Here is a 52,556-nt window from a genome sequence, read left to right on the forward strand (position 1 = left end):
CCGCAATATGATGGACATCGTGCAGACAGTGGCTTTTGCTTTTAATTACTCAGCAAAACGCCTGCTGAACTTCAAATAGACATTGGAAGCTGACGCCTTGAGCCGTGCTAATATGGAGGAGAGTAAGCAGCTCCAGTCCCTCTGTGAAACGCGATGGGCAGCACGCGCAGACGCCCTTCACACACTTCTGTGTGCATACATGTAAAGTTTGAAATGAAGACTTTTTAATTATATTCATCGTGTGTCATGTTGGCACATGCAATCAAAAGATTTGAGTCTCATATAAAATCAATTTGTCATCTACCTTGATCCGTGTTTTTAGTAGGACTACACTTACGTCTCAGTTAAGTGACCTCTTTATGTTCTGTACATAATTCATTGATTTCAATAACATTATTTTTTTTTTTATGAAATTGGGTACAAATACAAATTTCAGAACTGTGGTGACATCGCTTGAGTAACTTGCTGACGACGGAGATACAAAGGCATCTGGTCATAAAACATCAGTCATGCAATTCAACATTATTGTGTCGCTGGTAGCAGCAGAACACGTCCTTTCTATTCTTGTTCCATTGCCGACCGCACTGCAGAGCAAAATCTGTAACCTAGTAAGCTGCTAACGACACTAAGTTTGTGATAAGGCTGCTACAGGTACATCGTGTTTTAGGAGGGAAAGCGGTTCTAAACCCTATTAGCCTAGTCAGATTTCCGATACATCTGTTACACTTTGCGGTCTGTGATTAAAAAAAGTGTTAAACACCATGGCATTTTCAAAATACTTGTTAAGTGCTTCTGACTATTTTCTAGTATTACTGTAATTAAAAGCTACATATTTAGTAGGAAAGGGCATAAAATATACAATTCCAAATCCTTATTAAAATAATTACATACTCAGTCAGGTAACATTTAATATTTGTCCTTTGTAAATCGATTGTAAATATATATGTCTAGGAATACAAACATTAAACATTTTTTTATAGAATGACATAAGTGATAATGAGATATGGGACACCCTGTAGGAAAAGGCCGCGAACATTGCCGCCAACGTTGTTGCTGAGCCGTCCATGGACAGGAATGTTGGGCGTCAGCAAAACCGCGCCAATGCTCCAGTACATACCATTTCCGAGTATCGGGAGGTCAACATGTACGTACCGTTCCTCGACCACTAGCTCATGGAGCTCAACGTCAGGCTTATGCAGGGCAATGCTAGATATAAGGTCCAGTGGCTGATACCATCTCAGGTTAGAATCTATAAAAAACAAACTTTAATACAGCTCTAACCTTTATTGCATTTTTTAATGCAGTTTTTGTCTGATAGTTTTTTTTGTTCATCAAACATAACAACTTGAAATGCTTTTGAAATCACTAACATAATATATTGGTATGTTGGATGTTTGAGACAACTATAAGTATATAACTAGATTTATGGTCCAATTTATTTGTCCACATGCTTTGAAATCTATAGAACAAGCTATGCCATATTTTCAATTGTTTTATCACAGGTGCAGAGAACAAATTTACCCGTTGTACAGTGCAGGGAAATATTCGGAGGGTTTCGATCAAGTTTGGACGTTGACGAGGCGACTTTTCTAAGGGAATGTGCAAGGTGGCGAAATTGGTGGACAGACCCAACATTTGCAGATGGCCGCCCAAATGTTCCAGTGGAATTGTCTGACAGCCTCAATATGGCTAGGCAAGAGTCCTACCCGAGCATCAGAGTGTGCATGATGCTTCTAATTGTGACGCCAGTGTCCACGGCGACCGTGGACAGGTCATTCTCTACGATGCGTCGTGTGAAGACATATTTGAGCAGCACCATGGTAACTGAGCGTCTTGGCGGTCTTGGGCTAATGAACATCTACCAGGAGAAAGAGATCGATGTGGAAGAAGTTGTTAATATATTTGCAAATAGAAAGAGTCGCAGGCTTGCATTGATCTTTAAAGTGTAGCGAGAAAATGACAATGATTTTTTCACCGTGTTAATAATCATGTATTTTCGTTTCCTGCAAATTGATAATAAATGTTTTTACTGTAATTTTGTTACTTGTTTTTATTACAAAAATCACTCAAAGTGGCTCTGCGAGCACCCCTAAATACAATGTTTTCCGGGGGAGGCCCCCCTTACCCCCACCAGCATGAGGGGGACACCCCCTCCAACCTCCCCAGGGCGTATACTTATAAATAGCCCAGGAACGCCCCTGCATAATAGGTAACATTATTTATGTCATAGTGTAGGTCAGGTGGCCTTTATTAACAATAAAGTTGTGTTTAGTTGTTCCTTTTCCCTACTTTGCTCATTCATACTTTGCTATGACCACAATAACAATCACAACTGACCTTGTTGCTAGCAACGTATCAGTAACTCTTTAAAATTTTGATATAAAGTTTGTTTCACAGAACATGTACAAAACTGGAAGGTATGTAGATAACACAATAACATTTGTTATCTTGTTTCCACCACGTCATAAATTGGATTGGATCATTTCCATATACGCATATCACCTTGAAAGTAAGTTAACAGATCCGTCTGGTTAGCAGATACAAACAGCTTCTGAACGCCTGATAAATATTAAAAAGAAATCGTGTTAGTTAAAATAAATCTTAAATACTATAAAACCATCACATATGCCATTTATGCATTGGATCTGAATTGTAATTTAATCACAAGGTCACAGGAAGCGGAACTTGACACCCAAAAACATACCACCACTTCTATGGAGAAACTGCAAGTTGTATTGATGAGAACTCAAGTGTACCTTTATTTGCGTGTATATAAATTGTAACTACATGCATTGCAAATCATCCTTTACAGCAGCTTCTGAAACAAAGCCTGGAGTTATCAGTTATAAATCAACGTTGGGAACACGATCAAACATTCCAAAAACACCCATCATATAAGTTTTAACGGGCCGATAAGTATTTAATTATGAGAGCTAAAATAAGAACTATGTACCTTACAAGGACAATTCAAACATTCCACGGATCCAATCTAGCATTTCATCGTTAGAATTATATAATTAAATTATCTAATAATAAATCAAAGCATTGATTAAAAGACATAATCATCAAATTATTTGTTATTACATTTTGTCAATTGAATGTGTTACATTGAAAACAAACAAGCAAATAACCAGTAAGCAGTCATAGTAACATGACATTCATAATATAACAGTCATACGATATATGTATATAGTATTAGCAACATGTCAAACAGGACAAAAGTATCATTTCTGGACATTTTTCAGTGTTAATGAATTAGCATCATTTCTTAACATCATCAGTATATATATTCACTGGAAGAATGTTCGTGTTATAGGAAAAGTCATTCTTACTGAATATGTTCGTGGTGATGTTCTGGAAGAAGGGCTTGAATTTGCCTCTGTTGCACTTCCTGTTGGTGCAATTGTAGAAGCTGTTGTTGCCTCTGCTGATCTACACCTGCCTGATTCTGGTTGACGATTGCAACTCCCTCGGGTTTATGGATTCGTCGGGGAATGTACACGGCAGTGTTACAGTATGGGCACACGGTTCGCACCTGAAACCATCCCTTGATGCAATCACGGTGAAACGTGTGCCCACAAGGAAGTTTCTTCGCAATGTCCATTTCAATGTAACATACAGAACATTCTGTGCTGTCTTCGTTTAACGTGGCATTTGGAAGTCCATTGATAAAGTCCAGGAGCTCGTTTCTGATTTTATATTTTGCCCATTCAGTTTTAATGAATCCAATAATCCAATATATTAGCAAACCGATGTTATAAACTACACGCAACCAGAAGAATGCCGCCAAGAAGGGGGCCATCAAGCGATAGTATGTCATCAAAAGATCCGACGTCAATATTGAAATTCCTTTTATCACCATGACAATATTCAAAACTATTTGGATTTTGTCGTTTAATTGAGTTAAATGCCATGAAATCCAAAGCAAGAAACATTCTAAAAGCAAGAAAAATACCCTCATTAATAAGGCAAAATTTCCGGTAAGATTGAAAAGATGCCAAAAATTGACATGTAAAGCCGGTGTGGCATGTGTGATGACAAAAAATGTCGGCCCCATAGTTATGGTTGCTAAGACCAGTCCAAGTTTCACAAGGCACATGTGAGATGTTCTTCCTCCTGCGTTTGCGAGGGCAAGAATTTCATATTCTACTGTGCCAAGCGTATGCAAGATAACTTGAAATATCGTCATCAACAGAACACCCTCTAAATTTCTTTCCCTTGTTTTTGAATCAACAGAAAGTATACCTCCTTCGACGCTAGCTAACATAAAGAACAATTCTGCCTCAGGATAACGTAAGTTATCAAAGTTAGGCTGAGCCACATTCAGAAATTCATTAATAACATTTATTAATATATGGGACAATTTTCCTAACACACAGGCCAATCCAATGAGCGTTATAATATTGTTGCAGCTGTCGGAAAATGAAGAGAAAATAAGATCAATCAAATGGTTGAAGTGTATGTGATAAGGGTCAAAACCATTTAACAAATACCATAGGCGAATAAATAAGATTATGAGGATGTTCATCGTACTAAAAAGGGCTAATATATCGGATATTAGATCTGTAACGTCCTTTGTCAGCACTTTTTGCAAGTTCTCGGTATTTTTTAATATCATGTTTTTGGCATCTTTTAATAGCCCGTTCACACCATCATCTAATAGCCTGTTCCCGGCATCATATAATATTATGTTCATGACATCAATACTTTCCTTTTTCATCTCATAATATTTCAAAAGCTCATCAACCTGTTTTCTTCCTTCACTGCCTTCTTCTCTTGCTAACTGACTACGCAATTTTATTAGTTTTGTGTTAACACTCAATATGTCCTTTTCTTCGCATAGCACAAACATCATTAAAAATGACTCGATCAAGAATAAACCGTTAGCCAGGTAATCTATTTCAGCTACAATATACCAGGGTATGGAACTCATGAGCAGGGTTATTAAACATGACGACAAAGGAACGACCATGAAGACTACGTCATCGCCATCATACAATCGCTTGAACATACACAAAAACCGCATAACGATTGCAAAAATGGTAGGGATCCATAGCGGATCTCCGGCGCCCCAGCAAGGTCCAACCGCTTCTGGAAAGCACGCTTCCTCCGCTGGACTTCGGGAAATCCAGTACACGTATTGGGAAACAACGGACGATGCAGAAACGAAAAACGTTGCTACGTAGAAGGGAAAGAGGTTCTCGAAACTGGATAAAATCCTGATCATGACAATGAAGAGCCCTGAAAAAAGAGTAAAAAGATGAAATTAAAAAAAAAAAAACTATTTAAGTAATCGCCACAATGCAGCAATAGGTTTGAATGACCAAACAACAAAATAAACGTTTACGGTTCAATCTTTAGCAAGCATAAAAATATAAACTTCCATACATGTTCAGAGTTTGTAAGGACCTTGCAAACGTTTAAAATTTACTAGAGTAGTTATAATTATAAGTAGAATTTAATTTTATTATTTAGACCCTTTTCTATCCCTTTTACTATTTTTTGTGTTCGATACAAAGCGTGAATTTCGTTTCTATGCATTATCGTTTCTACGGTACTTGGCCATTCGATGAACCCTAGATAAAAATTACCTAGCCCCAAAATGATGAGACACACGAGTGTTTTGATATCTAAAGCCATTAAAATTTAACTAGATAAGATTTGTGTTACCACTTACTTTTAGATGCATTAAAGATTTGGACACTTAAATGTTATCTAGTAAAGTTTAGTATATTCCACTTAGTTAGTATCATAATGAATAGTTAACTAAATAAGATTCGTGTAACCAGTATAAATAGATAACCAGTTGTATAAATCAAGTTATGGATAACTGGCAACACGCATCTTATCAAAAATCTTTTGGAAAGATGTAATCAAAGCATATATATGCTGTATAGATAAATTATGTATTGACAAAGTTAAACAATTTTTGCATATGCCTTTTTTGTATAACCATTACTGTAAAAATGGAAATTAAGTATTTATTAATGCCTTATTTAACAAGGGATTACACTATGTAAAAGGCTTATATATATATGGTTTTAACGGTAAAATGTATGGTCTGAGTGCTAAAGAACTGATGGGTTTTTTTTACATTTTAATGGACTAAAAACTGCAACAGATTCATATATAAAGAAAAAAGATTATTGTCTTAAGAGTCATTGATTTTGCATTTTATAGTAATCCATGTATAAATTGTTAATTATATGATATCCTATTTTGATAAAACACGACCTTAATAGATTCCTATACAAAATGTTTATTTAAAACACTGATATACCAACCAGTCAAAAAAAGTGGATATTGTTATATAAGAATACCAATATAAAATGGAAAGTTGCATATAGTTATGCATTCTATTGCACAAGAGACTCATATATTCAATGGCTACACACAAGAATAGTTCGAGGTATACTACCAACAAAATCGTTGCTTTATAAAATGAAATTAGTTGATGATTACCTATCTTCTTTTTGTGGACGCCGTGAAGAAACTTTGCTTCATATTATTTTGGATTGTTATAAAAAAAAGTCTGTGCTACAGAATATTTTACCAAAAATGTACTCCATTAATCCGAATATTGCCATAGATAGTATGTTTGTTTTGCTAAGGTCTGGAAATTATAATTTCAGTTTTGACTTATTGTTCCTTGAATTCAAAAGATTAACTTTTTTCTGTAAAAGAAAAAAAACATAATTCCAAGAATATTAGGGTTTAATTATAGCCTTAGACTGGCTCTGAACATTTATAACAACACAAAATTATCCGATAAAGGGAAGTTTAATGACAGTTGTTGAAAGTTTTCTAATGTAATTACTTTTCAAATAGTTATGTTTTACTAGAAGAATAATTCAATATATAACTTACATTGAAAATATGTGATATAGTTGCATGTTTTTGTGTTTTTGTTTTTGTTTTGTTTTTATTTTTTTTCCTTTTATTTCTTTTCATTGAAATCATGGATATTTCTTTGGCGTTCAAATGATATAATATAAAACGCTTTATTATTGAGTGAGGATAAACCACTAAAATCATAAATCACTCAACATAAGATCATCAGCTTAGAAATTGTTTAAAAATATGTAGTTGTTTTTGTCTAATCTTTGAACTGTACTGTACATGTTTATCTTTTATGACTGTAAAATAGACCCAATTATTTTTTCATTGCCTAGAAAGTAGAACTATAATATATACAAAATGTTTACGTACAAATGTTACTTTGTTTGATCTGTATAGACTTTGTACTTACTGTTTGAATAAATGAAATGTCCATGAAAAAAAAATTAATATATTTTCCATAAATGCATTATTTAGTAAGTAGTTAAAGGTTTATCAGTCGAAATTGATGTTTGTTATACAAGTGTATGTATCGATTGTGTATAAGAGTGTCTCTTAAAAAACAACAACAAAAACATAAAACACACACACAACACACGCATCTTATCTAGTTAACCAGTTATTAAGCTACTTGTTCAAGATTAGACTACCAGTTACTGCTAGAAGTCAGAAATGCCTTTATAGATAAGTGGTAACACAGATCTGATCTAGTTAACCAGTTATTTATTGAGTGGAATTCGCACCGTTACTACATAACCTGTTAGTGTTGTACAGAAAGAAAAGGCAACAGGTGGCAGTTCCAGGCACATTCAAGCATGTTTTAAGTTTTATCGGATATTTATCGTACCAAAAACGTTTCTCGAATATTTACTACAGAAGTAGATAGCTAATTAATTATCGCGAAATTTAAGTGGTTAATACGAAACAATTCGTTACTTTTCTTTGGAATACTTTTGCATTTACAAACAATCTGAACATTCCACTAATTTGGATGACAAAACGAAACTGAATGTAAACGAATAACTCTACGTGGAAGCGAGTTTTGACTTTATACATAAATTACAATGATAATAAATTAGTTTTTTAAAAAATGCCAAAATGAAACATGCTTATCAGCTTTTTTTTCCAGAAAGTTTATTTCCTATTTGCATCGAAGTCAAACACATCTGACTGTTTTAGAAATTGAAGAACTGATAATGATAATATGAATTCATTTATTTTTTAGGAAGGTTAACCCATTAAATAGTCTCTTATATATATATATATGAATTTGTTCAAGGCAGATCATGCTTCCCTTAACTTCCTAGGCTGTGGATAAAACCCACTCATTAGAAGTTTCCTTACACATTATACTTGTCTAAATCTATAATTATTAGTCTCAATATCTTTGAGTAAATTGTCATTTTTTATTAAAAACAACAACACCAAAAGAGTAACTGATAAGATACTCAACTGATTTATTTTTTTGTAAATAAAAGCCTTAAACAAATATTTAGCCAGGTTACGAAGCTTTTCAGCAATGTATACCAGACTTTTTTCAATAATACTTAATCTATTTTGAATAATTAGCGTTTAGATCACTCTTCACCAAATGACTCTTTTATGTCCAACTCCATAAAATGCAAACAAGAATAATTACAGTTTCGATCAACATGTCTCTTAATTTTAGTTTTAATATTATTCAAGTAATAACAGAGCCATGTGTATGCAATCCAATGTAAAACCAATGATAAATTAGGAGTTGCTCCCATTTTTACTTTCATTTCTGTGCCAAGCCCTTTTAAGTGCATTGAGTCTTTTGGGAGACTTCACAATATTTCTGGCGCTTAATCCCCATATATAGCTTTAAGTTGCCATACAAATTTAAGTCTTCATTACAAAATATACTGTATGTCTCCACTTTAACCATAAACACACAATGAGACGACTATTTAAAGCATTACCATGTGTCAGAATTATAGATCTTTCTTTACATTTTATTTGTCTAATTGTATTACCGGTCTCTTTAGCAATATAATTGTGCCTCTTTGAGTACTTGGCTTGACAGTTTGGTTTTTAATGCATTGTTTTGAATGTTTTATTTGTACACAACAATGATGATGATGATGATGACACTATGCTATGCCAAAACCTCAACACATTTTCTTCAAACAAAAAAGGACAGTCATTCAGAATAACTTTTATTACATCATTTGAGAAAATAAACTCATACAATCAACGAAATAAACATGCATCTGTAAAATCACAAGTCATATTATGTGTTTGTTAAATTCAACTTAATAAAGAAAACAAATATTGGTTGCAGTAAGCAATGCGCATCACTTCTAATAAACATTCCAACAGACTGAAAAATAAATCAACACAAATGGAAAAACTGTTTGCAAGTCAGCTAGTATCTTATTTTATGCCTTATCAGATTGCTATGCAAGCTGGAAGCTTACAAAATCACTCTTAAGTCTGTTGCCTAAGAAGAAACAAGTATGGACATCCTTTTCCTGAGGTCAAGAGAAAGTATCTTGGAGGTCTTGAACTCATAACCTTGAATTTGGGGCTTATCCTCTAGACCACTTTCACCTTTTCACATTTTAAAGAGCCCAGTTTACAATATGGCATTTGCAAGGATGTGCCCTATTAACAGATTTTCTAAAGTCTTAAAAATTGAACTGAACAAAATAGTTCTCCTTTATTTGGTCTGCCGATGGCATCTGTTTCTGTTTTTGTAGTTATCTTCCCTCCATAATATAGGAAAAGCACTTAAAGCGTATATAAATCCTTTACCATTTTACCCTTTTAAAATATATGTTCGGATTTATTTAATAATCACGGACCAACAGATGACTTTTATCTTCAACTTCACATCAATATGTAAGTCATCAAATATTTGAGATGACAAGATGTTCCACTGAACGCTTTGTTTCCATCTTGCACTCATTTTTCCAAGGAAAGCATTGCAGTTAAGATGATTGCCATGCATTGCAGGTCAATCCTCATACAATGACATTTTTGATTACATTCGGATTCCAGTGCCTGAAATAGAAAACAGAAAATACAACAATAATAGGAATTATATTTTCAGATCAATTATTTTAAAAGCCTGTACAACAACAGAAAAGTATTCACAAAACATTAAGTGCAACACCAATTTAAAGCTGCATCCTCACAGTTTTACTGTTCTGACACCTTTTTTATTTTTGTCTTTAAAAGAGCCAATTGGCAATTATTGTGCAAATGTATGGAAACCAGTGATATTAGACTGCTGACATAATATCAGATCACAGTTTTTCATATACAAGTTTGAAAATTTGGTAAAAATTCCTCCAACTAGTCATATAAGGTCACACATAATAGAACAGATTTCAATTGTTTGGAAAATATTTTTTTGCTATTGCTTTAAGCCATATAATTAATTATATGTGTAAATTTAATTTAATTACTCCTTTGGGCTTTTGAAGAATGACCAAGAAGAACTGTCAATCTGTGAGAGAGCAGTTTTAGCTCTGGACTACTGGTTAATTAAAAAATATGAAATGAAGTTGTTATCATGTTTAAATTCATCTACAATGTTGATATTTTAATACTGTCAATCCTTGTTGGTTAATTGTACAAACATGCAGGTACTTTTGGGCTTAAACCAATAGGATACTTGACTGTTAAATTATTGTCCGAATTTCGAAAATAGCACAACCATTACCTAATCTGCCTTTTTTCATTAGAACAAGCCGGGAATCAGAGTCAGCTGCACCCCTGGTACCATACTCTTCTCTGAAAATGACAATAAGATTAAAATTTAAATGTCTGCATTTCATTGGCACAGTAAAAATGTCAGCATTTTTCAATGTTTCTGCATCACCACCACTGGTGGATATCATAGAATTTAGTCTTGAAAGAAATGTGTGCTGGTTTATGCGTTCAAACTCATTTTGTTAAACCAATAGAATGAAGATCTAATTTATTTAGAGAACTATATTAGTGAACAGGGCCGAGGTATTCAATTGTGCCATTACATTAAGTTGTTCGCTACCAACCCTCACGGACATATAAACCATACATCCTTGGTTAAAAGAATGTATTTTAATTATAAAAATTTAAAGTTAATGATATGAAATGTATGAGATAAATACACTGAGAAAGAAAGTCTAACCTATTATCGATCTAAGTAAAGTCAGATTCAGACTTATTTGTTATTAAAAAAAAACAAATAGAGTATTTATCTTAATTTTTGCCACTGATCACTGGAGCTTCAAAATTGTTATTTACTAAATTAGAATCTGTCAAATGAAAGAAGACTTTACCCCACCCACTAAGAATTAATGACATTTCCAATTAGTTTCTCTTAAGGGCTCTTTTAAAACTATTTTTATATTTTATTAAAAACAATAAGTATAAAAAAAACACTTACACACAAATAAGTGGTAAAAGTTCGCTCCTCATTCTGTCTTTGGACTAACATAACCCTTGGTTGTTTGAACATCTTCTTGGTCGGCCATGATGGACTATTTTCTTACGACCCGTATTTGAGGCCATATCTTGATACTAGCCGAGGAGTTCCGATTGGTAGTATAAGTAATATTTTGGTATTAGTCGGGTGCGAACCCAAGCCGTTAAAGTCAAGAAAAGAACATATTATTTGCCACCTGATCCACTAAACCACGAGGACAACGATAATTTAACATCTTGGCCATACATTAATAACATCACGTTATAATGTCAATCAACCAATGACGCAAAAACAAAGCATGAAAATTATGGTCTTAATAGACGAGATTTGAGCAAATATCAACATTGCTGAAGGGTTCCAGCTTTTAGTATCTTAGTTTTAACGTTCCTATTGATTTGCCTCATTCGGCATTCAAAAAAAAGTGTATTTAAAAAAAAAATGAGCGAGTACCTATCTGCGATTTTTCACTGAACAACATTGATGCTTTGCTCCGCCAACTTATCTGCCTCATTAGCATTTAGTAAGTCAGTGGACCAGTTTGGAATTTCATTGGTATTTCCCATACATTTCTTTACAATCGTATGGACCTCATGAATTTATCAGACATTGTATGAGAGTCTATCATAGTTATATGCTCACTTTTTTCTCTTATTATTTAATCCTAAATGATACTGAGGCTTTGCAAATTAACTCAGCAGTTTGGTTTCTTTGGATTATGTCTCGTTATAGTTTACAATAAAATGATCAAATAAAACAGATTAGGGGCCATATTCCTAATGCAACCAAGGATAAATGTCCCACTTACTACAACAATGCCTTTTTCTAAGCTGATTTGTAAGAAAACTAACCATGTGTGTACAATCTAGTATAAGAAAAACATAAGGGATTTAAAATAAACGTTGCCAAAGATAAGGAAAATTTCGTTATTTATTTCACTTAAATGTTTCATAAATAAGGCCCCAGGCACAAAAGAACCATTGGTCGTCTAAAACTTGCATTTACCTGTATATCTAACGACGAGGAAAGGTGCATCTAGAAGCCAATTGTTGTAGTAAGGAGCAAGGCAAGTCATCCAGAGATACATAATCACAACCAGTGGAAACCTCAGGGTCACTTCCAGTATGTATTTCTTCCTTCCTGTTAAACCATCGTACCAATCGTCCACATATGAGCCGTATTCTGACAATTTACTGTCAACATCTTTACTTTTCGCATTTAAAACATCACAAAATGTCCTTATTGTCTTTGCCATTTTTACTTTTGCTGAAACGCTTATTGTATACTTTAGGCCAAGTTAAGCTTGGATTCAAAAACGAAACTAAATATTACCAAATCTCCGTATGTAAAACCAAAACATTGGCTGAGCCGTGACTCCTAGGTTATATTAAGATAAAATGGAATACCCAATTATTATTTATCAAATACTTTAAGTTCTATATTCAGATTACGAATAATTCTTGTATCTAGTTACATAAGTGAGTAAGCATAAACCGAGTTCACCTTTTTATCAAAGCAAAATTATATAAGTTTATCTAAAGAAAAAAAACACACATTTTTTTATAGGAAAATGTACACGTAATAGCCACTTTTGGCTATTAACTGAACCCTTATGGCCGGAAATGAGCCAATGAGATCTTTGTCATGTTCGCGCCCATTTTGATGCATCATAGCTTGTCCCTACCCGTGTGTTCCATCATATTTTTAAGGTACCCAATCCACGCATACGTGAATTTCGGATACCTCGTGACCCAATAATATTTTGGTATCATTTGAAACGTGTGTGTGGATGTGTTTCATAAAAGAAATAAATATATAATCAAAATATAATTCCAAAAACAATTTCTGTCGTCCTTCTAAGAATACAAAATAGATTATTTTACGTCCATTTCCAGTTTTAATCAAGATTTTTTTTATATCACGTAATAACTTCATGTAGTGTTAACGTTTGATCATTTACATTACATATAAGTTATAACCAATCAAACACTTTTCAAGTAGTTCCAAATTTGTTTGGGATCACCAGGCATCAAATGTTAGGTTAATGGAGCTATCATAGCATAGCTTGTTTATGGACCGGACACCTTAAATGTATCTACAAGCCAAAAGAGACATGCTGTAATTCCCAGTCACATTGAGAGTATCCCAAGGAAAATTTTGACCCATTAGTTATATTGTCCCACTGGAATTATTTAAATAAATGTGTGGTCTATAATAGATCTTTGATGAACATTTAATATAACCATGACATGTTTTTATTTCATTATCAGGCAATACGATTTGCTATGTATGAAGCCAAACATATAAAACTATTCCAACAAGACTATGTTGAAATAGTTAACGGAAAAAAAACAGTATAAAGACCATTAGTATGATCATTTTGATACAGATCATTATCTCATTATGCAAAGTGTATATATTGTGCTGCGTAGGTTATTGTTAGGCAAACAGTTACTTTCAATACTTAATCTAGTTTCAGAAGTCGTGAGGTAAACAGTTGTCCACCAGCATTTAACAAGCAAGGATTCCATTTTCCACGCGCTTCAATGTGTGTATGACTGTTTCGAAACCAGACATTAAGAGGATGCCTACACATACTTCCTATGAACAAATAGATTTTCACCTGATGTTTGAACTAATTGAATTTTGGTCGCGTGATATTGAGAACAGTTTTTTTAGAACACAAGCACGAGAGACATTGATCGAAACAAAATTGCAAATTATAGGAAAGTTAAAACATTGCCAAAGCTATCGGAAAGCAGGGTCAGAAACATTGCCAAAGCTATCGGAAAGCAGGATCAGAAACATTGCAACAGCTATCGGAAAGCAGGTCAGAAAGATTGCAACAGCTATCGGAAAGCAGGGTCAGAAAGATTGCAACAGCTATCGAAAATCAGGAGCAGAAACATTGCAAAAGCTATCGGAAAGCAGGATCAGAAACATTGCAAGAGCTATCGGAAAGCAAGGTCAGAAACAGTGCAACAGCTATCGGAAAGCAGGATCAGAAACATTGCAACAGCTATCGGAAAGAAGGGTAAAAACATTGCAACAGCTATCGGAAAGCGGCGGCGACCAAGTCTATATACACTGTACTGAAGACGGTGACCAAGTCTATATACACTGTACTGAAGGCAACGACTGAGTCTTTATTCACTGTACTGAATGCGGCGACCGAGTCTATATACACTGTATTGAAGGCCGCGACTGAGTCTATATAAACTGTACAAAATGCAGCGACCGATTTTATATACACTCAACTGAAGGTCGCGACCGAGTATATACACTGTATTTGTAGGCCGCTACCGAGACTGTATACACTGAACTGTCTAACAAATAAGCTGAAGTTTCGTTCGGAAATTTGAATACCGTGTTTATCCTGTCCAGCTAGTATCATTTCTTTTATCGATAAAAATGTTATTTCAAGCATGAGCATTTTTCTGTTTCGTTTGCAAATCTTGTTCATAGCTGTTTCAAGTTCTTTAAAAAAACGGTTCTTTATTATTTTCATTGTTCATGGGTATCACCTGAGCTAATGCAACAAATAGCAAAACATTTCCAATGGCATCTAGTTCAGCCACAAGGTACCGTTATGTAAAATTCATTGACTTATTCAAACATCTAAATACAAAATATGCTTAGTTTGCAGGGTTTTCCAAATCCGGCAAAGAGTTGAAAAGTGCAAAAAGATTTAAACCGAAACAATGGTGGGATTCTAAACTCTCTGCTGTACTACGGGAAATCCAGAACACGTATTGGGAATTCACTGATGATCCAGTACTATAAACGTTGCGACTGGTTATGAAATGTTATGGACCTCCGCATTAAAATTAGAATACCTGCAATGAAATATCAAAGTGTATATGTCGTCACTTTGAGCTTAGTAAAACTATGGCTGAAATATATTTCTTAAATAAACAAGGTCAAATATTAATCATGTATATTCGTGTGACATGTTTAAAATAGTAATTATGAAATATATCTCACTATTCCACGTCAGTTAGTAGTAATATAATGCAGATTTATTTATATTTGTTTTGAAAAAAATATGCAAAAGAAAGTAAAATATACCGATAGTACACTAAAAAACTCGAACGTTTGCGTATGTTTCTCTTATTTGAATGATATTTAAAGTTCGTCTAATTCAGGATAGAACTACATTGATATTAAACATGATGCAATGTTTATATTCTGATAAAAAAACTAAATTATGCAAAGAATTCATCAATCGTTTAAAATAAACTCATTCATTTGAAGCTCGATAATGTTTTGAATACTTTGATCGATAATTTAAGCTTAATATACCGTATTCTAAAAAAAATATCATCAAACACGTGTAGAGTTGTAAAAGACAAGTACCGAAATATCTAATAATAAGCTGTGGTAGGTAAGTGGCCAGGTATTCCTGTATGGAGGCAGTACCATCCAGATATAAGTGGTCGTAGCCAATGGTAACATCAGAACGGCTTGCGGCGTGTTGTTCCGTCTGCCTTCCATAGCGTCATGGATATCGTCCAGTTTGGAGCAATAGTTTGCTCTCCACTCTCCGCATCAATAAATTGAAGTAATTACTAAACGCAGTAATCCTCGTCGTCAACTTCGCCCCTTACTGTATGCAAATTGTTTATATAATCTAATGTAAGAAAACTGTATAGAACTTACCAGATGCATGTTTGCTCCTATGAAATGATCACTTTTCGTAGTTCACAATAAAAGCAAATACTGTGTCTACATAATCGTTTACCGTAATTAATGTATAATCAAAAGGCCTGAATTTCCATTTGGTATTCGCAGTATTAAATGTGTCTTTTTGTTTTCTTTCTGCTTGTAACTAAACAATATTTTTACTTACAATATTTATAAAAATCTTTAATTATTATGCATTTCAGTCGTTTTATTCATTTCGATTCATATAATAGTTGATTGCTTAAATAACAAGCTTTGTCGATTTTGAATGTTTATCATGAACTAAAACAACAGTGCACTCTAGCCAAAATATAAAGATGTCATGAAAATGCAACGTTCTATTTACGTTTTCTACATTTTGCTACGTCACTGTGACGGTAACTACTCGGTTACTTCATTAATGTATTTGTGTAGTTTTCTTGAATCTTACTGATAACGCTCGAGCACTGTGTGCGTGTGTGTCCTGCTGTTTGGCATTTAACCTGCCTAAAAAATAGGCCTGTCCCTGTGCTTCCAATTGTTATTTTCATAACAGATTTTAGGTTGATGTAGAGCACATCTTCAAAGTAGACTGGGAATCTTCCATGGTGTTGTGGCAGTCGGTCGAACGTATAATTATTGAAGGGACGAGTTGTATTGGTAGAGGTGAGTTCTTATTGGAAATTAATAAAAGTGATGGCTATTCTAGCTTGCATAAGTGCTGGATTAGTGGTTATGTTAAATGGATTCGTATCATAATTACCAAGGAAACAATTAGCACATTTTTTCTTCAAATAATAGCTTCTTTTAAAACTAAATAAAACTTAAGGCAGTCATGAAGCACATTGGTAATACTATTATAGTTGATTTATTTTATTAATTTGGCCTCGGTGGCCTTTGTTAACAATGAAGTTATTTAGTTGTTCCTTTTCCCTACCTTGCTCATTTATTGACCACAACAACAAATAACGACTTTTCCACAGAAAAGCAGTTGCTTGCAACTCATCAGTAACACTTTAAAATATATGATATGCTTGTTTTTCCATATCATCTCTAGAATTAGAAGAGCGGTAGGCAAAAAAACCTTTTAACTGAACAAGAAATTGTATTTTACACCCTAATAGCAGACCCTTACTTAAAGAAACAGTATTACATTTAGAACAACCGAATTGTACATTTATTTCAGAGTGTATAATTCGAAGTATTTCAAATACAAGTGTAATATGTGGTGACAACATACCAGGAGCATACTTGTACATAGCGGAGATGTATACATGCACATTTAATAGTCAATACCTCACATACGATATTTAAAAGAACATAAAACATCACTCAAATGGAAAACAGTCTTGGAATACATATTAAAATTGTAATAGAAAGATTCCACTAAGAGGACTACAAAAGCTGTTCTCTAAGTCTCAGACCAAACAGAACATTAGAAATGCGTAATTTAAGTGATTTATGTGCCACAGTTGCGAAATAGTTTATTGTGGGAGGTTTGTTAATTATTGTTCTCACCGGCTTTTAAAACAAATGAAGTAATCAATCAACATTAGAGACTCAATCAAATCTTACAAATACTACAAGTTTAAAGTAACGATACGTATTTAATTACAACAGCTCAAATAAGACTATGTACATTACAATGGATATTCAATCACATATCATATCAAGCATTTATATAAGAAACATCTTATAATATGTCAAGTCATTAATTCTAAGACGAAAGTGCCACGTTATTTATTTTAGGATACTTTTTGTCAGTTAAATGTGTAACATAAGAGGAGTTATTTCATAGAAATAAACAAACAACTAGCAAAAAGTGTTTCATGAGGATAGATATTCATATTTTAACATTGATACGATATAGTTTTAGATATATATTCACAAAAAAAGAAATGTAAAAATGGTCTAAAAATACAACTTGTGTCAAATATAACACAATTACCGTTCTTGGACATGTGAGTTTAAATGAATTTTCAAAAGTCATTATTATAATATTATATTTAAGATAACTCACATCAGTTCTTAATCCTATTCACTGGAAGTTAGTTTTTTTGTGTATTCCTGTTTTTTTGTTTTAGAAAAATGTTAATGTTCAAAGGGATGTTTTTTGTCGAAGCGCTTCATTTGGCCTCCGTTGCACTTGCTGTTGTTGCAGTTGTAAAAGCTGTTGTTGCCTTTATTGTTCTATACCTGCTTGGTTCTGGTTGACGGTTACAAGTCCCTCGGGTGTGAGGATTCGTCGGGGAATGTTCACGACAGTGTTACAGTATGGACACATATTTCGCACATGAAACCATCTCTTGAGGCAATCATGATGAAACATGTGCCCACAAGGAAGTTTCTTCCCAGCATCCATTTCAATGTAACATACAGAACATTCTGTGTTTTCTTCTTTTTGTGATGCGTTTGGAAGTCCACTTATAAAGTCCAGGAGCTCGTTTCTGATCTTATACTTTGCCCATTCAATGTAAATGACGCGAACGATAACGAATACTACCAAAATGATATTTGAAACTACGCGCAACCAGAAAAATGCCACCAAAAAAGGGGCCATCAAGCGATAGTATGCCATCAATAGAGTCGTCGTCAAAATTGAAAACCCTTTTATCACCCGGACGCAATTTAAAGCGCGTTTTATATTGTCGTTTAACTGAGTTAAATGCCATGAAATCCAAAGCAAGAAACATTCTACAAGGATGTAAAATACCCTTACTAATAAGGTCAGATTTCCGGCGAGATTGATCAGATTCCAAACATTGACATGTAAAGCAGGTGAAGCATGTGTGATGACAAAATATGTCGGAACGACTGTTATGGCTGCTAAGACCAATCCAAGTTTCATCAGGCGCATGGGTGGTGTTCTTCCTCCCTCGTTTGCGAGGGCAAGAATTTCATTTTCTACTGTGCCAAGCGTATGCAAGAAAATTTGAAACATCGTCATCAACAAAACACCCTCTAAATTTCTTTCCCTTGTTTTTATATCAGCATAGATGATACCTCCCTCGACGCAAGCGCTAACGAAGAAAATTTCTACTAGATACTTCAAGTTATCAAAGTTAGGTTGAGCCACGTTTAGGAATTTGTTGATGGCATATATTAATATATAAGACATTTTTCCAAACACAAAGGTCAATCCAACAAACGTTATACAATTGTTGCAACTCTCTGACACAGAAGGGAAAATGGAATCAATCAAATGATTCAACTCTAAATAAATATTGTCAGAATAATGAAGCAAAGTCCAAAGCCGTGTAGATAGGTTCAAGAGGATGATCATCATGCTAAAAATAGCAAATATTGCGGTTATTAGATCGATAACATCCTTTGTCATTTTAACTTTCCAGTCATCGGCATCAATTCTTTGCTTTTTCATCTCATAATATTTCAAAAGATCATCAACATGTGTTCTTCTTCCACTGTCTTCTTCTCTTGCTAACTGACCACGTAATTTTGTTAGTTTTTTGTTAACACTCGATTCGTCATTTTCTTCGCACCGCACATATATCATTAAAAGTGAGAGGATCAAGAAGAAACCGTTAGCCAGGTAGTCTACTTCAGCTACAATATACCAGGATGTCGAACACATGAGCAGGGTTATTAGACTCGAAACCAAAGAAACAACCATTAAGACTGCATCAACGGAATAGTACAATAAATGGAACATACACAATATCCGCAGAACGATTGCAAAAATGGTAGGGGTCCATAGCGGATCTCCGGCGCTCCAGCAAGGTCCAAGTGCATCTTGAAAACACACTTCCTCAGCTGCACTTCGGGAAATCCAGTACACGTATTGGGAAACAACGGAAGATACAGAAACTAAAAACGTTGCCACGTAGAACGGTAAGAGGTTCTCGAAACTGGATATAAACCTCACCAAGATAAACAAGAGTCCTGAAATAAAAAAGGGAAAATGATCAAATAACTGTTTTACTAAGCAATACCAAACCTAGACCTGTAAAAGTAAACATCACATTCAATTGAGGTAAATTCGTGTAGCGCAATTCAGACAATTAATACCTGAACAACTAAGTATGCGTGCATATTTGAATGCATTTGTTTAACATCGATATTTTGGGAGAGATACAAGCATACGAACACGTGCGGAAGCAAATTTGAGGCATACAAAATTTCCTCTGTACATTTTACCATCATTAATAACATGTAAAATTCGGGGAAAAGCGAAATCAGCAATACTAACACAAATAGAATAAAAAAAAGTCCGAAATCTACAGTAAAAAATCCAATATATGCTGATTCTGTTGCAACTGATAGCTTTAGTTTAATTTGATACTTGATCTAATTGGTCACTATTTAAGAAATTGCTACAATGCAAAAATATATTTGAATAATGGGCACCATTTCAAACTATGATCAGCTTGATAATTTCTTAATGTGTATCATTTCCTGGATTCAAAACCAAAATTTAAAAGAAATTTACCGTCAATTAACAATTTCATTTAAATTTGAATTACCCTACCCCCATTTCAGAATTGTCGATAAAAACGACATCACCCGAGAGACAAGACAAATCCTTTGTTTCATTTATTTTTCAACACATTGGTAATAATTTGGTATCAGAGTAACAAAAAATAGATTTGCTTTCAGAAATAATACATTATCGATCACATCACCAACAAATATAATCATACTGTACTGAAATAACCATATGGTATTTCAATTTTAACAAACTGTTTTGACCGCGTAAAATTGGAACATCGACGTTTAAAAGCAAATTCAACAAGTTCTAGAAATACTCATGAACTGTTCTTTATTAATAATTATCTTTAATCTTTTGGAAACATTATGCCAAAAAATCAAAATGTTTTACCGTCTCATTTAAAAAAATGTTTGTAAATCCCAACCACCTATTTCAAGCGTGCCTGCAAGTTATAAAATCTTCACAGAAGCTTATAATGTATGTGCAGAAATGAATTTAATTACTTTTTCATGGAAATTCAATATTAACTTCTGTAAAAAATGTTAGCTAATGAAAACAAAGAAGAAAAAAATAATTGTGCTTCTGGCTGGATTCGAACAACTGTATACCTTGAAACCTTCAAAAGATTTGTAGTCTTGTGCTTAACAACATAGGCTAAAGCATTAAAATTGAAGAGTTTTAAGTGGGGGTTTTCATTAGGGGTGTGCTTCCTTAAGTAGAATTGATTTTAATTTTGTAGACCCTTTTCTATCCCTTTTAATATTGTATGTGTTCGGTATAAAGCGTGAATTTCGTTCCAGTGCGCTATCGTTTCTACGGTATTTGGCCATTCTATGAATGCCAGATAAAATTACCAAACCCTAAAATGATGGGACACTGACACGAATCTTATCTAACCAGTTATCATGCTACTTATTAAGTGGAATTCGCAAATCATGACTAGAATACAAGTTACTGCTAAAAGCCAGAAATTCATTTATAGATAAGTGGTAACACGAATCTTATCTAGTTAACTAGTTATTAATTGAGTGGAATTAGCAAACCATAACTAGATAACCTGTTAGTGTTGTACAGAATAAATAGGTAACAGGTGGCAGTTCCATGCATTTTTAAGCATGTTTTAAGTATTATCGGATATTTATGTTACTGAAAAAAAAATCTCAAATGTTTACTACAAATGTAGACAGCGAATTAATTATCGCGAAAATAAAGTGGTTGATACGAAATAATTCGGGAACGTTGCTTTTATTTGGCATGGTTTTGCATTTACAAACAATCTGAACATTCCATTGAAAGGAAACGAATAACTCTACGTGGAAGCAAATTATTATTATTATTATTATTATTATTATTATTATTATTACGATTATTATTATTATTACGATTATTATCATCGGACGCGATATGTTGATCGATGATTAACCCATGGACCTCAAAATCCCCTTGAAATCATAAAACAAAACATTTGAATATGGCATAGATGTACGTATTATATTTCAAAATCATATGGTTGCACCAAGTTGTTGTTTCTTTCTTAATTTATCCGTTATTATTCAGTAGTGTTACTGAATTTCGATTTTGCCACTGACATATCAAGCATATTTCTATACAAGCAAGCAAGTCGGTGAATAGGAAAATGCGGGTCCTGTGAAATGATTAAAGCTTATTAAGGTCTTGTTTTAAACTGAATATTTTTCAAAATACTTTACATTGTTACGTAATCATCATGTGTCAAAATATGTCCAAACAACAATGGGTTTACTATCTAAACAATTTTGTATAATGGCGGTTTGTTCGGTATGCTTCTATCTTTCTTATTTATTTTTTTGCCAAGACGCCTTTATCAGTATTGATTGAATAATCTTAAGCAGTTTGGCACAAAAGCATATTCATACTGTTGAAATATTTTGAATAGTCGAAGGAAGTAAACAAGCATGGTATATTACCTAAAAGTCCCATGATGTTTAGTGATGTAAACTTATTTCTGTTTGTATATCAAAATGGCTTCTCTTAATCTTTTTGATCTTTTTAACGCCCAGAATGATTAAAAAAAATGAAATTACATATTGCAACAATCCGAAAGTATAATCTAAAGATAGCGCGCACAGAGTCATTACGAAATTTGCACGTCTAGTGACTTCCTGAACACCTAATGATTTGCAGTTTTTAACTAAGAAGTTTTTTTGGTTTAAAAAGTTTTCCATGTAATGCATCTAAAAATACTTATTTAATCATATTTTACTCTATGCAATCAAAATTGCAGAAAAAACAACAAGTTCAAGTAGTATAAATAATATTTTGGTATTAGTCGGGTGCGAACCCAAACCGTTAAAGTAAAGAAAAGAACATAATATTTGCCACCTGATCCACTAAACCACGAGGACAACGATAATTTGACATCTTGGCCATACATTAATAAAATCACGTTATAATGTCAATCAACCAATGACGCAAAAACAAAGCATGACAATTTTGGTCTTAATGGACGAGATTTGAGCAAATATCACATTTGCTAAAGGGTTCCAGATTTTAGTATCTTAGTTTTAACGTTCCTATTGATTTGCCTCATTCGGCATTCAAAAAAGTGTATTTAAAAATAACATGAGCGAGTACCTATCTGCGATTTTTCACTGTACAACATTGATGCTTTGCTCCACCAACTTATCTGCCTCATTAGCATATAGTATGTCAGTGGACCAGTTTGGAATTTCATTGGTATTTCCCATACATTTCTTTACAATTAAGCATCGTATGGACCTCATGAATTTATCAGACATTGTAGGAGAGTCTATCATAGTTATATGCTCACTTTTTTTCTCTAATTATTTAATCCTAAATGATACTGAGGCTTGCAAATTAACTTAGCAGTTTGGTTTCTTTGGATTATGTTTCGCTAGAGTTAACAATAAAATGATCAAATGAAACAGATCAGGGGCCATATTCCTAATGCAACCTAGGATAAATGTCCCACTTACTACAGCAATGCCTTTTTTCTAAGCTGATTTGTAAGAAAACTAACCATGTGTGTACAATCTAGTATAAGAAAAACATAAGGGATTTAAAATGAACGTTGCCAAAGATAAGGAAAATTTCGTTCAGTTAATTTTTTCACTTAAATGTTTCATGAATAAAGCCCCCAGCACAAAAAAAAACATTGGTCGTCTAAAAATTGCATTTACCTGTATATCTAACGACGAGGAAAGGTGCATCTAGAAGCCAGTTGTTGTAGTAAGGAGCAAGGCAAGTCATCCAGAGATACATAATCACAACCAGTGGAAACCTCAGGGTCACTTCCAGTATGTATTTCTTCCTTCCTGTTAAACCATCGTACCAGTCGTCCACATATGAGCCGTATTCTGACAGTTTACTGTCAACATCTTTACTTTTCGCATTTAAAACATCACAAAATGTCCTTATTGTCTTTGCCATTTTTTCTTTTGCTGAAACGCTTTTTGTATAATTCAGGCCAAGTTAAGCTTGGATTCAAAAACGAAACTAAATATTACCAAAACTCCGTATGTAAAACCAAAACATTGGCTGCGCCATGACTACTAGGTTATATTAAGATAAAATGGAATACCCAATTATTATTTCTCAAATACTTCATTTCAGAGTTCTATATTCAGATTACTAATAATGCTTGTATCTAGTTACATTAGTGAGTAAGCATAAACCGAGTTCACTTTTTTTATCAAAGCAAAATTATATAAGTTTATCTAAAGAAAAAAACACATTTTTTATAGGAAAATGTTCACGTAATAGCCACTCTTGGCTCTTAACTGAACCCGAAAATGAGCCAATGAGATGTTCGTCATGTTCGCGCCCATATTGATGAATCATAGCTTGTCCCTACCCGTGTGTTCCATCATGACTTTAAGGTACCCAATCCACGCATACGTGAATTTCGGATACCTCATGACCCAATAATATTTTGATATCATTTGAAACGTGTGTGTGGATGTGTTTCATAAAAGAAAAAAATATATAATCAAAATATAATTCCAAAAACAATTTCTGTCGTCCTTCTAAGAATACAAAATAGATTATTTTACGTCCATTTCCAGTTTTAATCAAGATTTTTTTTTATATCACGTAATAACTTCATGTAGTGTTAAAGTTTGATCATTTAAATTACATATAAGTTATAACCAATCAAACACTTTTCAAGTAGTTCCAAATTTATATGGGATCACCAGGCATCAAATGTTGGGTTAATGGAGCTATCATAGCATAGCTTGTTTATGGACCGGACACCTTAAATGTATTTAAAAGCCAAAAGAGACATGCTGTAATTCCCAGTCACATTGAGAGTATCCCAAGGACAATTTTGACTCATTAGTTATAATGTCCTACTGGAATTCATTTAAATAAATGTGTGGTCCTATAATAGATCTTTGATGAACATTTGATATTACCATAGCCATGTTTGTTTTTTCCATTATCATGAAATACGATTTGTTAGGTATGAAGCCAAACATAAAAAACTATTCCAACAAGACTATGTTGAAATAGTTAACGGAAAAAACAGTATAAAGACCATTAGTATGATCATTTAGTATGATACAGATCATTATCTCATTATGCAAAGTGTATATATTGTGCTGCTTAGGTTATTGTTGGGCAAAAAGTTACTTTCAATACTTAGTTTAGTTTCAGAAGTCGTGAGGTAAACAGTTGTTCACCAGCATTTAACAAGCAAGGATTCCATTTTCCACACGCTTCAATGTGTGTATGACTGTCTCGAAACCAGACATTAAGAGGATGCCTACACAATTTCTCTCTCCCGTTTTTGCATCGCCCCTTAAGTACTGCTTACATACTTGCTATGAAAAAATATATATTTTCACCTGATGTTTGAACTGATCAAATTTTGGTCGCGTGATATTGAGAACAGTTTTTTTTAAGAACACAAGCAAGAGAGACATTGATCGAAACAAAACTGCAAATTATAGAAAAGTTATAACATTGCCAAAGTATCGGAAAGCCGGGTCAGAAACATTGCAACAGCTATCGGAAATTAGGTCAGAAAGATTGAAACAGCTATCGGAAAGCAGGGTCAGAAAGATTGCAACAGCTATCGGAAAGCAGGGTCAGAAACATTGCAACAGCTATCGGAAAGCAGGGTGAGAAACATTGCAACAGCTATCGAAAAACAGGAGCAGAAACGTTGCAACAGCTATCGGAAAGTAGAGTCATAAACATTGCATCAGCTATCAAAAAGCAGGATCAGAAACATTGCAACAGCTATCGGAAAGTAGGTCAGAAAGATTGAAACAGCTATCGGAAAGCAGGGTCAGAAAGATTGCAACAGCTATCGGAAAGCAGGGTCAGAAACATTGCAACAGCTATCGGAAAGCATGGTGAGAAACATTGCAACAGCTATCGAAAAACAGGAGCAGAAACGTTGCAACAGCTATCGGAAAGTAAAGTCATAAACATTGCATCAGCTATCAAAAAGCAGGATCAGAAACATTGCAACAGCTATCAGAAAGCAGAGTCAAAACATTGCAACAACTATCAAAAAGCAGGATCAGAAACATTGCAACAGCCATCTAAAAGCAGGATCAGAAACATTGCAAGAGCTATCGTAAAGCAGGGTCAAAAAGATTGCAACAGCTATCGGAAAGCAGGGTCAGAAACATTGCAAGAGCTATCGGAAAACAGAGTCAGAAACATTGCAAAAGCTATCGGAAAGCAAAGTCAGGAACATTTCCAAAGCTTTTGGAAAGCATGGCCGGATATATTTCCCCACTGTACTCCGTTAAATTAATATGTTCCGTGTAATGGGAAAGCTAGATAAAAAAACAAGGTCACATTGCATAATATAAAGTTAAATACACTATACTGAAGTCAATCGTTAAATGAAACATTTATTTGTCTAGCACTGTATATTGATTGATTAATAAGTTACTTGCATTGAATTGACTGTAAACACTAAATGTATTTATTTGTCCGCATGGGCCATATATTATGAAGATATAACTTACTACTCTTATTATAAATGAAGGCGGCAACCAAGTTTATATACACTGTACTGAAGACGGTGACCAAGTCTATATACACTGTACTGAAGGCGACGACTGAGTCTTTATCCACTGTACTGAATGCGGCGACCGAGTCTATATACACTGAATTGAAAGCCGCGACCGAGTCTATATAAACTGTACAAAATGCAGCGACCGATTTTATATACACTCAACTGAAGGCCGCGACCGAGTCTATATACACTGTATTGTAGGCCTCGACCGAGTCTGTATACACTGAACTGTCTAACAAATAAGCAGAAGTTTCGTTTGGAAATTTGAATACCGTGTTTATCCTGTCCAGCTAGTATCAATTATTTTATCGATAAAAATGTTATTTCAAGCATGAGCCTTTTCTGTTTCGTTTGCAAATCTTGTTCTTAGCTGTTTCAAATTCTTTTAAAAACGGTTCTTTATTATTTTCATTGTTCATGAGTATCACCTGAGCTAATGCAACAAATAGCAAAACATTTCCAATGTCATCTAGTTCAGCCACAAGGTACCGATTTTTGTAAAATTCATTGACTTATTCAAACATCGGAATACAAAATATGCTTAGTTTGTAGGGTTTTCCAATCCGGCAAGAGTTGAAAAGTGCAAAAAGATCAAACTTAAATCGAAACAATGGTGGGATTCTAAACTGAATCACCGATATTCCAGCAAAGTCCATATGCTCTCTGCTGTACTACGGGAAATCCAGTACACGTATTGGGAATCCACTGATGTAATCCAGTACTATAAACGTTGCGACTGGTTATGAAATGTTATGGACCTCCGCATTAAAATTAGAATATCTGCAATGAAATATCAAAGTGTATATGTCGTCACTTCGAACTAAGTAAAACTATGGCTGAAATATACTTCTTAAATGGACAAGGTCAAATATTAATTATGTATATTCGTGTGACATGTTTAAAATAGTAATTATGAAATATATCTCACTTTTCCACTTTCATAAAATGCAGATTGTTTTATATTTGTTTTGAAAAAAATATGCAAAAGAAAGTAAAAAATACCGATAGTACACTAAAAAACTCGAACGTTTGTGTATGTTTTTCTTATTTGAATGATATTTAAAGTTCGTCTAATTCAGGATAGAACTACATTGATATTAAACATGATGCAATGTTTATCAATCTGATCTATAAATTATGCAAAGAATTCAACAATCTTTTAAAATAAACTCATTCATTTGAAGCTTGACAATGTTTTGAATACTTTGATTGACAATTTAAGCTTAATGTACCGTATTCTAAAAAAATATCATCAAACTCGTATAGAGTTGCAAACGACAAGTACCGAAATATCTAATAATAAGCAGTGGTAGGTCTAGTGGCCAGGGATTCCTGTATGGAGGCAAAACCATCCAGAGTAACTGGTCGTAACCAATGGTAAAATCAGAACGGCTTGCGGCGTGTTGTCCTTTGATTTTGAAATATATTTAGATTTAGTTCCAAAGAATTTACGTTTATACTTTGTTAGATTGAGAGTTTTTGCACATCCGTTAAGAATACAAACAGGACGTTACGCACAAAATAATATACCTCGTAACGAACGGTATAGTAGGAACGGAGAAGATGAATATCACCTCATATGTATTTGTCCATGTTATCGCCATTTACGTAAAACTTAAATAAAACGATGCTATCTGTATTTAAATTCCATCAATTATTGGTATCATGTGAAAAAAAGGAAGTTATGAATGTTTGTAAAAATATAAAAGAAGCATTTGTTATACGCAATTCTCTTATAAATAATATAACTTAACATAGTAGTTATGAAACTTTCCCTCACTGCCAAAGTTAACATACAGTAATAATCATTTTGTATTCAATTTACATAAACTTTTTGCCTTCATTACATTCTATTTTATAATATTGTTTCGAAGTTTAGATACGTGACATGTTTATATATATATATATATATATATATATATATATATATATATATATATATATATATATATATATATATATATATATATATATATATATATATATATATATATATATGACTATATGTATGACGACGATGTACTATTGTATAAGTCAAATAAACTGTCTGTTCTGTTATGTTCTGTTGTTCCGTCTGCCTTTCATAGCGTCATGAATATCGTCCAGTTTGGAGCCATAGTTTGCTCTCCACTCTCCTCATCAATATATTGAAATACTTACTAAATTCAGTAATCCTCGTCGTCAACTTTGCCACTTACTATGCTAATTGTTTATAATATAATGTAAGAAAACTGTATAGAACTTACCAGATGCATGTTTGCTCCTTTGAAATGATCACTTTTCGTAGTTCGCGATAAAAGCAAATACTGTGTCTTTATAATCGTTTACCGTAATTTATGTATTATCAAATAGCCTGAATTTCCATTTGGTATTCGCAGTATTAAATGTGTCTTTTTGCTTCCTTTCTGCTTGTAACTAAAAAAAGTTTACCTTCATAACTTAAAAATCTGATTTATTATTTTGCATTTCAGTCGTTTTATTCATTTCGATTTATATAATAGTTGATTGCATAAATTACAAGCTTGGTCGATTTCATGAACTATAACCAAAGTGCATTCTTGCCAAAATTTAACGATGCCATGAAAATGCAACGTTATCTCACGTTTTCTACATTTTGCTACGTTGTGACGGTAACCACACGGATACTTCATTGAATTGTATTTGTGTAGTTTTCTTGAATCTTACTGATAACGCTCGAGCACTGTGTGCGTGTGTGTCTCGCTGTTTGGCATTGGACCTGCTTAGAAAATAGGCCTGTCTCTGTACTTTTCATTGTTATTTTCATAACATATTTCAGGTTGATGTAGAGCACATGTTCAAAGTGGACCGGAATTCTTCCATGGTGTTGTTGCAGTCGGTCGTACGTATAATTATTGCAAGGGAGAGCTGTTTTTGGAAAGGTGAGTTCTTATTTGAAATTAAGAAAAGTGGTGAATATTCTAGCTTGCTTAAAGCCTCGAAAAGTGCTTATGTTAACCGGTTTCTTATCATTTTACCAATGAAATAATAAGCACATATTTTCTTCAAATAATAGCTGCGTTTAAAACTAAATAAAGCTTAAGGCAGTCATGAAGCACATTGGAAATACTATAAAAGTTGATAATTTTATATGTATTAATTTGGCCTCGGTGGTCTTTATTAACAATGAAGTTAAGTTATTTAGTAACAAGTTCCTTTTCCCCACCTTGCTCATTTATTGACCAAGACACCAACTAACGACTTTGCCACAGAAAAACAGTTGTTTGCAACTCATTAGTAACACTTTAAAACGTATGATATGCTTGTTTTCCATATCATCTCTTAAATTAGAAGAGTGGTAGGAAAAAACCCGTTTAACTGAATATGGAGCTGTAATTTACACCCTAATAGCAGACCCTTACTTTTAAGGAGAAACAGTATGTTAGATAGAAAACAACCGAACTGTAGATTTGTGTAAAAATTTAAATATTTCAAATACATGTGTAATATGTGGTGACAACATACCAGGAGCATACTTGTACATAGCGGAGATGTATGCACATTTAATAGTCAATACCATACATACGATGTTTTAAAGCACATTAAGCATCACTCGAATGGAAAACAGTCTTGGAATACATATTAAAATTGTAATAGAAAGAATGCTAGAAAAATATGGATTCCACTAAGAGGACTACAAAAGCTGTTCTCTAAGTCTCAGACCAAACAGAACATAAGAAATGCGTAATTTACGTGTGTTATGTGCCACAGTGGCGAATAGTTAATTTTGGGAGGTTTGTTAATTATCGATCTCACCGGCTTTTAAACAAAGCCTGAAGTAATCAATCAACATTAAAAACACAATCAAATCTTACAAATACTACAAGTTTAAACGTAACGATAAGGATTTAATTACAAGAGCCCAAATAAGGACTAAGTACATAACAATGGATATTAAATCACATATCATACCAAGCATTTATATATGAAACATCTTATAATATGTCAAGTCATTAATTCTAAGACGAAAGCACCACGTTATTTCTTTTGGATACTTTTTTCAGTTAAATGTGTAAGATAAGAGAAGTTATTTCATAGAAAACAAACAAAAACAACTAGCAGAAAGTGTTACATGAGGATATTCATAATATAAAATTGATACGATATATTTTAGATATATAATACACAAAAAAGAAAAGTAAAAATGGCTTTCAAATTCAATTTGTGTCAAATAGAACACAATTACCCGTTCTTGGGCATGTTTGTTTAAATGAATTTTCAAAAGTCTTTATTATAATTTGAAATTTAAGATAACTCTTATCAGTTTTTAAACCTATTCACGCGAGTTAGTTTTTGTGTATTCCTGTTTTCTTGTTTTAGAAAAATGTTATCTTCATTGGAAATGTTCTAGGAGATGTTGTCGTATAAACGCTTCATTTTGCATCCGTTGCATTTGCTCTTGCAATTGTAATATCCGTTGTTGCCTTTGTTGCTCTATACCCGCTGGATTCTGGTTGACTGCTACAAGTCCCTGGGTAGTAAACATTCGTCGGGGAATGTCTACGGCTGTGTTACAGTATGGACACACGTTTCGCACCTGAAACCATCTCTTGAGGCAATCATGATGAAAGAGGTGCCCACAAGGAAGTTTCTTCCCAGCATCCATTTTATTGTAACATACTGAACAGTCTGTGCTTACTTCTTATGGCGCTACATTCGAAATTCATTAATAAAATCCAGGAGCCCTTTTTTGATGGTGTACTTAGCCAATTCAATGCACACGATGCTTATGATCCCCAATGTTACCCGAATGATGTTTAAAACTACGCGCAGCCAGAAGAATGCCACCAAGAACGGGGACATTAACCGATAGTATGTCATCAAAAGATTCGCTATCAAAATTGAAAACTGTTTTAGCACCCGGACAATATTCAAAACGCTTTGTATCTTATCGTTTAATTGAGTTGAATGCCATGAAATCCAAAGCAAGAAACATTCGACAAGGATGTACATTACCCTTATTAATAAGGTAAAATTTCCGGTGAGATTGAACAGATGCCAAACATTGACATGTAAAGCCGGTGAAGCATGTGTGATGACAAAACATGTCGGACCGACTGTTATGGCTGCTACGATAAATACAAGTTTCACAAGGCGCATGGGCGATATTCCTCCTCCTGCGTTTGCAATAACACGAATTTCATTTTCTATACTGCTAAGCATAAACAATATCATTTGAAATATCGTCATCAATATAACACCCTCGAAATTTCGTTCACTTGTTTGTATATCAACAAAGATGATACCTCCCTCGATGCAAGCTATGCAGAAGAAAAATTCTACTTGATACCGTAAGTTGTCAAAATTAGGTTGAGCCACATTCAGAAATGTGTTATTAGCATATATTAATATATGGGACAATTTTCCAAACACAAAGGCCAATCCAATGAACGTTATACAATTGTTGCAACTCGCTGACAGAGAAGAGAAAACGGGATCAAACAAATGATTCAGTTTTAAATGATTATTGTCAGAATAATAAAGCAAAGACCAAAGGCGTGTAGATAGGTTCATGAGGATGATCATCATACTAAAAATGGCGAATGCTGCGGTTATGAGATCGGTAAGTTCCTTTGTCATTTTAACTTTCCAGTCCTTGGCATCAATGTGTTGTTTTTTTTATCTCATAATATTTCAAAAGATCACCAACGAATTTTCTTCTTTCACTATCTTCTTCTCTTGCTAACTGGCTACGCAATTTTATCAGTTTTTGGCTAACACTAGATTTGTCTTTTCCTTCGCATCTCATAATTATCATTAAAAGTGAGACGATCAAGAACAAACTGTTAGCCAGGTAGTCTACTTCAGCTACAATATACCAGGATGTCAAACTCATAAGCAGGGTTATTGAACTTGAAACCAAAGGAATAACCATTAAGACTACGTCACAGGCACCGCACAATGCTAGTATCTTAAACATACACAATGCCCGAACAACGATTGTTAAAATGGTAGGGATCCATATCGGATCTCCGGCGCTCCAACAAAGTCCAAATGCTTCTGAAAAGCACGCTTCCTCCGCTGCACTTCGGGAAATCCAGTACACGTATTGGGAAACAACGGACGATACATAAACTGTACACGTTGCCACGTAGAGGGGAAAGAGGTTCTCGAAACTGGATATAAACCTGACCACGATAAAGTAGAGTCCTAAAAAAATAAAATCATGTATTTACTTGGCTGTTCAAATATAGATTTGTACATGTAGACGTACCTATATATGTTCATATAAAAGTTTTGCGTTCAATTAAAGTAAACGGATAAAGTTAAAGGTGACAAAACTTTCTGAACAACTTAGCTCGTGCATATTCAATTTCATAAGTTTTCCTTCGTTATATGTTGAGTGTTGCGGGGGGAGGGGGAGGGGCATACAAGCCTCTTAGTAAACTATGGCCCGGTTGTTCCAAACTCTCGATAAATTACTTACGCCAACAGGTAAGCGTTTCACCAGTGTTAGCTAACGCTTACGCCGATAGATTTTTGAACAACAGGATAACGCTGATTTCGTTAGTTTACGTTAACGCTTACGGTTAACGCTAACACGTCAGCATAAGCGTAAGTAATTTAACGAGAGTTTTGAACAACCGGGCCCACGTATATTTATATTTCAATCCTTAGCGATCATGCTAATCAATATTTTTTGATGAAAACAATTTTAATAGGGATACTTTAAGGTGCACAAATAAATCACACTTACCAAACAACAGCAAATGATAGCTGTGTGGTGATTGCTTCCTTTTAAGAAATATATTTGCATATATTAACGAAGAAGTGAATTGAGGTCACTAGTTAGGCTTTACTGGCCAAAGGCTAGAAAAGCTTATGCGATGACGCGGTGTCCAGCGTACATGCATCTGTAAACAATTGCTTGTGAACGCGATACAGTCTGTTAATTGATTCAATCAAACTTATAAAGTTGTATAGATAGATTGTAGATATCCATAAGAACTCGGTTCCTTTCGAAAACCAGCATAATCCGCCTATGAATTACTTGATTGTGACCCTAGAATTGCTGCAGTTATTTCTAAGGGAATCAACTTAGTACAGAGACTTGTTTATTATTCTAGTTTGTTTTTGCTTTACCCGAAGCCAACTCATTTGTAAGGGAAACAACTTTATACACATATTTGTGCATTATTGTAGAACCTTTGTGAATCATACGGTACACTGATTTTAGTATGTAACGAAAATAATCATGCCTGAGGCGGTATTCAATAAGCATATTAGCGAATATTTTGAACTCATAACATAGAAGTCATTGGTTAGGATCAATAAACATACTTAAACTAAAATAATTAAATTATTATTATTAGTAGTAGTAATAGTAGTAATAGTAGTAGTAGTAGTAGTAGTAGTAGTAGTAGCAGTAGCAGTAGCAGTAGCAGTAGCAGCAGCAGCAGCAGCAGCAGCAGCAGAGGTAGTAGACTACTACTACTAGTAGTAGTAATAGTAGTAGTATTAGTAGCAGTTATAGGAAAAGTGGCAGTAGAAGTAGTAGTAGTAGTAGTAGTAGAAGTAGTAGTAGTAGTAGTAGTAGTAGTAGTAGTAGTAGTAGTAGTAGTAGTAGCAGCAGCAGCAGCAGCAGCAGCAGCAGCAGCAGCAGAAGCAGCAGCAGCAGCAGTAGCAGCAGTAGTAGTAGTAGTAGTAGTAGTAGTAGTAGTAGTAGTAGTAGTAGTAGTAGTAGTAGTAGTAGTAGTAGTAGTAGTAGTAGTAGTAGTAGTAGTAGTAGTAGCAGAAGTAGTAGTAGCAGTAGTCGTAGAAGCAGTATCAGTAGCAGTAGTAGCGGTAGCAGGAATAGCAGTAGCAGTAGTAGTAGTAGGTAGTAGTAGTAGTATCACGTGCACTTACCTAGATATCTAATTACGATGAAAGGGGCATCTGGAAGCCAGTTGTTGTAGTAAGGAGCAAGGCCATTAGTCCAAAGATACATAATCACAACCAGTGGTAACTTCAGGGTCATTTCCAGTATGTATTTCTTTCTTCCTGTCAAACTATCGTACCATTCGTCCACACATGAGCCGTATTTTGACAATTTACTGTCAACCTTTTCAGTTTTCACTTTTAAAATGTCACAAAATGTCCTTATTGTCTGTGTCATTTTTTCAAAGGCAACAATATAGCACAAATTATTACTCAATGTTTAGTAGTAATTTCACTTTAGCCCAATACGATACTTTTAGGTTTTAGCTTGGATTCATATTGGAAGCAAAAAAGATTTTGCTGACATTAAATATTGGCTAAATATAGGTAAAATGGATTTCCCGTAATATCTCTAAAAATCAAAATCAATATACTACTTTTGGTTTACTACCACTGAGTCAATAGCTAACGTTCTTCATTAAAGCAACTCAAGTTAATAAAAACAAAATTATGTAGCTTCCTTTAAAGAAAGGAGAATGCATGATTTTTAACTGAACCTTACAAATGCTGAGTTGGGATTGAGATTCTCTGCATACTGTTTTTAGAGATAATGAAGCAGTGGGAATCGTTAAAGTAAACACCATGTGCATATGGTTAACTTGTAGGCATGGTAATATGGCGGTCCTACTTTATGAACAATTAGCTATTTTTAGTCAAAATAACCTCATTTCTGGTCTTTGGTTCCGGTGTATCCTTACAGTCTACCCCCTGTTGAGAAATCACCCCAAAAGTTATATTTCAACGTTAAAATTTGACACGAATACTAGACTTAATATAGGTAAAATAGAATAGTCATATTTTCCCAATAATCAAACTTAATTCAAACTTTTGTTTACTTAGACCGAATAAAAAAAATAAAGGGCTTTGTATTAGAGTAACAGTATACAGAGAGCCATGAATGTTTGATAAACAGAAGCATATATACCAAGTTTGATCCATTTGGAAGTTTTCAATGAACTAAAAGCACATTGCAATTTATCCAAAAGAATGTCTTATACATACACCGATAAATGAAAATGCTTCTTCTTGCGTTTCGTACATTTTGTTACTTCACCAATGTGAGAGTTACCTCACGGATACTGTATCGATGTATTTGTATATTTATATATTTAAGACTAAGTGCACTTGACTAGAAACATTTATTGGTATCGTCCGTGTTTAATGTTTTCGAACACTGCGTTTTGCTTGCTGTTATGTATTAAGCCTGTCTATAAACTATGCTTGTCCCTGTAGTTGACATTTTTCCATCATATATTTTAGGTTGATGTAGAACACTGCAGGTTCAAAGCGGACCAAAACTCTTCCTTTCTTTTGTGGCAGTCGGCCAAGGTATAACTGATGGAGGGGAAGTTGTTTTGGTAGAGGAGAGTTATTTTATGTCATTTGGAAATGACCCGATTATTCTGGCTTGTTGAAGTGCTGAATTACGTTTTATTTTACAAATAATGGCGATTTAAAATAAATAAAGCATAAGGCAGTCATGGAGCAATCGGAATTAACATAATAGATAACATTATTTATGTACTATTGTAGGTCAGGTGTCCTTTATTAACAATAAAGTGAAGTTGTGTTCAGTTCTTCCTTTTCCCTCCCCACTTTGCTCATTCATTGACCACAATTGGTATTAGTGCGCCTGGTGAAGGCTGCAATGTTTTGCTCTCTCACATTTTGGATGATTATGTGAAAACTAGTGATTCTAAAATTTGGATTTTTGGCAGAGTGATTTGTGAAGTGGATACCATCATGTTCATGAGTTTGATTTGTGGAATTATTACTGGATTAATTAGTTACATTGATTTTAATATTTCAATATTGAACAATATTGGATCTACTTTTTTTCATAGTTTCAACACATTTAGTGATCAACAGCTCACCATGTGACATGGCAATTACATACAATAGAGACCAATTATTGGATTTAAGATCTACACCTAGAAGGAGTATATTACCATCTATAGAAGTACTAAGTAGGCTTAAGTCATTCAATATCCTTCGATATAGAGGTAAACGGGCCGGTCGCCTGAGGACAAGATCTAATGCTGGTATTCATTGGACAAACTTGATACCAATTAAAGCGGATCACACAATTTCTACAAACGCCCATAGAAAGAGACAATTGAAGATTGCTAGCAAAGATGTTCAGCCTACTTCAGGAAGTTTGTCTCTATATACCTTGAACTGCCGCTCAATCAAAAACAAAACACTTTCTATATATGATTTCATAGTAAATAAAAACATTGACTTGCTTGTTCTGACTGAAACCTGGTTAGGAACTGCTGTCGACAATAGTGTAATATCAGAGATCCTCCCAGATGGGTACAACTTTTGTCATGTCTCTAGATCAGAGAGGAGGGGTGGTGGTGTAGGACTTGTATAACAAAATACCATCAATGTTAAGTCTGTACAATCGTTTACACAGGCAACACATTTTGAGCATATGGAATGCGACATCAGTACCAATAGCTCACATTTTATATTGTGTTCGTTATACAGACCTCCTGTGTCAAAGGGCAACAACTTTCACATTGCAACATTCTTCGAGGATGGTCATCATATTTAGATGAACTAGCTTTGAGCCCAGAAGAAGTCATCTTAACAGGTGATCTAAACTTTCATCTCGATGACTCTACCAACGTTGACAGTCAGAAGTTCCTTGAGACTCTCGAAGTACATGAGTTATCTCAACATGTAGTTGGTGCAACTCACAATCGTGGTCACACTCTGGATGTACTCATAACCAGACAAAGTAGCTCCCTACTCCAAGAAACTCCCGTGATAGAGAATCCAGGCCTATTTGACTCTAAAGGTTGCCCATCTGGTGATCATCTTGCCATATGCACCCATCTACAAACTCAAAAGCCAAAAAGAGAACATAAAATTGTATCTTTTCGTGCCTTCCGTGATATATCTATTGACGATCTTGTAACAGATATCACCAATTCACAAACGCTGCAGTCCATAGAGGGTACGACTGAGGAACTTGTAGAGAGGTATAATACAGGCCTCCAGGAGCTGTTAGATAAACATGCCCCATTACAAACCAAAGTGATAACCATCAGGCCAAACACACCATGTTATAATGATAGTCTCCGTGCTGCTAATAGGAACCGTCGTAAGGCTGAGAGAAAGATGTGAAAATCTAATTTGACAGTTCATACAGAGATATACAAAGAAGCTTGTATTATCTATTATAAACTTATGGTACAGACCAAAAAGGATTACTATTCATCCAAAATTGAAGAAAACAGTAACGATCGGCGTCACCTTTTTAAACTCACAAACACTCTCATGGGTTGTAAGCGAGATACAGTGTTACCATCCACCGATAATGACAAATCTTTGGCAAATAAATTTTGTGACTTTTTCATTGGAAAAATTATCAGTATCCGTAACAAGTTGAGTGAGAATCAGACTGACAATGATGTCCTTCGGGCTGATGTTAAGTTCATTGGAGAGCGCATGGAAGCCCTGGCTCCTGTTACCCCTGAAGAGGTTAGGAAAACCATCATACATGCATCTGCAAAGTCTTGTGAATTGGACCCCATTCCAACATCTCTGTTGAAGCTCTGTCTAGATAGTCTCCTCCCAATCATCACATCTATAATGAATCAATCATTGTTGAACTCTGAAGTACCTACTCAATTTAAGCAGGCCATTGTACGACCCTTACTAAAGAAACCTGGGTTGGATCATGATACATTTAGTAATTATAGACCTGTATCAAACCTCCCTTTTCTGTCTAAAGTGCTTGAAAAAGTGGTAGCAAGAAGGCTGGAGGATCACTTGGACACTAATACATTACATGACAATTTACAATCTGCGTACCGTGCACGACATTCCACAGAGACAGCACTTCTGCGAGTCCACCAAGACATAGCGGCCGCACTTGACAATAACTCATGTGTGGTTTTGATAATGTTAGATCTATCTGCCGCCTTTGATGTCATCGACCATCCTATTCTACTTAAACGTTTGGAACATGCCTATGGAATATCTGGCTCTGCCCTGCTGTGGTTTCACTCTTATCTGAGTAGTAGGTCTCAACGCGTTGCAGTTCGGTCGGCTGTTTCTGACGAAACCTCTTTACATTTTGGCGTTCCTCAGGGCTCGGTACTGGGACCGAGAAAGTACTTTATGTTCTCTAGACCAATAGGGGATATATGTAAGAACCACAACATGCTACACCATGGTTATGCTGATGATACGCAATGCTACCTTGTCATTAAACCAAAAGACAGTTGGACTATTGTAGTACCAGCAATTGAAGTGTGCTTGTCGGACATCAGTTCCTGGATGCACATGAACATGCTTAAGATCAACCAGGACAAAACTGAACTCATCATCTTTGCACCAAAACATCAAGTAAAGAATTTTTCTGGCTGCAAATTACAATTTGTCGGAACAATTGTTCATGAATCATCATTTGTGAAAAACTTAGGTGCCTTCTTTGATAAAACTTTAAGCATGGACAAACAGGCTAATGCAATTTCAAAATCCTGTTTTTTCCATCTGCGTAATATTGGGCGGATTAGGCCATTCATTACCATAAATGCCTGTAAAACACTTGTGAATTCTCTCGTGACCTCTCGGCTGGACTATGCCAATGTTTTGCTATGTGGTGCAAACTGCAAAGTAATCGACAAACTGCAGCGCATCCAGAACACTGCCGCTCATTTAATCACGCTTACAAAGAAGCGTGACCACATATCCCCGGTTCTATATTCTCTACACTGGCTCCCGGTTCCGCACAGAGTACAAAGTCATACTGTACTGTACTACAAAATCAGACATGAACTTGCTCCTGTATACATGAACAATCTAATTAGTGAATACCAGCCAATACGACTTCTGAGATCAGACTCTGCTAAGCTACTGAACGTTCCACGTACAAAAACTAAAACATATGGTGAAAAGAGATTTGATAAATGTGCAGCCAATCTTTGGAACAGCCTGCCAGTAGAAATTAAACACATTGACTCCCTGACAGTTTTCAAAAAGGCTTTAAAAACTCACCTATTTAAATGATGTTGACTTTTTAACCTTTTAATTCGCGTGTGCAGCGCTTAGAGACTTGTTTTATAATGCGCTATACAAATATTTACATTCATTCATTCATTCATTCATTCATTCATTCATTCATTCATTCATTCATTCATTCATTCATTCATTCATTCATTCATTCATTCATTCATTCATTCATTCATTCATTCATTCATTCATTCATTCACAATAACAACAACAACAACAACAACTGACCTTGTTGTTAGCAAATTATCTGTAACTCGTAAACATGATTGATAAGTTTGTTTCTTATAACACCTTCATCTGTTATCTGAAGTTTGTTTCAACAACGTCATGAATTGTATTGAATCATTTCCATATACGCTTACGATCTTGAAAGTTAGTTAACAGATCCGTCTGGTTAGCGGATACAACCGACTTCTGAACGCCTGATAGATAATCATAAGAAATTGTGTTAGATCAAAAATATTCTTAAATACTCTAAACCCATCACATGCATTGGATTTAAACTGTAATTTAATCGCAAGGTCACAGGAAGGAGAACTTAACACCCAAAACAGACCATCACTTATATGGATAGACTGCTAGTTATATTGATGAGAACCTAAGTGTACCTTTATTTGTGTGTATATAAACTGTAACTACATGTTTTGCAAATACAAGTCTGGTGTGATAACAAGAAACCATGAACAGATTTGTACATTTGTACAGACGCATGCGCATTTAATAGGTAATGAAACATATAATCAGTAATAAATCAACGTTGCACACACGATCAAATTGCAAAAACACCCATCATATAAGTAATAACGGGCCGATTAGTATTTAATTATAAGAGCTAAAATAAGAACTATGTACCTTACAGGGACACTTCAAACATACAACGGATCCAATCCAACATTTCATCGTTAAAATTATTTAACCTATTTTTTATTATATATCAAAACATTAATTTAGACATAATAATCAAATTATTTCTTTAATTACAGTTTGTCAGTTGAATATGTAACATAGAAAACAAACAAGCAAATTACCACTAACCAATAATAGTAACATGACATTCATTATATAACGGGCATACGATATACGTTTAGAGTATAAGCAACATGTCAAACAGGACACAAATACCATTTATGGACATTTGTCAGTTTTAATGACATGTACGATACTTTTCAACTTGCATCAGTTCTTAACATTATCATTATGTAGTCACTGGAAGGGTTTTCGTTTTATAGGAAAAGTAATTCTTATTGAGTATGTTCGTTGAGATGTTCTGGTAGAAGTTGATTTTCCCTCTGTTGCACTTGCTGTTCTTGATTTTGTAGAAGCTGTTGTTGCCTCTGCTGATCTATACCTGCCTGATTCTGGTTGACGATTACATGACCCTCGGGCGTTACGATTCGTCGGGGAATGTGCACGACAGTGTTACAGTATGGACACAAAATTCGCTCCTGAAACCATCTCTTGAGGCAATCATGATGAAACATGTGCCCACAAGGAAGTTTCTTCCCAGCATCCATGTCATTGTAACATACAGAACATTCTATGTTTTCTTCATTTGTAGAGGCGTTTGGAAGTCCAATTATAAAGTCCAGGAGCTCGTTTCTGATCTTATACTTTGCCCATTCAATGTTAATGACGCGAACGATAACCAATGCTACCAAAATGATATTTGAAACTACGCGCAACCAGAAAAATGCCACCCAAAAAGGGGCCATCAAGCGATAGTATGCCATCAATAGAGTCGTCGTCAAAATTGAAAACCCTTTTATCACCCGGACGCAATTTAAAGCGCGTTGGATATTGTCGTTTAACTGAGTTAAATGCCATGAAATCCAAAGCAAGAAACATTCTACAAGGATGTAAAATACCCTTACTAATAAGGTCAGATTTCCGGCGAGATTGATCAGATTCCAAACATTGACATGTAAAGCCGGTGAAGCATGTGTGATGACAAAATATGTCGGAACGACTGTTATGGCTGCTAAGACCAATCCAAGTTTCATCAGGCGCATGGGTGGTGTTCTTCCTCCCTCGTTTGCGAGGGCAAGAATTTCATTTTCTACTGTGCCAAGCGTATGCAAGAAAATTTGAAACATCGTCATCAACAAAACACCCTCTAAATTTCTTTCCCTTGTTTTTATATCAGCATAGATGATACCTCCCTCGACGCAAGCGCTAACGAAGAAAATTTCTACTTGATACTTCAAGTTATCAAAGTTAGGTTGAGCCACGTTTAGGAATTTGTTGATGGCATATATTAATATATGGGACATTTTTCCAAACACAAAGGTCAATCCAACAAACGTTATACAATTGTTGCAACTCTCTGACACAGAAGGGAAAATGGAATCAATCAAGTGATTCAACTCTAAATAAATATTGTTAGAATAATGAAGCAAAGTCCAAAGCCGTGTAGATAGGTTCAAGAGGATGGTCATCATGCTAAAAATAGCAAATATTGCGGTTATTAGATCGATAACTTCCTTTGTCATTTTAACTTTCCAGTCATCGGCATCAATTCTTTGCTTTTTCATCTCATAATATTTCAAAAGATCATCAACATGTGTTCTTCTTCCACTGTCTTCTTCTCTTGCTAACTGACCACGTAATTTTGTTAGTTTTTTGTTAACACTCGATTCGTCATTTTCTTCGCACCGCACATATATCATTAAAAGTGAGAGGATCAAGAAGAAACCGTTAGCCAGGTAGTCTACTTCAGCTACAATATACCAGGATGTCGAACAGATGAGCAGGGTTATTAGACTCGAAACCAAAGAAACAACCATTAAGACTGCATCAACGGAATAGTACAATAAATGGAACATACACAATATCCGCAGAACGATTGCAAAAAAGGTAGTGGTCCATAGCGGATCTCCGGCGCTCCAGCAAGGTACAAGTGCATCTTGAAAACACACTTCCTCAGCTGCACTTCGGGAAATCCAGTATACGTATTGGGAAACAACGGAAGATACAGAAACTAAAAACGTTGCCACGTAGAACGGTAAGATGCTCTCGAAACTGGATATAAACCTCACCAAGATAAACAAGAGTCCTAAAATAAAAAAGGGAAAATGATCAAATAACTGTTTTACTAAGCAATACCAAACCTAGACCTGTAAAAGTAAACATCACATTCAATTGAGGTAAATTCGTGTAGCGCAACTAAGTATGCGTGCATATTTGAATGCATTTGTTTAACATCGATATTTTGATAGAGATACAAGCATACGAACACGTGCGGAAGCAAATTTGAGGCATACAAAATTTCCTCTGTACATTTTACCATCATTAATAACATGTAAAAGTCGGGGAAAAGCGAAATCAGCAATACTAACACAAATAGAATAAAAAAGTCCGAAATCTACATTAAAAAATCAAATATATGCTGATTCTGTTGCAACTGATAGCTTTAGTTTAATTTGATACTTGATCTAATTGGTCACTATTTAAGAAATTGCTACAATGCAAAAATATATTTGAATAATGGGCACCATTTCAAACTATAATCAGCTTGATAATTTCTTAATGTGTATCATTTCCTGGATTCAAAACCAAAATTTAAAAGAAATTTACCGTCAATTAACAATTTCATTTAAATTTGAATTACCCTACCCCCATTTCAGAATTGTCGATAAAAACGACATCACCCGAGAGACAAGACAAATCCTTTGTTTCATTTATTTATCAACACATTGGTAATAATTTGGTATCAGAGTAACAAAAAATATAGATTTGCTTTCAGCAATAATACATTATTGATCACATCACCAACAAATATAATCATACTGTACTGAAATAACCATATGGTATTTCAATCTTAACATACTGTTTTGACCGCGTAAAATTAAAACATCGACGTTTAAAAGCAAATTCAACAAGTTCTAGAAATACTCATGAACTGTTCTTTATGAATAATTATCTTTAATCTTTTGGGAACATTATGCCAAAAAATCAAAATGTTTTACCGTCTCATTTAAAAAAAAAAGTTTGTAAATCCCAACCACCGATTTCAGGCGTGCCTGCAAGTTATAAAATCTTCACAGAAGCTTATTATGTATGTGCAGAAATGAATTTAATTACTTTTTCACGAAAATTCAATATTAACTTCTGTAAAAAATGTTAGCTAATGAAAAAATATAAAAAAATATTTGTGCTTCTGGCTGGATTCGAACAACTGTATTCATTGAAACCTTCAAAAGATTTGTAGTCCTGTGCTTAACAACATAGGCATTAAAAGCATTAAAATTGAAGAGTTTTAAGTGGGGGTTTTCATTAGGGGTCTGCTACCTTAAGTAGAATTGATTTTAATTGTGTAGACCCTTTTCTATCCCTTTTACTATTGTATGTGTTAGGTATAAAGCGTGAATTTCGTTCCAGTGCGCTATCGTTTCTACGGTATTTGGCCATTCTATGAATGCCAGATAAAATTACCAAACCCTAAAATGATGGGACACTGACACGAATCTTATCTAACCAGATATCATGCTACTTATTAAGTGGAATTCGCAAATCATGACTAGAATACAAGTTACTGCTAAAAGCCAGAAATTCATTTATAGATAAGTGGTAACACGAATCTTATCTAGTTAACTAGTTATTAATTGAGTGGAATTAGCAAACCATAACTAGATAACCTGTTAGTGTTGTACAGAATAAATAGGTAACAGGTGGTAGTTCCATGCATTTTTAAGCATGTTTTAAGTATTATCGGATATTTATCTTACTGAAAAAAAATCTCAAATGTTTACTACAAATGTAGACAGCGAATTAATTATCGCGAAAATAAAGTGGTTGATACGAAATAATTCGGGAACGTTACTTTTCTTTGGCATGGTTTTGCATCATTTACAAACAATCTGAACATTCCATTGAAAGGAAACGAATAACTCTACGTGGAAGCAAATTATTATTATTATTATTATTATTATTATTATTATTATTATTATTATTATTACGATTATTATCATCGGACGCGATATGTTGATCGATGATTAACCCATGGACCTCAAAATCCCCTTGAAATCATAAAACAAAACATTTGAATATGGCATAGATGTACGTATTATATTTCAAAATCATATGGTTGCACCAAGTTGTTGTTTCTTTCTTAATTTATCCGTTATTATTCATTAGTGTTACAGAATTTCGATTTTGTCACTGACATATCAAGCATATTTCTATACAAGCAAGCAAGTCGGTGAATCGGAAAATGCGGGTCCTGTGAAATGATTAGAGCTTAATAAGGTCTTGTTTTAAACTGAATATTTTTCAAAATACTTTACATTGTTACGTAATCATCATGTGTTAAAATATGTCCAAATAACAATGGGTTTACTATCTAAACAATTTTGTATAATGGCAGTTTGTTCGGTTTGCTTCTATCTTTCTTATTTTATTTTTGCCAAGACGTCTTTATCAGTATTGATTGAATAATCTTAAGCAGTTTGGCACAAAAGCATATTCATACTGTTGAAATATTTTGAATAGTCGAAGGAAGTAAACAAGCATGGTATATTACCTAAAAGTCCCATTATGTTTAGTGATGTAAACTTATTTCTGTTTGTATATCAAAATGGCTTCTCTTAATCTTTTTGATCTTTTTAACGCCCAGAATGATGAAAAAAAATGAAATTACATATTGCAACAATCCGAAAGTATAATCTAAAGATAGCGCGCACAGAGTCATTACGAAATTTGCACGTCTAGTGACTTTCTGGACACCTAATAATTTGCAGTTTTTAACTAAGAAGTTTTTTTTGGTTTTAAAAGTTTTCCCTGTAATGCATCTAAAAATACTTATTTAATCATATTTTACTCTATGCAATCAAAATTGCAGAAAAAAACCAAGTTCAAGTAGTATAAGTAATATTTTGGTATTAGTCGGGTGCGAACCCAAGCCGTTAAAGTCAAGAAAAGAACATAATATTTGCCACCTGATCCACTAAACCACGAGGACAACGATAATTTGACATCTTGGCCATACATTAATAAAATCACGTTATAATGTCAATCAACCAATGACGCAAAAAACAAAGCATGAAAATTGTGGTCTTAATAGACGAGATTTGAGCAAATATCACATTTGCTAAACGGTATCAGCTTTTAGTATCTTAGTTTTAACGTTCCTATTGATTTGCCTCATTCGGCATTCTAAAAAGTGTATTTAAAAATAACATGAGCGAGTACCTATCTGCGATTTTTCACTGTACAACATTGATGCTTTGCTCCACCAACTTATCTGCCTCATTAGCATATAGTATGTCAGTGGACCAGTTTGGAATTTCATTGGTATTTCCCATACATTTCTTTACAATTAAGCATCGTATGGACCTCATGAATTTATCAGACATTGTATGAGAGTCTATCATAGTTATATGCTCACTTTTTTTTCTCTAATTATTTAATCCTAAATGAGACTGAGGCTTGCAAATTAACTTAGCAGTTTGGTTTCTTTGGATTATGTTTCGCTATAGTTAACAATAAAATGATCAAATGAAACAGATCAGGGGCCATATTCCTAATGCAACCTAGGATAAATGTCCCACTTACTACCACAATGCCTTTTTCTAAGCTGATTTGTAAGAAAACTAACCATGTGTGTACAATCTAGTATAAGAAAAACATAAGGGATTTAAAATGAAACGTTGCCAAAGATAAGGAAAATTTCGTTCAGTTAATTTTTTCACTTAAATGTTTCATGAATAAAGCCCCCAGCACAAAAGAACAATTGGTCGTCTAAAAATTGCATTTACCTGTATATCTAACGACGAGGAAAGGTGCATCTAGAAGCCAGTTGTTGTAGTAAGGAGCAAGGCAAGTCATCCAGAGATACATAATCACAACCAGTGGAAACCTCAGGGTCACTTCCAGTATGTATTTCTTCCTTCCTGTTAAACCATCGTACCAGTCGTCCACATATGAGCCGTATTCTGACAATTTACTGTCAACATCTTTACTTTTCGCATTTAAAACATCACAAAATGTCCTTATTGTCTTTGCCATTTTTTTTCTTTTGCTGAAACGCTTTTTGTATACTTCAGGCCAAGTTAAGCTTGGATTCAAAAACGAAACTAAATATTACCAAATCTCCGTATGTAAAACCTAAACATTGGCTGCGCCATGACTACTAGGTTATATTAAGATAAAATGGAATACCCAATTATTATTTCTCAAAAACTTCATTTCAAAGTTCTATATTCAGATTACTAATAATGCTTGTATCTAGTTACATTAGTGAGTAAGCATAAACCGAGTTCACCTTTTTTATCAAAGCAAAATTATATAAGTTTAAAGAAAAAAAAAACATTTTTTATAGGAAAATGTTCACGTAATAGCCACTTTTGGCTCTTAACTGAACCCGGAAATGAGCCAATGAGATGTTCGTCATGTTCGCGCCCATATTGATGAATCATAGCTTGTCCCTACCCGTGTGTTCCATCATGACTTTAAGGTACCCAATCCACGCATACGTGAATTTCGGATACCTCATGACCCAATAATATTTTGGTATCATTTGAAACGTGTGTGTGGATGTGTTTCATAAAAGAAAAAAAATATATAATCAAAATATCATTCCAAAAACAATTTCTGTCGTCCTTCTAAGAATACAAAATAGATTATTTTACGTCCATTTCCAGTTTTAATCAAGATTTTTTTATATCACGTAATAACTTCATGTAGTGTGAAAGTTTGATCATTTACATTACATATAAGTTATAACCAATCAAACACTTTTCAAGTAGTTCCAAATTTATATGGGATCACCAGGCATCAAATGTTGGGTTAATGGAGCTATCATAGCATACATGTAGCTTGTTTATGGACCGGATACCTTAAATGTATTTAAAAGCCAAAAGAGACATGCTGTAATTCCCAGTCACATTGAGAGTATCCCAAGGACAATTTTGACTCATTAGTTATATTGTCCCACTGGAATTCATTTAAATAAAAGTGTGGTCCTATAATAGATCTTTGATGAACATTTGATATAACCATGGCCATGTTTGTTTTTTCCATTATCATGAAATACGATTTGTTAGGTATGAAGCCAAACATAAAAATATTCCAACAAGACTATGTTGAAATAGTTAACGGAAAAAAACAGTATAAAGACCATTAGTATGATCATTTTGATACAGATCATTATCTCATTATGCAAAGTGAATATATTGTGCTGCGTAGGTTATTGTTAGGCAAACAGTTACTTTCAATACTTAATTTAGTTTCAGAAGTCGTGAGGTAAACAGTTGTCCACCAGCATTAAACAAGCAAGGATTCCATTTTCCGCGCGCTTCAATGTGTATTATACACTGTATATGACTGTTTCGAAACCAGACATTCAGAGGATGCCTACACAATTTCTCTCTTCCGTTTTTGCATCGCCCCTTAAGTACTGCTTACATACTTGCTATGAAAAAATAGATTTTCACCTGTTGTTTGAACTGATCAAATTTTGGTCGCGTGATACTGAGAACAGGTTTTTTAGAACACAAGCACGAGAGACATTGATCGAAACAAAACTGCAAATTATAGGAAAGTTATAACATTGCCAAAGCTATCGGAAAGCCGGGTCAGAAACATTGCAACAGCTATCGGAAAGCAGGATCAGAAACATTGCAACAGCTATCAGAAAGTAGGTCAGAAAGATTGCAACAGCTATCGGAAAGCAGGGTCAGTAAGATTGCAACAGCTATCGGAAAGCAGGGTCAGTAACATTGCAACAGCTATCGGAAAGCAGGGTCAGAGACATTGCAGCAGCTATCGGAAAGCAGAATCAGAAACATTGCAACATCTATCGGAAAGCAGGATCAGAAACATTGCAATAGCTATCGGAAAGCTGGGTATAAACATTGCAACAGCTATCGGAAAGCAGGTTCAGAAACATTGCAACAGCTATCGGAAAGCAGGGTCAGAAACATTGCAATAGCTATCGGAAAGCAGAATCAGAAACATTGCAACAACTATCGGAAAGCAGGGTAAAAAACATTGTAACAGCTATCGGAAAGCAGTATCAGGAACATTGCAACAGCTATCTGAAAGCAGTATCAGAAACATTGCAACAGCTATCGGAAAGCAGGATCAGAAACATTGCAACAGCTATCGGAAAGCAGGGTCAGAAACATTGCAATAGCTATCGGAAAGCAGAATCAGAAACATTGCAACAACTATCGGAAAGCAGGGTAAAAAACATTGTAACAGCTATCGGAAAGCAGTATCAGAAACATTGCAACAGCTATCTGAAAGCAGTATCAGAAACATTGCAACAGCTATCGGAAAGCAGTATCAGAAACATTGCAACAGCTATCTGAAAGCAGTATCAGAAACATTAAAAAAGCTATCGGAAAGAAGGGTTAGAGACATTGCAGCAGCTATTGGAAAGCAGAGTCAGAAACATTGCAACAGCTATCGGAAAACCGGATCAGAAACATTGCAACAGCTGTCGGAAAACAGAGTCAGAAACATGGCAAAAGCTATCGGAAAGCAAAGTCAGGAACATTGCCAAAGCTTTTGGAAAGCAGGACCGGATATGTTTCCCCACTGCATTCCTTTAAATTAATATGTTCCGTGTAATGGGAAAGCTAGATAAAAAACAAGGTCGCATTGCATAATATAAAGTTAAATACACAATACTGAAGTCAATCGTTAAATGAAACATTTATTTGTCTAGCACTGCATATTGATTGATTAACAAGTTACTTGCATTGAATTGACTGTAAACACTTTAAATGTATGTATTTGTCCGCATGGGTCATATATTATGAAGATATAACTTATTACTCGTATTATAACAGAAGGCGGCGACCTAGTCTATATACACTGTACTGAAGACGGTGACCAAGTCTATATACACTGTACTGAAGGCGACGACTGAGTCTTTATCCACTGTACTGAATGCGGCGACCGAGTCTATATACACTGTATTGAAGGCGGCGACCGAGTCTATATAAACTGTACAAAATGCGGCGACCGATTTTATATACACTCAACTGAAGGTCGCGACCGAGTCTATATACACTGTACTGAAGGCCGCGACCGAATCTATATACACTGTATTGTAGGCCGCGACCAAGTCTGTATACACTGAACTGTCTAACAAATAAGCAGAAGTTTCGTTCGGAAATTTGAATACCGTGTTTATCCTGTCCAGCTAGTATAATTTCTTTTATCGATAAAAATGCTATTTCAAGCATGAGCCTTTTCTGTTTCGTTTGCAAATCTTGTTCTTAGCTGTTTCAAGTTCTTTAAAAAACGGTTCTTTATTATTTTCATTGTTCATGAGTATCGCCTGAGCTAATGCAACAAATAGCAAAACATTTCCAATGTCATCTAGTTCAGCCACAAGGTACCGATATGTAAAATTCATTGACTTATTCAAACATCCAAATACAAAATATGCTTAGTTTGCAGGGTTTTCCAAATCTGGCAGAGTTGAAAAGTGCAAAAAGATCGAACTTAAACCGAAACAATGGTGGGGTTTTAAACTGAATCACCGATGTTCCAGAAAATTCATATGCTCTCTGCTGTACTGCGGGAAATCTAGTACACGTATTGGGAATCCACTGATGATCCAGTACTATAAACGTTGCAAGTGGTTATGTAATGTTATGGACCTCCGCATTAAAATTAGAATAGCTGCAATGAAATATCAAAGTGTATATGTCGTCACTTCGAACTAAGTAAAACTATGGCTGAAATGTATTTCTTAAATGGACAAGGTCAAATATTAATCATGTATATTCGTGTGACATGTTTAAAATAGTAATTATGAAACATATCTCACTATTCCACGTTCATAAAATGCAGATTGTTTTATATTTGTTTTGAAACAAATATGCAAAAGAAAGTAAAAAATACCGATAGTACACTAAAAAACTCGAACGTTTGCGTATGTTTCTCTTATTTGAATAATATTTAAAGTTCGTCTAATTCAGGATAGAACTACATTGATATTAAACATGATGCAATGTTTATCAATCTGATCTATAAAAAAACTAAATTATGCAAAGAATTCAACAATCGTTTAAAATAAACTCATTCATTTGAAGCTCGACATTGTTTTGAATACTTTGATCGACAATTTAAGCTTAATATACCGTATTCTTAAAAAATATCATCAAACTCGTATAGAGTTGTAAAAGACAAGTACCGAAGTATCTAAAAAATAAGCAGTGGTAGGTCTAGTGGCCAGGGGTTCCTGTATGGAGGCAATACCATCCAGAGTAACTGGTCGTAACCAATGGTAAAATCAGAACGGCTATATGTATAACGACGATGTACTATTGTATAAGTCGAATAAGCTGTCTGTTCTGTTCTGTTCTGTTGTTCCGTCTGCCTTCCATAGCGTCATGAATATCGTCCAGTTTGGAGCCATAGTTTGCTCTCCACTCTCCTCATCAATATATTGAAATAATTACTAAACTCAGTAATCTTCGTCGTCAACTTTGCCACTTACTATGCTAATTGTTTATAATATAATGTAAGAAAACTGTATAGAACTTACCAGATGCATGTTTGCTCCTTTGAAATGATCACTTTTCGTAGTTCGCAATAAAAGCAAATACTGTGTCTACATAATCGTTTACCGTAATTTATGTATTATCAAATGGCAAGAATTTCCATTTGGTATTCGCAGTATTAAATGTGTCTTTTTGCTTCCTTTCCGCTTGTAACTAAAAAAAAATTACCTTCATAACTTAAAAATCTTATTTATTATTTTGCATTTCAGTCGTTTTAATCATTTCGATTTATATAATAGTTGATTGCTTAAATTACAAGCTTGGTCGATTTCATGAACTAAAACAACAGTGCATTTTTGACAAATTTAACGATGCCATGAAAATGCAACGTTATCTCACGTTTTCTACATTTTGCTACGTTGTGACGGTAACCACACGGATACTTCATTGATGTATTTGTGTAGTTTTCCTGAGTCTTACTGATATCGCTCGAGCACTGTGTGCGTGTGTCCTGCTGTTTGGCATTGGACCTGCCTAGAAAATAGGCCTGTCTCTGTACCTTCCATTGTTATTTTCATAACATATTTCAGGTTGATGTAGAACACATGGTCAAAGTGGACCGGAATTCTTCCATGGTGTTGTTGCAGTCGGTCGTACGTATAACTATTGCAAGGGAGAGCTGTTTTGGAAGAGGTGAGTTCTTATTTGAAATTAAGAAAAGTGGTGAATATTCTAGCTTGCTTAAAGCCTCGATAAGTACTTATGTTAACCGGTTTCTTATCATTTTTACCAATGAAATAATAAGCACATATTTTCTTCAAATAATAGCTGCGTTTAAAACTAAATAAAGATTAAGGCAGTCATGAAGCACATTGGATATATTATAAAAGTTGATAATTGTATATGTATTAATTTGTCCTCGGTGGTCTTTATTAACAATGAAGTTAAGTTATTTAGTAACAAGTTCATTTCCCCACCTTGCTCATTTATTGACCAAAACAACAACTAAAGACTTTGCCACAGAAAAACAGTTGTTTGCAACTCATCAGTAACACTTTAAAACGTATGATATGCTTGTTTTCCATATCATCTCTTAAATTAGAAAAGTGGTAGGCAAAAAACCCGTTTAACTGAACATGGAGCTGTATTTTACACCCTAATAGCAGACCCTTACTTCTAAGGAGAAACAGTATGTTAGATAGAAAACAACCGAACTGTACATTTGTGTAAACATTTAAATATTTCAAATACAAGTGTAATATGTGGTGACAACATACCAGGAGCATACTTGTATATAGCGGAGATGTATGCACATTTAATAGTCAATACCATACATCCGATGTTTTCAAGAACATTAAACATCACTCGAATGGAAAACAGTCTTGGAATACATATTAAAATTGTAATAGAAAGAGTGCTAGAAAAACATGGATTCCACTCAGAGGACTACAAAAGCTGTTCTATAAGTCTCAGACCAAACCGAACATAAGAAATGCGTAATTTACGTGAGTTATGTGCCACAGTGGCGAAATAGTTTATTTTGGGAGGTTTGTTAATTATCATTCTCACCGGCTTTTAAAACAAAGCCTGAAGTAATCAATCAACATTACAAACACAATCAAATCTTACAAATACAGTCGAACCTCGTTATGTCGACTTTTTCAGGACCTAGTGAAAAAAGTCGAGATAACGAAAAGTCGACTCATCCGAATTACA

The 52,556-nt window shown here is 34.4% G+C and overlaps 3 protein-coding genes and 1 long non-coding RNA gene across 5 annotated transcripts; all 4 read right to left on the reverse strand.

Annotated features, from left to right (window-relative positions):
• Nucleotides 1-2,608: 2,608 nt before the first annotated feature.
• LOC128208109 (uncharacterized) lies at nucleotides 2,609-34,970 on the reverse strand. Of its 2 annotated transcripts, none has more exons than XM_052911455.1 (2): nucleotides 34,285-34,970; nucleotides 2,609-5,241 (listed from the first exon to the last, which is right to left on the reverse strand). In XM_052911455.1, exons 1-2 carry the CDS (start codon nucleotides 34,532-34,534, stop codon nucleotides 3,329-3,331), a joined length of 2,163 nt encoding a protein of 720 aa, XP_052767415.1. In that variant the 5' UTR covers nucleotides 34,535-34,970; the 3' UTR covers nucleotides 2,609-3,328. The 2 variants fall into 2 exon arrangements, with proteins under 2 accessions (XP_052767415.1, XP_052767414.1); XM_052911454.1 differs by lacking the exon at nucleotides 34,285-34,970 and adding an exon at nucleotides 12,278-12,598.
• Nucleotides 9,021-12,253, reverse strand: LOC128208113 (uncharacterized). Its single transcript, XR_008256848.1, has 3 exons — nucleotides 11,237-12,253; nucleotides 10,529-10,599; nucleotides 9,021-9,864 (listed from the first exon to the last, which is right to left on the reverse strand). It is a non-coding gene; the product is annotated as an uncharacterized LOC128208113 (long non-coding RNA).
• LOC128208111 (E3 ubiquitin-protein ligase RNF139-like) lies at nucleotides 17,111-23,924 on the reverse strand. Its single transcript, XM_052911457.1, has 2 exons — nucleotides 23,561-23,924; nucleotides 17,111-19,834 (listed from the first exon to the last, which is right to left on the reverse strand). Exons 1-2 carry the CDS (start codon nucleotides 23,808-23,810, stop codon nucleotides 18,117-18,119), a joined length of 1,968 nt encoding a protein of 655 aa, XP_052767417.1. The 5' UTR covers nucleotides 23,811-23,924; the 3' UTR covers nucleotides 17,111-18,116.
• A 4,795-nt stretch (nucleotides 34,971-39,765) lies between the features above and the next one.
• LOC128208110 (E3 ubiquitin-protein ligase RNF139-like) lies at nucleotides 39,766-46,485 on the reverse strand. Its single transcript, XM_052911456.1, has 2 exons — nucleotides 46,137-46,485; nucleotides 39,766-42,436 (listed from the first exon to the last, which is right to left on the reverse strand). Exons 1-2 carry the CDS (start codon nucleotides 46,384-46,386, stop codon nucleotides 40,626-40,628), a joined length of 2,061 nt encoding a protein of 686 aa, XP_052767416.1. The 5' UTR covers nucleotides 46,387-46,485; the 3' UTR covers nucleotides 39,766-40,625.
• Between the last annotated feature and the right edge of the window lie 6,071 nt (nucleotides 46,486-52,556).

This window comes from Mya arenaria, chromosome 11, assembly GCF_026914265.1.
Source record: "Mya arenaria isolate MELC-2E11 chromosome 11, ASM2691426v1".
Classification (NCBI taxonomy): Eukaryota; Metazoa; Mollusca; class Bivalvia; order Myida; family Myidae; genus Mya; species Mya arenaria.

What these genes read in the sequence shown, in the direction of transcription:
- LOC128208111 (XM_052911457.1), bottom strand. Translation starts at nt 23,810, where the DNA reads ATGGCAAAGACAATAAGGACATTTTGTGATGTTTTAAATGCGAAAAGT. An exon ending in CCTCGTCGTTAGATATACAG is followed by an intron (nt 19,835 to 23,560) that starts GTAAATGCAATT and finishes TTTTTATTTCAG; the next exon opens with GACTCTTGTTTATCTTGGTG.
- LOC128208109 (XM_052911455.1), bottom strand. Translation starts at nt 34,534, where the DNA reads ATGACACAGACAATAAGGACATTTTGTGACATTTTAAAAGTGAAAACT. An exon ending in CATCGTAATTAGATATCTAG is followed by an intron (nt 5,242 to 34,284) that starts GTAAGTGCACGT and finishes CTCTTTTTTCAG; the next exon opens with GGCTCTTCATTGTCATGATC.
- LOC128208110 (XM_052911456.1), bottom strand. Translation starts at nt 46,386, where the DNA reads ATGGCAAAGACAATAAGGACATTTTGTGATGTTTTAAATGCGAAAAGT. An exon ending in CCTCGTCGTTAGATATACAG is followed by an intron (nt 42,437 to 46,136) that starts GTAAATGCAATT and finishes TTTTTATTTTAG; the next exon opens with GACTCTTGTTTATCTTGGTG.